This window comes from Cryptomeria japonica, chromosome 4 (genome assembly GCF_030272615.1).
Source record: "Cryptomeria japonica chromosome 4, Sugi_1.0, whole genome shotgun sequence".
Classification (NCBI taxonomy): Eukaryota; Viridiplantae; Streptophyta; class Pinopsida; order Cupressales; family Cupressaceae; genus Cryptomeria; species Cryptomeria japonica.
This window is the reverse complement of record NC_081408.1, coordinates 233,226,883-233,298,971: the sequence shown is the minus strand read 5'-3', so window position 1 is coordinate 233,298,971 and position 72,089 is coordinate 233,226,883.

The following is a 72,089-nucleotide window of genomic DNA, read 5'->3' as shown; positions in this document are numbered from 1 at the left end:
TCTTTGAATCACCTCCTTTGCAATCTTGATTAGTGCATTAGCTTCCAGCCACAAAAATTGATCATGAACCCTACTTAGTGTTAGGCCCAATATGGAAAGCTAATGTACTAAGAGGGGAGGGGTGAATCAGTACTTCAAAACTTTTCTTTAATAATAACTTTACTATTATGCATAAACAGAATAGTGCAGTAACATAAAATAAAGTTAAAACAAATAGATAACAATCATACATGATTCACTTCATAACACATATTTTGGTTAGGCAGAAACTCTTGGTTAGAGAGAAAAACTGCGGTGGGGATGGCACCCACAACTTCACTATTGCAATAATAAAGAATTCTCAGTTAGAGATACATTTTAGCTATTTCTGATAGCTTACCTTGTTAGGAGTAACAAGATCTATTAGATCTACCTTGCTAAAGGATTTTACAACATTTATTCTGAATGCTGCACCTGGTTAGAGGCTTTACAATTTATAGACTTGATTAGAGTCTTTTACCCTGTTAAAGGTTTCTCTTTCAACTTCACAATATTACAATAAAATCATTACAAATATCTGCAACTTTACATCTGAAATGTTATAGCAGATTCTATGTGCTTAGAATAGATTACCTTGCTTATAGCATACCTCGGTAACCCATATAGTAACTCGGTAAACCCTTCTGTTTACTCTGTTCTTTGACTGTTCTCTGAAAACCTTCTCGGTGACCTTTGTGTCTCTATAACAATCTTCCTTCATGCATGCATACACTTCACTCATGCTGTATAAATAGATCTCTTAAAATGGTGATCAAATTCATTGCATCAATCTTACAAACAAGATTCATCGAATGAATAACTAAACAAAATATTTCATTGGTTAGATTTTCCTTAAAATCATACATAATCTTCTAGTGCAATTTCCAATGTAATAACAGTTAGATGTGCCTCGATCTTGTAACACATTTTCATATGCATGTCTAGGTTCAATGTATTTGGTAGCACGTTTCACTTGGTGTATGTCAACTCGGTGTATCATCTTTGCTGCTTAGTAGTCTCAAGAAGATACTCGGTAGATAGCTCGGCGTATACTACGTTCTGTGACTGCTTTCCTTTGTAATCGACTAGACTGTGCATATCGACTTCTCTATGTATACCGACTGCATGCTTCGGTAGTGCTAACCAACTAGAATATATAGTATGACTTTGAATATAAAAACTAATGGCAATTTGATAAGTAGTAACAATCTCCCCTTTTGAGATTAGTTGAGATGTTTGACAAAAACTACTTTCAAAGTCATAACTCAAAAATCTATATACTTTGCAAAATGACTACACTTGACAGTATATACAATAGTTAATGAAATAGTGTATTCAAATATACTCCCCTTATCATTATACTATACATAACTTTGATTTTTGCATGCTTGGTTCTGTGCGTGTGTGCTCTGCTTACTTTGCATACTCTACTCGGTATACTCCCCCTGTATACAATACTCCGAATACTGTATCAAAACTGTATTACACAATTGTATTACCAAAACTGTATTACTCCCCAAATATATTATATTACTCCCCAAATTAGTATCACTCCCCCTTTTTGACAAACATCAAAAACTTAATTTCCATCCGGGGGTGGTAACTGATCAAAAATAGATTTATACTTCTTCCGGGCATTGGTGAGTGCGACAGAGAGTGCATCCTTTACACTTTCCATTAAAGAATTTTGTGCTTGAATATCAGCCAATAGTGATATTAAGCCATCAAGAGTGCTTCCCTCTTGTGTAGTAGATAAGTATGTAGCTCGGTTAATCTATTCTTAAACTGATGAAAGATGAGGAAGGAATAATGTCTGGAGTGTCATTATATCCATCCTGATCTTATGTTCTTCATTTCTTAGTTCTAACTGTTGAGCCATGAGCTGTTGAAGCTTGGTATAAAATTTTTGAACTGAATTGGGCTTTGTGGTCAACTTATTTGAGAGATCAGTGATCTCTTTCTCAATTGCATCAATTTTATTCTTGATATCCTTAATGAATATGGAAAATGTGCAAAGTTTCTGAAATAAATAAAGAATATGCTTGAGTTGAGGGGACAACTCAGCAATGAATTTGACAAGCTTGACTTTCCCAATAGCTAGAGCTTTTTGTACTTCATCTATCATTTTTGTAGTAAGCTCCTTGTCTTTGAGCTTGCTCAGGTATTCAGATGCATCAACTCCAGATGTTTCTATTTGATTAAGGAGTTCATCCAGTTGAATGTGGATGGCTGCATCGATTGACACTGTAGCTAAAGGTAGCATATCTGTTAGTAGTGTCTTTACCTTCTGAAGTACTTTATTCTTCTTTTGTATGGCCATCTATTTTTATTGTTCGGCCTTTGCTTTGCATAGTTCACCAAAATCAATAAGTGCTTTCCCCTTTAATTTTGAGATATCCACATTGGGCAACACTATTGGTTTAGATAAATCAACTTTGAAACTATGCTTTTTCACCTTCTTCTCTTTACCTTTGGTTGGTTGGACCAAGACAATAGCTTGAGAGGCTTGTTGACCCTCGGTAGGTTGCTCAGTAGAGGCAACACTTTGGTCAGTTCCAGTAGCCGTTGCAGTGTCTTTGGGTGTCTCGGTACTGGGTGTCTCAGCTACTACATTTTCAGTGCTTGACGGTGCTTGAGAGGTCTGTTCTTGAGTTGTACCTTCTGCTGCTTCAGACTGGTGACCGTCGATGCCTTGTGCTATATCCTTAGGAGCTTCGATAGAGATAGGTTGAGTGATCAGTGGATAAGGCTAAACTTGTACTAACACGGATTCACTTGATACAAGTTTTGCATATGTAGTGCCTTCTATCATCTCCTGCTCCTGTTCCTCTGTATCCATGACATCTTCATCAATTTGAATAGTGTTAGTCAGGTCTTGCTCGATAGAATCAGGACCATTCTCAGTGACATCAACAATTTCAACTTTAGATTGGTCACCAACATCTTTTATTTTGAATATTTCCTGCCATTTTGCTTTTGTCTCATTCTCGACATCAATGTATAGCCCATTCATCAATTTTAAGGCTCTCTGTTTGACAAGAAATTTAGAATTGTAGGTTGTCAAGTGTTCCTTTATTTCTGGTATAGACATATCAGGAAATAGATGGACTAGACTTCTTTCTCTGATTTGTTTCTCTAAGTCCATTGCATATTTCCACCTATTATCAATATGTGAGTAAAGTTCATTCGGAAGTGACTTTACTAGTTCCAATGGAGCTAGCCGAAACTTTAGAAGTGTATAGATGACAGTTTCTTCAATTTGTCGCTTCTCATCATTATTTCTTGTTTCATACTTTACATATCTAAAGGAACCAAATCCACCATATTCTTTTAGATTTGCACAAAAGTTTTCAACACTATTTATATTTACCTTTTTGCTTTTGACAATTTGGAATTTGTTGGCATCCTCAGATTTTGTATCACTAGACTCTTTTGCCAAGATGAGTATCCGAGTAGATTTCTTGTAGGTCTTGGTTACCTTGGGAGTAGTAACACTCTTTTTTTTCTTACTCGGTGATGCAATCGATGCTCTTGTATTAGGCTTCTTTGTTGGAGGAGTTAGTAGGGCCTATGGAATGTCCCATTTCTTTCTTTTCAATACTTTACCCTTAGGTAGTTCGGTGCTCAATGTTACTATTGTCTCTTGAGCTTCTGATTCCTCTTCGGTGATGGCAAGAGTACCTTTGATAGGTGTGGAGGAAGATTCTTCTCCAAATTTTTTAGATAATGCCTTAATCATTTTTGTAGCCTTTCTTGTAGCTTTAGGTACTACAATGCTCATTTTTACCTTTTCCTTAACTTCTTCATAAGTTCCATATCCTAGCTTGGTAGCATGCCTTGGAAATGTAAGAAATGCATCAATTTGTTGTTGTGTGATGTCAAAGTCAATCTCATAACCCATAGGTGGCAAAGATTGAGTCCTTGGTTCCACAACATTCACATAATAGTAATCGGTGTCTACCTCAAAGCATATATCATCTTTATATTTCTCTACCAGCTGGGGTGGAATCCGATACCTGTTGTGCATCTTCTCTTGAAATTTGCTGAAGTAGTCATCCATGATATCATTGAAATTATCTCCCAACTTATTGATAAAGTCATTAATTTGATTGGTGATTGGTCAGTGTAGCTCCCAAACTACTTTACCGACTGATGGAAAGAATTTCTCAAAGTAGAAAAACATGCATACAAGAAGTGAACCAAACTTTAGTGTATTTGCCAAGTTGTTCTTCTTTGGCTTCCTTATTGAGTTCAGGTTCTCAAACAAGTTCTTCAATAACACTTCACATAAGTCAACTTTCATTCCCTTTTTCACAATTTTATAAGCTAAGTCAACTACTGCATAGGGTACACTATTTTCCCTTGCTGATTGGAAAAAATAGTAACCAATTACTCTAATGGCAAACTTAAGTTCTGCATCAGTGACATTGTTCAGTTTCAGTCCTCAGTAATCAGATTCTACTCCAGTTAAGCTAATTAACTTCTTCTGTGATATCATCTTTTATGCTCGTGCATGATCATAGATAGGATAACTGGTGATCACATGAATGATTTCTTTAGTGATTTTGAATGGTTTCTCCTCTAGCCACATGAAATCATCATGAACTCTGCTCAAAACAAACTTAACCCACTGGGGTTTGAACACATGGGGATAGGTTAGGGCTTCAGTTAATCCCTTGATTTTGATATGCTCGTACTTGCTATCCATTTTGCCATCGATACATAGTTCATCATATGTGTCACTTATCTCAACATGACCGAGTTCTTCAACACGGCATTTGGTGAAGAATCTCATGTCTTCAACTAACAAGACTTGATCCAGGATGAGTGAAAAGGCAGTTTTGTAATCTGGTTCAGAGGTGACTTTAGGAGTTAAAGTGTATTTCAGTGAGGGCTTCTCAAAATTCTTGACAACTATGGGATCTTGGATCTTGGGCGCCATTGTTGATTTAAGGTAAAACTAGCAAACTATCCTTAGGGTTTGATGGTTTACAAATGGCAGATGCTTCACACTCAACAGATAATAGAAATTTGACAAGATCAGTAAGCTAGCTTAACAGTGTGATGAGATTTACGTAAATACCTTGGATTCACTTCGAATGAGGTTTGATCGCCTTGATTCACTCTGTTCTGCTCTCTTGAAAACTTGGTGAATGAAAATGATCGCAAAAATACCTTTAAGTACACAAAATACCTTATCGAGCTCCGTGTGGGTTAGGTAAAAAACATTAAATGCTCTCAGTTCACCTTTAACCGATTTACTCCCTTTTTTTCATTTTAACCGAGTAACCAAATTTCCTTCATTTACCGACTTGACAGGCTTCCTGTATTCACCGACTTGACAGGTTTCTTGTAAAGTACTTTTGATAGAATTTCAAACTTACTAATGCATCTTAACTATACAGATTTTGAATTTAGTACATAATAGAATAGGAACTGTTATGATTTTAACATTTAGAGAATGCAGTCCCTTCATACCTTTTTCTGATTAATTTGGAATAAGTGCACTTGACTCGGTAGGTAAGGTGCTTTCTTCATCTGACATGATTTCCTTCTTTTTCCAAATCATCTTAAATTTTTCTTTTATCTCTTCAGTGTCTCCTCTAGGTTGATCTCTGCAATCTCCAGCCAAGTGTCCAACTTTGTGACAATGAAAACATGCCATACCAGGATTTCTCCATGATCTTCGGTTGTTCATTCCAAACCTTATAAAACAATTGGCACTAATATGTCCATATCTTCCACAAAATTTGCACCATATCCTTGTATTTTAATCCCATGGTACTGCTGCATATTGTCGGTAAGGATTTGTGTGAGTTCGGTAACCTCTAGTGTTTGCTCGATGTGTAGACCACATGTAGTTCTTTTGCTTAAGCCAGCACTTCTTGGTACTATGTCCATATCTATTGCAATTTTTACAAAACCCTTTGCATTTTGCCTTCTAATAGTTGTTAACAGACTTTGTCCTACATTGATTAGATGTGTGACCATATTTGTTGCAATTGTAACAATAATCATTGGACTTAGTGATATTCAGTTGCTTACCTTTTCTGATTTGGCATATGTTGGTAGTATGACCTTGATTTCCATAGTAGTAGCAAATAGGCTTCTTTCTTTTGATGTTATTCCTATTTCTAGCTTGCTTTGATGATTCTCCTCTCTCGGTAGTATGAATTCCTTTCTCAATAGATTCTTATCCTTTGTAACCGAGTCCTACATCTTTGTTGGGTCTTCTTGTATTCAGTTGCTCATCCAAAATCTTTGATTCTTCATAACTTTTCTTCAATGTTTCTTTGGATTTCTTCTTTGTTTCAAGTTCATCAGTCAACCTTGATACTTCAAGTTTTAATGCTTGATTTTCATCATTCTTCAGAATTGCTTCATGATGTACATAACCTAGTTGATCTGTCATATTTTTTTGTATCCTAGTTAATCTTATGATTTCATCATTTTTATCAGATACTAAGACTTAAAGTTGTTGTTTCTCTCTTTGTAGATCTCTTGCTTTATCCTCAGCTGTCCTTAATGCATCTAGATTTTCAGTCATCTGTGTACTGAAATGTTCATGTTCTCTTTTCATTGCTTTTAGTTGATTAGCCAGTGCTTTGTTCTTTTCTTTCAATACTCCAATCATTTCTTCAGTTTCTTTAGATATACTATTCTCAGATGATGTTTCAATTTGTTCCACTATCTCTTGAGAATCCTGCAAGTCATCAGATAATCTTCTTCTTACTTTCAGAGATTTTTGCATTTGTCTCTGCATGTCTGCAATCACTTGATTAGCATGATCCAGCTCTTCTTGCAGATACATAATCCTCCAAGATTTTTTATAGCCTTCCATTGATAAGATCTTTCTCTTTAGGTAGTTAAAACCTTTTCCAAGATTCAAGCTCTGATACCAATTGTTAGGCCCAATATGGAAAGCTAATGTACTAAGAGGGGAGGGGTGAATCACTACTTCAAAACTTTTCTTTAATAATAACTTTACTATTATGCATAAACAGAATAGTGTAGTAACATAAAATAAAGTTAAAACAAATAGATAACAATCATACATGATTCACTCCATAACACATATATTTTGGTTACGTAGAAACTCTTGGTTAGAGAGAAAAACTGCAGTGGGGATGGCACCCACAACTTCACTACTGCAATAATAAAGAATGCTTGGTTAGAGATACATTTTAGCTATTTTTGAGAGCTTACCCTGTTAGGAGTAACAAGATCTATTAGATCTACCTTGCTAAAGGATTTTACAACATTTATTCTGAATGCTGCACCTGGTTAGAGGCTTTACAATTCATAGACTTGATTAGAGTCTTTAACCCTGTTAAAGGTTTCTCTTTCAACTTCACAATATTACAATAAAATCATTACAAATATCTACAACTTTACATCTGTAATGTTATAGCAGATTCTATGTGCTCAAAATAGATTACCTTGCTTATAGCATACCTTGGTAACCCATATAGTAACTCGGTAAACTCTTCTATTTACTTTGTTCTTCGACTGTTCTCTGAAAACCTTCTCGGTGACCTCTATGTCTCTGTAACAGTCTTCCTTCTTGCATGCATACACTTCACTCATGCTGTATAAATAGATCTCTTAAAATAGTGATCAAATTCATTGCATCGATCTTACAAACAAGATTCCTCGGATGAATAACTAAACAAAATATTTCATTGGGTAGATTGTCCTTAAAATTATACACAATCTTCTGGTGCAATTTCCAATGTAATAATGGTTAGATGTGCCTCGATCTTGTAACACATTTTCATATGCATGTCTAGGTTCAATGTATCTGGTAACACGTTTCACTCAGTGTATGTCAACTCGGTGTATCATCTTTGCTGCTTGGTAGTCTCAAGAAGATACTCGGTAGACAGCTCGGTGTATACTGCATTCTGTGACTGCTTTCTTCTGTAATCGACATACCGACTTCTCTATGTATACCGACTGCATGATTTGGTAGTGCTAACCGATTAGAATATATAGTATGAATTTGAATATAAAAACTAAGGGCAATTTGACAAGTAGTAACACTCAGTACATATCTAACCCAGTCATCATGAAACTGATCAGGAAAATCAATCACATGAGCCAAACCCTTTGTCTTTAGAGGTAGAAATTTTGGCTTCAATTGATCATTATCACAGAACCCTTTGAACTCATTTTGAATGAAATTATCTCCAATTTCTTTGAGCTTGGAATGAATGTAGGAGCAAATATCTTCTTCCAACAATACACCAGAGGGCACAAATGATAAAGCAACGGTCTTGTCGATTTTACTGGCTTTCATTGGGTGCAGCTTGAACTCGGGTTGGGGTTCTTTGATAGCTTCAACCAACATAGGAGTCGATATCAACGCTTCCATGATGACCTTCAAACAAGACTTTGTCAGACGAGAATGGAAACCTTTTCCTAGGGAATATCAAACACCACTATCGCTCAGCTTGAATTTTCTGCACAAACAAAACTTAGAAAGTTTCAAATCACCTTTGATTGCACAGGAGCTCAAGAAAGTTCACAAGAAGTCAGTGTAAATAAAAATGTGCTAACATTTCCTTATTTTATCCATTGAGATTTATCGGCGCTATGATCTAACGATCAATTTTGAAACTTATAACTTAAAGTAGACCGATTTGACTTTACCGGTTATTTGTTGCCAATACTGACACACAAATAAATAACTCATATGACATACTTCAATTAAGAACTTTTAGACTAGCTTTTATGTATCACAACTATGCAGATAAATAGATCCATATATTTGTTAAGGAGATTCAAAAGTAATCTTACCATATGTGCTCCCCCCTAGGCATTGATATGCCTAGTTAGAAGAGGAACTGTCATCATCGATGGATGATGACTTGGTTTCAGAATGTCCTTCTCCTTCTTTTCCTTCATCCTTCTTGATCCATGTTTTTTTCATTTCATTTCTTACTTCTTCAGTTGTCTTCTTTCCTTTCAAGTCATTTTTCTCTTTCTTCTTGCTAAACCGATTCTTGTCTACAGACTGGTTATAGGATTGACTCCTGCATTCTCTAGCTAAGTGGCAGATCTCATGACAGTTAAAGCATGCCATACCAGTTGTCCTCCATGGTCATGAATTGTTTCTCTGACCCATTCTCATTCTACAGTTTTCTGTAGCATGACCAAAATTACCACACGTGGAACATGTGGCATTCAACTGATTACTCTTTTTGTTAGGAATAACCGGTTTGAATGATGATCTTGATACATTTGTCTTGAACCTACATTCTTCAGATCCATGTCCAAACTTATTGCATGTGAAGCAATGTCCATTAAATCTTCTTCCATTTGACATACTGCTAGATTGAGATCTACACTCATAAGCAATGGGCCATACTTATGACAATTATGGCAATAACCATCAAAGGTGAAAGTCTTCTTTCGAGTAACTAGTTTATTTCTACAGTCATTGGTCTTATGAACTGATTTACCACAATGATTACAAGAGAATTTGGAAGACTTCATACCTTTTTCTTTTGAATGGTTTGTTTTATCATCCTTCATATTTTTTGATTTAGATGATTCTCTAGTTTTCAGAGGACCTGAAATAGGGTAACCAAGGCCGGTTGTATCCTTTGTTCTTCTCTGATCTTTCAACTGTTTATCTACCTTCTCAGAGATTTCATTGAATTTTCTCAACTTCTCATTTCTGTCATTCTCAGTTTTCAACTCACTCTTGAGTTGTTCAATCTCTTTCATCATCTTCTCCTTTTCTTCTGCATTGTCATTCAGATGTTTATGTATGTATTCATTCTCTTGAGCGAGAACTAAGATTTTTTCATCTTTCTCAATCACGATTGCATCATTTTCTCTTAAGGCATCTTCAACAAGTGTCCTGGCTCTTTTAGCTTTTGACAGTTCTTCTTCTGCCTCCCTTTTTCCTTCATCAGCACTTCTGTTGGCTTCCAGTATCTCAGTCATTCTCACGGTCTGACCTTCATGTTCTCTTTTGAGATGTGTAATTTCTTTGGCCAACTTATTGTTCTTTTCCATGAGTTCTGAGACTGCTTCTTCATCTTCTTCAGATCCACTCTTTTTAGAGAGTTGAACTATGTGTCGTGTATTATGAAGTGTACCTGTACCTACAACCACAATGCACTCAATAAATCATTACAAGCAATCATTAGTAAATTGAAACAATGAAAAACAAAACCATAGCTAATCGACTTATTGCCTCCTAGTAAATGCGAGTATGAAAAATGCTCTCAGATCTGATTATGCATATTCCAGTGACTTGACTACACTTAGATGGAGGATTTGAATGATTCAAATGCATGATCTTAGAAAGAATAGCATGATTAAGCTATATGATAAGCAAATTAAGCTAAGATTTAAGCTAAAATTGAGCATGATAACATTGCTAAAACTGATAAACTATAAGCTAGATGCCTATAGTAACAATGCTTAAGCTATGAATGAGATGGGATCCATATTGCTCAAAATGAGGTCTATTTATAGGATTTTCTAAGGCTAGGGGTGATTTGGCATGAATCAACAGTTGAGATTGATCTGAAGATATCAATGGTTAAATTGGAGGAGGTTGGCAAAGGGAGTTGGATTAAAGGGAACACTTAGTGACAAGTGTCACAAAGGTTCTAGAAGATGTTGGATGAAAGGGGACATGGTGGTAGGTAGAATGGGTTAGGTTTAGGAATGGTTAGGTTTAGGAGTGGTAGAAGTTAGGAGAATTAATTAATTAAAGGGGTGAAATGAACCTATTTAATAAATCTTTAGATTTATTAATAAGTAGATGAATGAGAGATTTAATCAAATTTCTTAGTGAATTTTATTAAATTAGGGAGGAGAGATTAATTAAATAATTGCTTATTTAATTAATTATCTTCACACCATTTTTAGGTGTATACATTTCGCCCCTCTTTGAAGTGAGGTGTGATGACGCATTGATTCAAAGAATAATCTTATTTTGATGTTGATATTGATTTGATAGAATGCCCTAGCTCTTGATTGCTAAATTCTGATATGATGATGCCCCCTCAGGAGATCAATTGAGATAATTTATCTTTGGAGTTTTTGCGAGATTGATATCCCGATAGATTTGATTTGATTTCTAAAACTGTGGTTTGATGAAAATGCGAGTTCTTTGATTAGCTTGATTGCTTAGATTGGTAAGATTGAAAAATCTTGATTGATTGGATTCAGTCTAGTTTCAGGAAGGATTCATCCTGTATAAGACAACGATGATCAAAGCATCTAGTTTCAGGAAGGATTCATCCTGTATAAGACATGATCAGAACGTTTGGTTTCAGGAAGGATACCTCCTGTATAAGACATGAATCAAAATTAGATCATCTAGTTTCAGGAAGGATTCATCCTGTATAAGACGTGATAGAATTGATTAGGTTTGATTGATTGATTTGATTTGATAAGGTTGATTAGATAAAGAACTGACATTTTGTTGATATTAAGTTGCAGAAATATTTTGGATATGCTGATTGTTGGTTCTGTTGAGAGAGATAGCATAAGATTTGAGCTAGGTCGATAATATCATGAAAGAGATGAGTCGTCATTCTGATTGCGTATACACTTGTGATGATACTTTGATGATTCCTACGATAGATTTAACCTTGGATAAAAGGAGCTTGTAGGATCCCATGCAAGAATGAAATGCAAGCTAAAATGCAAATGAAATGTAACGGAATGCAAAGCTATGACCGGACCAATCACTGGATTATTTTGTGTTTTTGTCATCATTGAGCTTTTGAAATGTGGGAAGTGAGTGCAAACATCGATGGTATAATTAAACCATGATGACCTGAGCACTATTTTCATGGATTTTGATATAGAAAGTTAACACAAGCATCGAGGTATAATTGAACCGAGACGACCTGAGTGTTACTTGTGTAAAATAGGCAGTATTAATCATTTCAATATGCAAATCAGAAATGTCTTCAATGATATTCTGATGATCATGTCTTGAGACAAATTTGCACATATTAATGATTAATTTTCAGACAATAGACAAGAAAAATATCATGTTTCTTCCTTGTTCCTCTAGTCAAAGACATCCTGGAGTCACTCAGAAATCATAATAGCGAAAAGCAATATAGAAAAGTTGGACAATCATGTTACAATCAATCATTCAAAAAGATATTATCCACTAAAAAGTGTGTGATATGCTTTGATTAATTTTGTGATAGCTTGATAGTTGATAGTTTGATCTTGTGTTCAATGTTGGATGTGTCTCAGTTTTTGCTTGATAAGAGTTGTCTAACTGTTTGGTCTACTCGTTTGATTAAGCTCAAAATTGATCTAGAGTTTTGCCCCCAGCTAGGTGTAAGATTTTGCCCCAAGCCTAGAAACAAAGTCATTATGATATATCCAATGATCCAAACCATGGTAAGAAGCCACCTAGGATGTCTGCATATGTATAAAGGCTTTATGATGGTCATGTATAGTGCTGATGGAAAATGAATGCAAGCAGAAAAATGCATGAACTAATAGATGGAAGAGCTAGCGGACAGATGGCACTTGTTTGCTAGGTTTTCACCATCTGTTTTTATTGCACTTTTTCTAATATTTGATTTTTTTTTGATTTTTTCTTCTTTTTCACTTTTTTTTGATTTTTTTGATTATTCACTGTTTTTGATTTTTTCTGATTTTTCAGACAGAGAATTTTTTCAGGTGCATGCTATTGATAGGTTCCTCGAGTTGATCGCCGTCTTGTGTTGATAGCTAATATGCTTTTGATCCAAATATTGCTGTGACCACAAACGGACCTAACCAGTTTGGCTCAAATTTTCCTTTCTTTTCTCGATCTGCCTAGTTGCGTGGATTTTCTTTTAGCACTAGTTCTCCAACTTGAAAGATTCTTGGTTTAACCTTATGATTATAGCTCCAACACATTCTTTTCTGATATAACTTTAGATGATCAAAGGCATTGTGTCTGTGTTCATGGATTAGTTCTAACTCTTGTAGTCTAGATACTCTTTGTTCTTCATCTGGGATAAGACCTTTTATTGATACACATAGATAGGGTATCTCTACTTTGATTGGCAATATGGCTTCTGATCCATATGCAAGAGAGAAAGGTGTGGCACTTGTCGGTGTGTGGATACTGGTGCGGTAGGCCCATAGAGCAGGGTTTAGTTGGATGTGCTAATCTTTCCCACCATCATTCACTATCTTTTTAAGAATTTTTAGGATAGTTTTGTTAGATGCTTCTGCCTGCCCATTTCCCTATGGATAATATGGTGTGGAGAATCTGTGTTAGATTGTGAATCTCTCACATAGCTCCTGTACATCTTGATTCTTGAATGGTCGCCCATTATCAGTGATAATAGTCATTGGTATTCCATAGCGATAGATGATATAATTCAAGATAAATGCAGCAATTTGTTTTCCTATGATGTTTGTGAGAGGTACCACTTCAATCCATTTTGTGAAATATTCAGTAGCTACCAGGATGAATTTGTGTCCATTAGATGAGGAAGGATTTATCTTTCCTACTAGATCAAGTTCTCATTGACAAAAAGGCCAAGATGTTGCTAAAGCATGTAGTTCTTGTGCTGGTGCATGGATCAAGTTCCCATGGATTTGACATTGTTTGCATGTTCTTTCTATCTTAAAAGAATCTCATTCCATAGTTGGCCAATAGTAGTCTAAGTGTATGAGTTTTTTTCGAAAGGGTAAGACCACTTGAATGAGTGCCACAAATGCCATTATGGACTTCATGTAAAGCCTTCCCAGATTCTTCTTGTTCAAGACATCAGAAGAGAGTACCATCTAGACCTCGTTTATACAGGGTATCCGCGACGAGAGTAAAATGTGAGGATTGGCGAATAAAATTTCTCTTTTGGTTTTTTGATAAGTCAGGAGGTAGGGTGTTATCTTTCAGGTATGTGTAAGTTTGGCCATATTGGGAGGAATCATGTCCAATAAGTTGACAGATGGTTTGGGAATTTGGACAATTATAGGCGGGATGAAACAACTCTTCAACTAGGAATTCATAACGCTCTTGATTTTCCTGTGTCTGCAATAGAGAAGCAAGTGTATCCATGGCATCTACTGCTTTATTATCATTTCTTGGAATTTGTTCAGAAGTTAATTCTACAAAGTACTTCTTGAAATCATCCACCATCTTTTTGTAAGGCATGAGTTTGTCTTTTTTGGTTTGATAGTCATCATTGATTTGATTAATGATGAGCTGAGAGTCTCCAAAGACTTGAAGTTGTTTAATATTCCATTCTACATCCATTTTGATAGTTAGAATGCCTACTTCTGATTTATGTTGTGTATATTTACTATTATTGATGCTTGCTCTTGATCCATGATGTGTTCCATTATAGATGCTTGCTCTTGATGCATGATGTGTTCCATTATTGATGCTTTCTCCTGGACTGATATTCGGGTGATGTATTGTAAGATATGGATCAAACCCTACAATGTCTATATATGAACACGTAAAATTGACTTGCCATCTTTTGAATGGTTTCAAGCATTTTTGCTTTGCTAGTTCTGATAAAGAGATTGCTGGATGTAGATCAGTTGTGCCAATGATAATTGCCTTTGCTGGTGCTATTAGGATAGATAACTTCTCTTGATAAAATTCTGGTGAAGTGTCAAATCTCCCATCTTTTGGTGCCTCAAGGAGGTTTTCTCCGTTAGATGCATCCTTTATTTTTACTTTTTCCCAGTCTAATGTTGCCAATAAATGGTTTTTCAGCATTAGAACTGATATTGTTTTCTTGATTTTCAATTTTGCGACTAGGAGATTTGACATCCATTTGACTTGAAGATACGTTAGCGGAATCCCTGGTGAAAGTTGTTGCGGGTTTGATTTCATCAAGATATAAGGATATGGCATGGTCATTAGGTAAGGTATCAATGTCAGTATGTCATTCATTTTCCTAGTCCATAGGTTTAGGATAGCTTAAGGATAAAGGATCTTCAGGTTGAATAGCTTCAAAGATATTAGGGGTCATGATAGAGATGTCAGAGCTTTTAGTATGTATTTCGATGTCTAAAATGATACTCTTGTCAGAATGACCTCGCATAAGAAAATCTTGATCGTCCTCAGTTAAGTCCATGTCAGTCGTATGTGATTCTGATTCAAGTAGGCTAGTTCCTAATGTTTGTTCTGCATACGTGTGAACTACATCGACCTCCACATCTGCTTCTTCATTCCTCTCAATTTGAAGTTGTTGTTGTTTGTTTTTCCATGATATCAAATATTCTCTGTTCCCTCAATATTTCAGCTGCATTTGTTCTTCCATGTATGACAAAATTGATGCAAATGATTGTTCCTTGGATTGTGTGCTTGAAGCTACTTCTTCTCTGTTATGTGAAATAATGATCTCTTGAGCTGATTTCAAATTATTATAAAATTGCAGTGGATTTGAGTCTGCTGATATTGTGATTTCTTGTCCATTATATGGAAATTTTAAGCATTGATGACCTGTTGAAGATATAGCTTGTATATCCTGAATCCATGGTCTCCCCAAGAGTATATTGTATGGTAGGTCCACATCTAGAACTTGGCATGTTGTATCTTTTTGCAAGGGTCCCACTATGATTGGTAGTATCACAATTCCTTTGGAGTAATGTTCTTCTTCACCAGATGTTTTGATTTTTATCCTTTTCTGGGGATCAGCTGTATCTTCTGAATATCCTAGAGCACGGACAAGATTCATAGAGCAAATGTTCAAGCTAGCTCCCCCATCTATTAGGACACATTTAACAAGCGTTCTCTGAATGAGGACTTCAATTTGCACGGAAGCGCTATGGAGATTTTGCAATGAATCAATGCTTGGATATGAAGGAGATGAGCTTTGAATAGGATCCTCTGAAATAGGTTTGATGGCCATTACGGATATCCCTTGGGGAACTTTAGCTTTGGATGGATTGTTTGGCAAGGATGCTATGGAAGATTCTTGCAAGCTTTCAGGAGGTGTAGGAATAGATGCCTTTGAAGTGTCAATTTGCTTATGGATGGATGAATCATTGTTAGACATGGGTGCACGATTTTGATCTTCTTTAGCCAAATCCTTTAGGGATCTCTTTAAGAGGTGCATAAAAGAGCCACTTTTCTTCTGAGATGTATTTGAATCCTTGTGAGGTTTTAAAATAGTTTGATTTTGATTTTGAACTTGTTTGATTGCTCTGATATGTTGGTTTGTCATATTTTCTTCTTGTGTTTTGTTGTGGTATGTCATTTCAATATTATTTTCAGCTATTTCAAATGTTTCAGTGATCTTATGTCTCTGCTCTCTTGTTAAAATGGGCATTGTGTTTGATATTGTGCTAAGATTTGATTATTCAAAAGATTGTTTTGGGTAAGTGATCAATAGTCAATTTCAAGACCATAGAGTGATATGACACTAAAAGAGGATTCAAGTGTTTAAAGGTTTGCAAGTTTTTCGATCTTCAGTTTAAGAGTGCAATGGTGATGATTGATAAGAACCAAGTCCAGTAGGAATGATCTATCTGATAATGTGTGACAAGGTTATCCTGACCAAACGTTTCAATTTCGTGATAAAGGATGATTGATCCTAATGAGAAACTATGTTTGAGTGATCAGTTTATCAAAGAGGGTGATAATGCACTTTGAGATGTTTAGATTTTGAACTTGTTGGGAGTAAGCACTTGAAAATCTTGAGGTGTATATTTTCTAGAGTCTGATTTTAATGGGTGATAACTTGACCAAGAAAACCAAGCAGACAATCTAAGCATGGATTGACAGATAACAGGTGTTTATGTTTACTATAAATTGATCAAGCATACATGATAAATCTAAAATAGGCATGTAAGACACAGTTCTGGACTGACAGATACAGAGTTTCGTATGACAGATTATGCAACTTAGGATGACACAAGATACAAAGCCATATGATAGAACAAAGTTTTTCATGTAAAAAGAAGAGGCTCATATGACACACTTTTATGAACCATATGACAAAACAGATGACTCGTACGACATAGGATAGCAGATAGTATGACAAATGATTTTATGCAAGTAGGTTCGTACGACAGATAACCAGACAGAGATAAAAATGTTTGTTTGTTTGAGTTTTGATCACTGAATTTTGATGTTTTACTTTGGTTTTCCAGTTTTTAAGTGTCTTATTTTTCAATTTAGGGATGAATACGCAGCAAACACATGATGTGATACATGACTCTCAATCAAGCTAAACCCTAAGGAAGCTGGTTGAGAATGAAAACCTTTGCTTGGTGACTTAGGTACACACCCAATAGCTAATTAGAATATGGTCGCTGAGTCTCACGCAATGGATTATCAATGTCGTATTATTCGACTCCAAATGCTAATGGGGGCATGATATGGAAAGTGTCTTGGGAGAGTTACTATCTCTCTTGCACAAAGATTATCACCCTTTTGGAGGTGAATCAGGTAGCTTCTATTTTAACTGGCACTAGTAAGGGATTTGTTCAGTGCGTCGAGGTATAAACTCAATTAAGAGGTCTCCCAGCCTTGAAAACCAAGGTTTGATATACCTGAAGGTATGGAGGAGAGCTATTCCTGAGCACTTCCATTGCTTTTATTTTCATCAAAAACACATTTATTTTATAGTGGGTTGGATTAATTGGTGTTAGCCGTTCCCACTTAGGTCATTCCCCTCTCACCAGCCTTAAGGGCTAAGAGTTAATAACTCCTCGGGAGGGCAGGCCTGCTAAAGAGATGCACTAATGAAAGAAAAAAGATGAGTCTAGCTTTCTAATCACCTAAGAAAGGTGAGAGCATACTCACCTATCATCACAAGCATATAAGACATGATAGTTCATTTCTTTAAGCCCAAATTGAAGTGTGCCTAAAAATCGTAAAGAATACACAAAGTTTTTGTTGAATCCTTAGGCAACCTGCAAAATAGATCCATTAGTAGTGATGATTGAGTTTTGAATTTGTCTTTGACAAGCATATCTGCAAGAAAAGAGTTAGGCTGCAAACATCTCATAGACATAACAAGATTAGCATTAGTGATCCAAACTATGAAATTTTCAAAAAAACTATATGAAATTTTAGCCTAACTTCAAATAGGCATAAATTTCTGCTCGGGTCTCAAAATTATGAGCCTTTTACCTCATTGGAAAGGTCTCCAAGAGTTCTAGATGTAGTTTTCAAAGGGCATGGCTTACTCTCAAGGGCTAAAAATGACCAGAAAGCCTTCAAAAACATAGATTACCGATGTATAGACAAATTTGAAATTTCTAATTTGTAGTTTTTTCAAAAAATTATAGAACCAGAGACTCATACGACACAAATTTGCAATTAGCACGATAGAGGATTAAACTTTGCACAAAGAGAAAAAAAGACTCGTATGAGACAGAATCAACCTAGTATGAGTAAACAATTTTCAAAGCAGAAACTCGTACGAAAAGGATTTAGCTATCGTACGACAGTGAAAATAAACTCGCACGATAGAGGATCAACATAGTATGAGACAAGAATTTGCAGTTTAAAATCTTGTATGAGTCAAGAATATACCTCGTATGAGTCAGGATGAGGTATCATACGAGACTAAAAGGAAGTTCATACGAGCCAGAAAGGCAACTCGTATGACAGTCTGATTCTGATCCGGCAGAGATGAAGTCTGAGGAAGCTTGGGAGGCTGAAAATGATGATTTCGGCCCCACGGTGGGTGCCAAAATGTCGTGTATTGTGAAGTGTACCTATACCTACAACCAAAATGCACTCAATAAATCATTACAAGCAATGGTTAGTAAATTGAAACAATGAAAGACAAAACCATAGCTAATCGACTTATTGCCTCCTAGTAAATGCGAGTATGAAAAATGCTCTTAGATCTGATTATGCATATTCCAGTGACTTGACTACACTTAGATGGAGGATTTGAATGATGCAAATGCATGATCTTAGAAAGAATAGCATGATTAAGCTATATGATAAGCAAATTAAGCTAAGATTTAAGCTAAAATTGAGCATGATAACATTGCTAAAACTGATAAACTATAAACTAGATGCCTATAGTAACAATGCTTAAGCTATGAAAGAGATGGGATCCATATTGCTCAAAATGAGGTCTATTTATAGGATTTTCTAAGGCTATGGGTGAGTTGGCATGAATCAACGGTTGAGATTGATCTGAAGATATCAATGGTTAAATTGGAGGAGGTTGGCAAAGGGAGTTGGATTAAAGGGAACACTTAGTGACAAGTGTCACAAAGGTTCTAAAAGATGTTGGATGAAAGGGGACATGGTGGTAGGTAGAATGGGTTAGGTTTGGGAGTGGTAGAAGTTAGGAGAATTTGAATTTAAAAATTCAAATATTAGGAAAATGGCTAATTAATTTCAACAACTCATAAATGATTTGTTTTAATTAATAATGATTTAGAAGAAATGATTTTGATGGGGGGAATTAATTAATTAAAGGGGTGAAATGAACCTATTTAATAAATCTTTAGATTTATTAATAAGTAGATGAATGAGAGATTTAATCAAATTGCTTAGTGAATTTAATTAAATTGGGGAGGAGAGATTAATTAAATAATTGCTTATTTAATTAATTATCTTCAGACCATTTTTAGGTGTATACACTATGATATCCTGACTCTCATTTAGTTGTTGAGCTAATTCCTTCCTTTTTACAAGAGATTTTTTCAGTCTCTCTTTCACTTGAGCAATGATTTCTTTGGCTTCATCAATCTGCTTCTGATACCGGTACTCTTCCATGATCTCTATCCTCAAGTTGTCAAGCTTCACTTTAGAGGATCTATGCTCTGATACTAATTGTTATTCCCAACCGGTGCTGAGAGGGGAGGGGTGAATCAACACTTGACCAATTTTAACCAATTGAAACTTTTACTTTAAGTTTGAACTAATTTACCATTCATCAAAGTAAACATTTACTGCAAAAGATTACGCATACATGAAAAGATACACAATGACACACAAATTTATCTCATGGAAACCCAATAGGGAGAAAACCATGGTGTGAGTAGAAACTCACAAAATTTGTACTCTTCTGAAGTATGCCCGGTTAAGAGCCATCCTAGTTAGGAGATTACAAAGACATTGTAAGGTGCCACCTAGTTAAGGGATTTTGTTTAAGGCCATTTAGTGCCTTTACCCTATTTAGAGTAGCCTGGTTAAAGGACTTAAGAATATCAATTAAGATGTCACCCGATTAAGGGATTCTTACAATGGACTTGTTAAAGTCCACCCAGTTAAGGGATTTATGTTGCAGTTGTTAGAAAGAAACAAATGGATGATCTGCTAAAATTTCTACTCATTAGCATGATAAGATCACACTAGGTTTGCATCGGTTGTGTCTGGTCTACACAAGTCTAATTTACTGAATGCACTTTCAACTCTACCTTCTGGTGATTTGCTGATCCTTGGATATCACACTATCGGTCCTCTATCACTTGAGTCACCACTTTGTGAAACTCCACTCTACCGGTCCTTTGTCATTCGACTCTGCTGTCTCTTAAAATCCCCCTATGTCCACTTTCACTTTATCTTCATTCACCTCGACAACAACCATCTCAAGAATGATATATGTGTATTTATAGACCCTTTAGTCTGTCACCAGCTTTCCCTCCAAAACATTCCTTTCAAAATTCCATTATCATACCTTAAATCACATCTCTGAAAACATTGTAGGAATCTCTGTTAATACAGTCAAACATACCAATAAGTCTGTCGGTTGGCTGGAGAAGACTCTCAATTTAGCTGAATGTAATTGAACGTTACGAGTCTGTTGGTTACAGACTCTTCCGGTGAAATGATCAAAATCTGTCGAGCCGATTTCTTCTTGAATACCGATTTGTTCTTTTCTTAGCCGATGGACCTCTTCTATGCTGATCTACTCACTACTACCTGGTCTACTTGCTACTTGCCAGTCTACTCATTGGTTGCCCATCTACTCACTGCTTGCCGGTCTACTCACTGTTTATCTTGTTTACTTATTACTTAGCCAGTTGACCTCAGTAACCTAGTCTACTTACTACCGATGGACTGTGAAGACTAAGGAGATGATGTTGCCAAGAATGACAACCATATCATTTACCGATCATACAAAACAGTATCAAAATACCAACATATTATGCATTGTAATTGTATGACTTAGTAATTTACTTTAATGGATTACTTTAGTTGTCATTTTGGAATATGGTTTTACATGTATCAAATGTTATCTTTCTTTAGTTTTTAAATCATTAAGTGTTGTTTGGTTAGATTAGTAACACCATTGAGAAACCTTAGGGGAGAAGTTGTAGTTGTCTTATGTTTGTGCTATTGAGTTTAATTTTATTCTTTTGATGTTTTAGAATGTTCATTTAATGTTTTTAATTTTTTTCCCCCTCTTTTCTGAGTTTGTTAGTTTAATTCTCTAGGGTTTCTTGGTGGGGTGTTACACTTGTAATCACTGAATGGAATTATGTTGTACTTGAATGATCATTATGTAAAGATAGAGATTGGGAATCTATGTTGGATTAAGATTTGAATAGTTAGCTTATGTGTATTCTTGAAATATATGGTACATGGAATGGTCTTGTTGTATATGATTCTTAATGAAAGATGAATAGTTCTTGTTGCTTTGATTCTTGATTATGGAATGTATAGTGCTTAGATGGATTGCATGATTATGCTTAATGAAATGATCTAGTTCTATTTGTAGAAGATGATTCTATAGCTTCATGTTATAATAGATGGATAATGAAGGAATGGGATTTAGGAATATTTGGATTTGGTGTTTTAAAATAAACTTAAAGGATAATGGGACATGGTAGAATATGCATATGTTGTTAGTGATTCTCATAGTTGATAAGAAAGTAATTTATTAGGAAATGATTGCATTATGTGCATATGGTATTGTAGATGGAAATGTGTTTATGTTTTAGAATTGTTTAAGTAGTGACGTTGAGATACCCTAGGGAAAGAATGAATGAATGCATATATTCAATGAGATGATAGTTGATATGATAATATTTTTTCTTGCATTATATGTTGTTATTGATAAGGTCATGTTCATGATATTCTATGCATTCATGTGGATGTTAATCTATGATCTTGAGTAATGGTAATTTATTATGTTGATTTAGTGGATGTTTAAAAGTTTTTTTTAATCTCTATTTGTTAGTTAGATTAGTTATTTTCTCTAGGGTATTTTGCTAGGAATTACAAGGGGATTGGTCTGAAAAGTCAGATCAGGCAAAACAAGGCACTAGGTGTAAACCTGATCTGGAAAATGTATAAGGAACCCAATCTAGAATGGGTAATAATCCTAAAACAAAAATACCTAGCGAGAAATGATCCTACAAGTATTTTTAGAATTGCATCCCCCCTAAAGGATCAAGGATTTGGAATTTCCTTCTAGAATGCAAAGACATTATTCTTGAAAAGTTAACTTGGGACATAGAAAAAGGAGACAAATCATTATTCTAGGAGGACTCTTAGGGAGGCTATCTACCCTTAGCTAGCCTGATAGATTTCAATTGGTTCAAGGAAAGGCTGACAACTTAGTGGGGTGAATTTGTTAAGGATTATGTGGAATTCCCAAATGAGGACCCTGCCTAGGGTTGCCAATGGAAATCCCTTGATAATCTAAACCTTCCTAGATAAGAAGTAGAGTCTTTCAGCAAATTAATAAAAGATAGAAAGATCTCATTTAGAAGGGGAGTAGATAGGCTTGTGTGGGCAGGGTACAAAACATGATCCTATAGTGTTAAAGAAGGTTACAACCTATTGAATAAGAAATTACAACACCCTGAAACCACTATACCTACTAAACTCTATAGAAGTAACATCTGCTTACCTAAAGTTGGTATATTTACCTAGTCAAAACTCCAAAAAAGGATTCTAATAATAGATTGGTTCACTAAACTTGGTTTTGAAGGTTCCACAAGGTGTCCATTATGTGAGAATGAGGAAGAATCATTAAACCACCTCTTGCTGAGCTGCCAATACACCAATAAATGTTAGAAATGTCTATGAAATAGATTAGGATGGTCAACAACTATTCTTAATGATCTTATCAGCTGGTTCTAGAGTTGGCTAACACTCGACAACAATGGTATCTATAGTATATTATGGACAATATCTCCATCCACCTTGATATGAGAAATATGGAAGGAAAGAAATAGAATGATCTTCAAAGAAAAAAATATGAATGATGAACAATTTATCAACAAACTAGAGGCAGCCATAGTGGAAGTCACTAATAGAAAAATGTTCTCTCAACAAAGGAAGGAAGTAGTTCTTACAAGATGGGATGAAAAAACCAAGAACCGATGGCAAGGGCTGAAAATTCTACCTTTCATTGGAAATGGTAAAAATAATATGCCTAACTTGAGGGACCAGGCTAGGTGGAAACCTCCTAGGACAGGATGATATAAGCTAAATTTTGATGGAGCTTCTAGGGGTAATCCAGGAGCTTCAAGAATTAGATGTATTATTCACAATTGGCATGGAGAGGAGATAGCTAGCCTAAATAAACCTATTGGAGTAGATACCAACGATATGGCTAAAATCCAAGCTTTAGTAGAAGGTTTTCTATTAGGAAACAAGTTAAACATTAAGTAAATAGAAATAGAAGGAGATTTGACCATAATAATTAATGCACTGAGAATAGGGGCAACCCCAAATTGGAAACTTAATGGCCAAATAGAAAGAGCAATAAATATACTCAGATTATTTGAAGAATATTCAGTCAATCACATCTACAGAGAAGGGAATGAGAAACTAGATAGATTGGCCAATAAAGGAGCTGATGGTACCTTTGATATAAAATTCCCAATTCTTAGCAGGTGTCATTGAGAAGCCAAAGAATACACACAGGCCTAAAGTTAGTCTTCTTAGAGTAGCACTTACATATAATTAAAAATGATGCTAACCATTGGAGGAGTGAATGCTAAGGAATTTGTATGTTTCCATAGTAGGATCTAGTGTTGGGTCATATGAACTGGGTCTGATGGGCTTAGTTTAAGAGTATCATGAGTAAACATCGAGTTGGCTTACTAAGTGTACTACATGATTAGCTAAAAATAAGGTGATATATGTGGAATAGTTGAGAAGTTGGTAGTTAATGATGAATAGTTAAGCATGTACATCAAGATCCTGACTTATGATACTCCTGCACACTCCAAAGTACTTGGCAAGGATCTTGCATGATATGAAAATATTTGCAATTATTTAAAGGTATTAAATAAGAACAATGTAGAAACTTTCCATCTCGTCTTCTCTCATTTTTGTAGGTGGAACTGTGGAGGTTTCTAGGGCACTGGAATGGAGTCAAACATCTCTCTGCTATAAGAGGATGATAGTAGGATGATGGCGTTTAGGGGGAGGGTCAAGCAAGAGAGGTAGATAAAAATTCTAAATGAAATGGATGATCTGGCTAGCCGAGCCATGAAATAAATTATGAGTGAAGAATTAATCAATTATGATTTTAGGTTTAGGGTTAATTGGGATATCCCTGCAACCTTTGTAGCTATTCTTCTAGTAATGAAGCTACCAAAACTAGATGCTATTCAACTTTGTAGATAAGTTTTTAAAAAAGACCTACTAAAGGGTTTAGAAACTATGGTTCAAAATATCGACGAAAACCTCATGTCAAGCAAGCCTTTGATGTGAAATATAGACTTTCTCCAAAAATGGCTGAGTCTGAAGGTAGCCTCTGGGACTACGTGATGGAAGGATTTGAACCTCCCTAGGATTTACCAGACATTAAGGTGGAAAGGTTTCAGGTGCTACTGCCTATGGTAATTAAGGCTTGTCATCTTCATGGAGGGACTGAAAGAACAGAAAGAGCCCTAAAGAGGAAATTGTCTGCAATCAAAGAGAATGTAGAATCCTCCTAGGTAGCTGCCAAGAGACTCCCTCCTCATGGGGACTACCTATATGTGGACCAGAGCCTGTAGAAATAGAGCAACTCGTGTTAAGGGAGATAAAGATTTAGGTTTACTTTATTTTTTTGTGAGTAATATATGTTAGATCGTGTAATCTCTAGGTTTAAATGATGAATATTATGAGGGGGGTTGAATTAGTATACACAAAAACTTTACCAAACACTTAAGTAATTTTACTGCAGATTGGTATAGCCCTTTAAATAGTAAACTAGTTAAAACACAAACAAGCCAAATAGCAAATAATAATTCACCCACAATAACACAATCACCATAACACAAGATATTTTAACATGGAAACCCAAATGGGAAAAACCACGGTGAGTAAAACTCACAAGTCTACTATCTACGGAATAGCAACTAGACCGGTTAAAGTCAGACCAGTTAAGGCCTTACAATGTTCTTCACCAAAACAGATCTTGTTAGGAATCCATATCTCTATTAGGAGATAAGTCCTATTAAAGACTACCTTGTTAAAGGATTTTAGATCCACAACTGTGAACCGCCTTGCTAAAGGATTTTGAACAATCTTAGTTGAGCCTACCTAGTTAAGGGTTTCTGACTTGTCGAAGAGATTAGTAATCAACAAGTAAGTGATCTAGAAAGTAGCACAAAATTCTTAGTTAGATCCTTGATTTCTCTCTTTTAATGCATTGTAACATTACTTCAGTCTTCTGTCCTTCACATGTTCAATCTCTGTCGTGAGATACCTTTCAACAAAAACCTAATCTTCTTTGCACAACTCACTTCACAACAACACCAAAACCCTAGACATGATGTCCTCATATAGGAATCTGATTTCATGTTAGTCCAATGAGATTAGACTACAATTTCCTAGGTATAGTGCATCTAGACACAATTTGTAACATGACACAGAAACACCGCCTTGGTGTCGGTGGATAATAACTCATCACACTTTACAAGCTTTTTGTTTAACAAAACACAGTATACCAATTACCGGTTTACAAACAAAGACTAGTAAACTAGAACATAGTGTTCCGATCTCAAAAAGATTGGCTACCGCTTGGGGTCCTCATACCGCTTGAAGTCCTCGGTCATGCTTTGATTAGTAAGCTCCTTCTACAAAGACCGAGAGTCTTGTACAAACAAAGACTATGCATATATTGACATACAATACCAGTTTGAATAACTACCAATTGAGATTAACTCATACAATAAATAAGTGTGTGTCCATCAATGACAATCACAACTAAACATCATCAAAATGCCAACAATCTCCTCCTTTGGCATTGATGGCAACACTTAGGAAAATTTGACATCTAAGTGCTTACAAAACAAAAATGATGTCATAATCAAATTACTCCCCCTAAGCATATACACTACTCCCTTTGCCAAAATTATAAGCATGTACTACTTCAATACCACTCCCCATAAAATTTTCAAACCAAAATTACTCCCCCTTTGCTAACAATGACAAATAATACAAACATGACAAAATCATATTGCATAACATAAAAATAGAGTATATGTCTATGACAATAATGAGTAAAACTTTTCAAAAACAAATTTAATTTTTTTCAAAAAGTTCATGTCTGTAGACCAGGTATCTAGGAATGAGGCAACAACTTCACTCTAAGTCTTCATCTGGAATGCTAATTCCTCCATGACATCAATAGTGCTCAATTCCTGAGTGACAATAATGGCATCCATGTTAAGAAAGCACTTCTAAAGAACCTGTAACTTAGGTAACAATAGCAACTAAAGTTTCTACAGACCTTGAGATTGCTTGCAGATCTCTGAATCAATCCCGTCAATCTATTTCCAGTGAGTCTATACAGTCTACCCATACACTGTGAAGGAATCATAGGGAACTTTGAATTTGTCTATATATTTCTTTAACTATGATTGGAGTTGACCCTTGTTCTTCAGAGCATCATCACAGAATAGATCAGGCTGGAAGATTTTGCTCAAAATTTTATTACCTTCAACCATTGCCAGACTGATATCATCTCTTTAACGATTAGCTTTGTTTCATATTCATTAAATTTCTTTACCAATGCTATTTTTAGTTCCTTTGCATGCTTTTTCTCTATGGTAGCCTGGGAAGCTTCATCCATTGATTGTACTTGATCACCCACTATTGTGCATAGAAGCTTCCACTGGGCCAGTGAGGAATCGGTACCAGAAAGATCAATATCGAGAACTAAGGTTGAAAAAGTATTAACAACAAGTTGAATAACATCTTCTTCTTTCTTCCTTCTTAATTCCTCCAATATTTCTTGAGCAAGTTGAATACTTCTTAGGAGCTCATTTTCATCTACTGATTTGGTAAGACATGCAAGAGTCAATTCATTGTGACCGGTGGGATCAACATATTTGGATTAAGCTTGATCTCCAGTTTCCTTGATCTCCTCTTGTCTCTTCTTCTCCTGCTCTTCTTTCTTTTTAGCCTCCTTGTCGGCCTTCTCTCTTTCCTCTTTCTCCTTCTCCAATTTCTCCTTCTCTTCCTTCTCCTTCTCTAGTTTCTCCTTCTCCACCTTCTCCTTCTCTGCTTTCTCTTTCTCTAGTTTGTCCTTCTCTACCTTCTCCTTCTCCGCATTCTCTTTCTCTAGTTTGTCCTTCTCTGCCTTCTCCTTCTCGGCTTTCTCTTTCTCTACTTTTTCCTTCTCCGCTTTCTCCTTTTCTGCTTTTTCCTTTTCCACTTTCTCATTCTCCACTTTTTATTTCTCCACTCTCTTTCTTCACTTTTTCTTTCTCCACTCTCTCTTTCTTCGCTTTCTCTTTTTCCATTTTCTCCTTCTCCGCTTTCTCTTTATCTTCTTCCTCCGATTTAGTACCTTCAATATCTAATGCATTCATAGGGTCATTTTTCTCAATTACTCTTTCTCCTTGATCATTGAAGGCTTCATCTGGTTTTGATTGGGATAGGTTAGGCTCTCGCTTAGTTTGTCAATTTGCTTCAGATACCTTCTGTATCTTGACAACTTCTTTAGCCTGTAGATGAGTTTCTTTTTCCACTTCAGAGATTTTACCTCCACGTAACTAAAGTCTTCTCTTTCTCATGAAAAAGATGCCTTTGTATCGATCAAGAAGCTCAAATAATTTAGAATTAGAAGCATTTGGGAAATATTGAGCAAAAATTTTCTCCCTAATTTCTTGCTCCTTTTCAATGACAATGCACCATTTATTATCCAAAGAATGATACAAAGAATTAGGATCTCTAAGTTTAATATTGGTTGGAGACCGATCATTATCACATAAGTACTTAATGAGTTCTTTCTCTACCTCCTATTTTTCAATATCAGTAAGATCATCAAAATAATCTTTTAGATCATCAAGAATTTTCCTTCTAATGTTCTTTATAATCCTTTGATAATATGTCATAGGCTTGTAAGCAGGAATGTGTATATTTACCGGTGTAGAGGATGCAGGTGCATTACCGATTAGCTTGGTCTTCTTACTCGATTTCCTCACCTTCTTTATTTCATCTTCCGATTCAGTTTCTACTGAATCCTGTGCTTCGTTCTTGGTTCTCTTCTTCCTCTCAAATACCTTTGGTGGAATAGCCTCCGCTTTCTTATTCGCTGGTGACCTCTTGGTCACTTTGGGATTGGCAGCAGATGTAACCAGTGTCGATGCTGATGACACAAATTTCCTCTTCTTCTACTCTGGTACTTTAGTAGGATTAACCCTCTAAGAGTAGGTATCGGTCGTCTTCTTCTTTGGAACAAGCGGTGAAGCAAGTAAGGTAGAGGCATACCCAGTAAGTATATCGTTCACCACTTCATAGCCCATAGGCTCAACTTCATCTTGTCTTGGCTCAACCGCTTCCATTATGCAATGATCCACTTTGATCATGAAACAAATATCATCTTCATACTTCTTAACCAGGTCACCTGATATCCTTATTCTCTGGTTCATCTTCAATCTGAACTCATCAAAGTAGTTGTTCAGAATCTTTGGATAAGTAGATCCCATTGCTTGTAGACTCTCCTTGATTTGTCTTGTAACCGATAGGTCACTTGACCATTGAATATCACCAACTCCTAGAAACTACCCTTGAAAGTAGAAAAACAACCCGACAAGTAGTTGACTGAACTTGAACCTAAGTGACTTATCCTCTTTGATGGATTTCAAATTCTCCATGAATTGTTTTTGCATGCAGGTACACAAGTCGTATTCTGCATCTTCCTTGATCATTCGATAAGAAACATGCACCACAACTGTAGTAATAGAATTCATCTTGCTAGCATAGAATACTCTATACCCAATCACCATGCATGCATACTTCACCAAGTCATCTCTTATGGTATTTATAGTCATTTCCCACTAGTTGCTCATAGAACCAGTGAGCTCTGTCACTTTGAATTTTATGATCTTGAGAAGAATAGGAAATTCTCCAATATTGTAGAAACCGGTCACGACATGGATTGCCTCTGGTGTGATATCATGGGTTTTCTCAAGATACATCTTGTCACCATGAACCCTACTAAAAATAATTCTTATATGATCTTCTATGAATTCATCAAGAAAATATATTGCATTGTCAAATTTCTTCTTCTCGATCACGCTGTACTCTGGTTTGATCTTCTTATCTTCTCCATAGAACAAACTCAACTGGGAGTGAATCTTTAGAGACCCTAGGTCTTCCAGTCTACAATCAATATAACCAAAAACATCCCCTTCGACAATGACTCCAGCAGGAATTTGAGATTGGGCATTGTATTTCAACTTCTTCCTAAGAAACTCAAATGAATCCTCAGGTTTGGTAGAACTAGAAGGGATTTTGGATGTAGAAGCCATGTCTAAATAATTCTAAATGATAAGAGTGTTTGGACAAAAAATACCTTTTCACTCCAAAATAGGGTTCACCGACGTCGAGCACAACACACTTCTCTAATAGCTTGCTTTACCACTTAGACCTCCACTTTGAATAACTTGAAATGACTATCGGGTCTTGCACAAGATTTCTTCCTAGATATCTTTGAATGCAAGATTGATAACTTTTGTTGCACTACTCAAGTTAGAAAAAAATGCTTCTTTGAAAATAGGTAAGTAAAAATGACTACAAGAATCACCTTTATACATGCTTCTACCTACTATAATAAATGCATCATCGTTAGGGCACAAACCATAATTCTACCTTTTACCACTTCATTTCTTCTATTGGTCGACACATAACCAATATCAATAAAGGCACTTTACCGATATACTCTGGGGGTTTAAAACATTGTTACCGATATGTTCCCCCTTAAGATTTTCAAAGCTCAATTTTCTGGTTCAGGGGTCTCCACACTTGGTGCAGAAACTAGTACATCTTGTGGCTTCTCTTTAGATTTATTTTTCCAAGTTTTATTCATATCAGCCTGAATGGTTTCAACATCGACCTTTCCTTCTGGGTCGGCTGGTATGTCTCTTTATGGATTCTTTCTTAGTCTGCATGCTCTGGAAATATGTCCCAGCTTGTTGCGATGATAGCATACCATACCAAATGCTCTCCATGGTCTAGTGTTCACCTTTCCATTATTTCTCCTACATGTTGCAACATAGTGACCGCTACCACGATAGATCACATAGGTTTCTCTCCAACCGTGTGTCACTCCATAACCATTTGACCAGTGGTCGTAGGTTCTATACCGATTTGGGTTCCAGTTCATAGGAGGTTCTTGGACAACTCCTTTTGATATCGGTGCATAACCTCTAGATTTGTTCATAACCAACCTGCACTCAAAAGATCTATGCCCAAACTTGTTGCATGCATAACAATGACCATTAAATCTACCAGTTCTATCCTTGTGATCATACACATTATTTTGCATGTAAAGGAAATTATTATAAGCCTTGCTCCTACATACATTGGTAGTATGTCCTTCCTTATGATAGTTAAAGCATACAGGTTTGAACTTTGAATTACCTTTGCTCTTGTTGCTGTTCTCAGGTACCGGTTGCTCTTTTGGTGCTTCACTCTTGGTTCCAGAGGTTTCACCTTCCTCATATGCAGAGAAACCAAGTCGAGTGGTATCCTTATATGGCTTTACTGATTCCAGCTTTTGTTCCAATTTTGCAACGCTCCTGTTGAACTTTGCAAGTATCTCCTTCATCTCAGCAAGTTCTTTGGAAAGAGCTTGATTGGTCTTCATTAGGGTTTCATTATAAGAAATGGCTGCACTGAGTTCTGCTTGCATTTCTTCTTTCTCTTCCTTACCCTCTTGCAGATAAGCGGTAATGGTACCAATTTCTTGTTTCAACTTAGAGATCTCATGCTCCTTGTCCTTCACTAGATCCTCAACTTTTCTTCTATTTTCCAGTTCCTGACTCATCCTAATGGTCAGTCCCTCCAACTCCCTCCTTAGGTTAGTTTTGGATTCATTTAGTTTCTCCACTTATTTGACTAGGCCATCAATGTCTGCTTCATCAGAAGAGCTATTTTCAGTGATTTCCAGCATTTTCTTAGCAAGTTCTCTTCTTTTGGCTAAAGAGGATTTATACTTAACCTTAATTCATCATAGGCTCTCTTAGATTTAGCCAGACGGTGAGTGATTTCCCTCATGCTGTATTCCCCCATATCTCCTTTCAAGTGGTTAGAATTAAATAAATGTTGGCTCTGATACCAATTGATGAATACTAAGAGGTGGGGGGTGAATTAGTATACACAAAAACTTTACCAAACACTTAAGCAATTTTACTGCAGATCAATATAGCCCTTTAAACAGTAAACCAGTTGAAACACAAACAAGCCAAATAGAAAATGAAGCATTCACCCACAATAACACAATCACCATAACATAGGGTATTTTAACGTGGAAACCCAAATGGGAAAAACCACGGTGAGTAAAACTCACAAGTCTACTATCTATAGAATAGCAACTAGACAGGTTAAGGCCTTACAATGTTCTTCACCAGAACAAATCTTGTTAGGAATCCAGATCTTTGTTAGGAGATAAGTCATGTTAAAGACTACCATGTTAAAGGATTTTATATCCACAATTGTGAACCACCTTGCTAGAGGATTTTGAACAGGCTTAGCTAAGCCTACCCGATTAAGGCTTTTTGACTTGTCGAAGAGATTAGTAATCAACACGTGATCTAAAAAGTAGCACATAATGCTTAGATCCTTGATTGCTCTTTGTTAATGCATTGCAACATTAATTCAGTCTTCTATCCTTCGCACGTGCAATCTCTGTTGTGAGATACCTTTCAACAAAAACCTAATCTTCTCTCCACAACTCACTTCACAACAGCACCAAAACCCTAGACATGATGTCCTCATATAGGAATCTGATTTCATGTTGGTCCAATGAGATTAGACTATAATTTCATAGGTTCAATGCATCTAGAAACAATTTGTAACATGACATAGAAACATCGCCTTGGTGTCGGTGGATAATAACTCATCACACTTTACAAGTTTGTTGATTAACAAAGCACAGTATACCAATTACTGGTTTACAAACAAAGACTAGTAAATTGGAACATAGTGTTCCGATCTCAAAAAGATTGGCAACCGCTTGGGGTCTTCAAACTGCTTGAAGTCGTCGGCCATGCTTTGACCGGTAAGCTCCTTCTGCAAACACCGATAGTCTTCTACAAACAAAGACTATGCATATATTGACATACAATACCGGTTTGAACAACTACTGGTTGAGAATAACTCATACAACAAATAAGTGTGTGTCCATCAATGACAATCACAACTAAACATCATCAAAATGGCAACATTAACTGCCCTTGTAGTGGTATTTTCAACATAACCACGATATACAAAAGGGTTTTTGTCAATATATGTAGCTCTTGCTAATATTTCTAGTTTATAAGGACTGATTTTCCTCTGGTTAGGGCATTATAGCCCTCGTGTTATCCTGTATGATTGGATAGTTTAGATAGATGGGTAGTATCCACCAATTTTGGTCGCCCTAGTTTAGCTAAACCAAATAAATATAGCTGTGAAGATTGATAAATATAATTATTAAGGCTATTTCTAAAATTATTCTTGCCCTGGGTTTATGGAATTCAGTTTGCAAAAGAAGTCTCTATATATCTGCATCTATTTAATTTCTAGCTTAGTTGTGGTTAAGCTAATTACTGATACATCTATTAAATCAGTAGACTTATACAATCTATGTCAATAGCTTCTAACAATTTTGTAGGAGACATTTTAGAATCAGGAGGAGGAAATCAAGTAATCTACTGATAAATGTTATAGGCTTTTTAACTAACGACTTAGGCCTTTTATCAAACAAAAAAAAATCACCATGGAATAGATTCTAGTTCACATCTATTGTTATTAATTTTGTATGCCAACTTTAACATAACTAGACGATAGGATTATTTTATTTTTCTTTAAGCAACTAATATAGTATAGTGTATGCATATTGGAAAATAACAAAATTTTATGCTTAGCTTAAGAAATGTATATCTTGAAATTGTACACTCTCTCTCTATCCCTTCCCCACAAAAGTTGTATACTAGACACTTCATCTCCTTTTCAACCTTCTTAATCATAAATAATTTATATTGAAATATTTTTTCCTAACTAGTAACTTAGAGAGTGAATGGGTACCAAATATTGGAAAAATAGAGGATAGTAGGTAAATTAGCCTACAAATTAATGTGTAGTATGGTACAACATATAAAATTGTTTGGTCAAAGATCAAATCAAATAAGTGTAAGAACTTGTTTGATTATTATTCTATACCATATCATGTTATTAGATGGATATATGCATTGAATAAGACATGCATGTGTTTGAACACTAGTCATATGAATGCTTGATTGTTTAGGAAGACATATTGTACTAGGTTCGTTCATGCATGTTAGCTTTAGACTACTAGATCCTTTCAGAAGGTCCTAGCTTCTCCAACTTTGAGTAAGGCCAAAGAAGCCTAAGACCTTATAGTTGGTCAAAAAACTACCTTGATGGTGCTCTCTCCCGTATAAAACTTGAATACCACACACTTCATCTCCTCTTCAACTTTCTCAATTATAACAATGTATATCTTGTAATTGTAATATATCACAATTTCTATTGTAAATACTTGTTAAAGAATTTCTCAAACTTTATTTATTATAATAATAAATAATTTTTTAATCAATTTTAAAATTTCCATCATTTTAATCATACTTTTATATTGGTGTGTGACTATAATTAAGATATGTCATTTAAAAAAAAAAAAAACATTCATAACAAACGAGACAAGAGTTCTAGTACAATTGGATTCCTTGCCAATTGCAAAAACTAGATATACATTAATAGGAAATACTAATCTCCTGTGTGGAAACTATAATTGAAATGAATGAATCAAGAAATTATAAATTAGATACGTTGCTTAATGAATAATTTTTTTTGAGACTCTTGGTTTATCATTTTTGGTTTTTGTGAGTTACAAGGTAGAGATGAGGGTAAATAACAAGGTCTCAATATGGAATATTAACAAACACCAATACAAGTAGGTGTGGGTCCTACAATGGCAATCTTTGAGAACAGTACTAAATTGTTGCATAGACTACATCTAAGGGGATAGATATATGAATTGCACAATAAATACATGAATTGCTAATAATTGAATATTTGATACTTCAATGTATGACCAATATGCTATAAAAATAAAGTTTGTCTTGATTTTTTACTTGATGGTAGCTCAAATTTGAATATAAACTATACAATTCAAACTGTACTAAAACAACATTATCTGAAATAATAAAATATATGCAATTATTTTATGAAAGCTCTCCCAAATGAGTTTGGGATTTTAGAGCTATAATCTATTTTAGGGATATTGTAAATGTCGATTATAAAAGAAAACATATATAATTTCAACACTCTACATTATACATGAAATAGCTAACATTGTTGACAATCATTCTTTCCATACTTACCATGATGAGGATGACTCCCTAACATGACTGTCTCCTACCCAAGTAATAAATCTTATTCATTATTTAGAAAACCTTGAACATTGGATGGATCAAGAACACTCAGATAGTTAGGTCATTCCCATGTCTAGAGGGTTGAGGATGATGGTTCAAAATGATGATGGTGGTGTGAATTTGTTATGTGGTATATCTCATATTGTGAATGATAATCTTATGTCTATGAAAAGTTATGCACTGAGGTCCTTAACTTTTCTACTTCTCATAATGTTCAAAATACTATTTCTATTCCAATATCATTTCCTAATGTGCCTAATTATACTCCACCTGCCATGGCTACATCTATAGAAAATGTCAATCCTATAGATCTTAGCCTCAAAGGAATCCCTATCATACAACCTTTTGCGAGTGTTCCATGTCCTTCACAAACATCTTTGATACCACTTATCACCATGTCCCTTTTTTATATTACAATTCTCCATCCATTTCCCATACCATTCCACATCCTTCATTATCCAACATGTTCAATACCAACCTTTCCAATGAAGCAACAATTAATAGTATTGCCCAAACTATGTCCTCCTTACGATAACAAATTGGTTCAATGTTCATACATATGATGTTGCAAGCCCACTTTCCTTTCATGAGGTTTGTACCATTCCCCCTAAGGATATTGAAATTTCCCAATTGGAGGTGTACAATGGAAAAGGTGATCCCTTGACTCACTTGAAAACTTTTTGTACCTTGTGTAGTGACTTCTCAAATGATCATAGATTGATGACTAAGTTGTTTGCTAGGACATTTTGAGATAAGGCCTTACAATGGTTTTGTTCTTTACCTGCTTATTATATCGATTCCTTTAAAAAATTGGCTAATGCTTTCATTCAACAATTTCAAAATAACATTGGACCTCACATTTCCTGGATTAGTTTGATTCATTGTAAACAAGGTGTTAAGGAAAAAGTAACTAATTTCATTGGTAGATTTAAACATTTGCATGCTCAAGTGTTTTATCCTATGCTTAATATGGATGTTAAAAGAATTTTCATTTCTAATTTTAAAAAGTAATGTTAGAGATAATTTTTTTTTTTCTAAGTTTACCTATTCCACCCAATTATGTGCAGTGCTTCATAATTATCAGCTTCAAGTCAGCCAATTTGAGGCATCCACTCCAATGCCTCTGGTTGATAAGAATGATGCCGTTCAACAAGCTTTCCTGAATTTTCAAAAACCAAACAAAGAATTCATTAATCTCAATAATTACTCAAATAATTTTGATGCACAAGTGGTAGTTGTAGCACTAGTTGTGGGTCCTTTGTCATCCATTTTTAAACTAGCACGTAATTTTACACATCTTTTTGAACATTTACATAATATTATGTTACAATTGATTAATGCTAATGTTTTGAAACTTCCTTCCATTAAGTCACATGACCCTTCCAAACTATTGCCAACTTCCCATGATACCAAAACCTTTTGCCAATATCACCATCAACTTGGCCATAATACTGAGAAGTGTTATAGGTTGAAACAACTTATCTAAGATATAATTGATTCCAATGCCATAATTGTTGTGGGTGTTAATGATAAAGGAAATAAAACATTGCACCCCCTAGCCAAAAAATTGTAAATCTATACCAATCCTCTGTCTTCTCATTCCACCAACAACATAGAACCTTTCAACTTATTCTATTCCACCAATGTTGTTAGGCCTAACAACCATAGTACAATGAATCTTTATAATACTTGTGTTGAGGCCAACAATGCTGTTAACCTCATTGAACAACCCAAACTAACCCAAACCTAAGCCTTCAACTTGGATTACGTTTGATCCTAAGGAGAGTATTATGGCACCTAGTGGACCCCTTTACATTGCAGCGAAGATTAATGGAAAATTTTCTTAGGGTGTTCCATTTCATCTTGTGTGTATGGTGAATATTATAACTGAAGAACATCTCTTTCCAAGACAATTTCATTGATACTCTGTTATCCTTGTTTTTATTTGAAGAGAAAACAAGATAACCCCCTACGAATTTTTATTCAATTCATCCTCTTTTCTCTAATTTTTAGTTTTGGAGGCATTTTCGTTGCCTCATTTGTCTTTCAATACTTAGTATTCAATCTTAAAATCTCACTTTATTAGTTAAAATTCAAAGTTTAACTTAAAAATGAGTTTTTATTGTTGAGGTGCAAAATTGGTTTTAAAGCCCGATTTTAAACTAAGTTTGTCAATTTGATGTTAGGTTAGGGTTTAAACCCAACATTACACCTTGGTTGTTAAGTTAGGTGTAATTTAGACTTGTAAATCTGACTTACACTACTTTGGGGTTTTATGGTGTAAATCGGACTTACAAGTCCGAATTACACCATAATAACGCACGTATTCTCATTTATTGTTTTTGAGTGTTTGATTTGATTTCGGTTTCTTCCTCCTTTAAATTCATTTTGAGCATTATTCTTTCTCATTTTCTTAAGACTTCTAAGGTGCAAGGATTCCTTTTGCACAAGGAAAAAGCCATCATCATTTTTAGGTATGTATTTTATTTCTTTCCTTTCATTTTTTGTAGTCTATCCCTTATGTTCTAGTGGTCGTCGGGATGATAGTCCCGACATGCACCCAAAATTTATTTGAGTGTATGTCATGATTCTCACCCCACCATCCACATTCATTTTCCGAATCCAATAGCAGTGTGAGTCAGGTTTAAGAGCCCATCACACACCAAATCCCTAAGCTTTGATATGCGTTAGGTTCTTCCTCAACTCACATTGCTTTTCCTTTTTTATGTTATCCCTTTCCATAGTGGATGGAGGGGTCGTGACCCCACCATGCACCAGAGAATTTCTCTATGGTGTATGTTGGGGCCACAGTCCCATCACCCACCATTTGTTTAACTGTGCTACCTGCGTGGTGATAGTCGGGTTTGTATTCCTGACTCCCACCACATTTTTTGCTCAAGTGCAAGTTACAAATACAAACCCGACTAGCACTAAGAACTTTTTGTTGTTCTTATTCATAGTGCATATCAGGGTTATAACTTCGATATGCACCTTCATGTTTTGATCTTCCTTGTGCATATCATGGTTATAAACCTGATATGCATCTCGCTTTGAATGATTGATTTTCCCTTAAGTGTAAATCAGACTTATAAGTCTGAATGCACTTCTTAGTTTTTCTCACTATTTTTATGTGCTAATCAAACTTATAAGTTTAATTTGCACTGATTGTAGACACTTACAAATTGGAAATATTAAACCAATTTGTGCTCAATCAGAGGCTTTTGTTATACCAAATGGGATTATTAGATCCATGAAAGGAGGCTAATTGACCCAAATATGGTGATAATATTTTTCAATGTTGTAGCGCAATAATATTTAAATGATGGAGCCATCACCAAGTAAACAAACAATGAATTTTAAAAACCAAGAGATTCATCTAATATTTCCTCCTTCTGTATCATCCAACATTGACAATATCAGAGATACAAAAATTAGGTACGTAGATCTTGATGAATTTTTCAAAAGAGTTAGAGAGCCGCCGGTGTCCTACAAGATGGAGGCCACTATTAATAGTGGAATTCATCTAGTTGAGGCCTTCCCTATGTTAGTACAAAACCCTTAATGTGTGTTATCCCTAGCTAATAGATATGACCCTGTGAGTAGAGCAATGAAGGATGCAGAGGGGAAAAAGACTTATCAAGATTGATGATGATTTCTTTGATACAATTTTCAAGTGCCTGCATATAAATGAACATGCCAACATTGATATGTATTCAGCAACGACCTACTATGATAATAATTCAGACAAGTGCAAGATGAACATCAATGAGAATTGGTTGAAGACTCCTAGGCCTATAATTTAAAGGTGGCTCGAGACTCTTCCTCAGAGTGACTTCATCGAGGAGGTTAATGATCTGATTACTCTTCTTAGTAGAGTAAAAGGGCTGCCAAATTTAATTTCACAATTGGGAGGAGTAAGAGTCAAGGAGAGTCTTCAACTCATGATGGTGATGATGAAGAGTTGCTCGAGGAGGATAGTGAGCAAGTAGAAGAGGAAGATCCAACAAAGGAACAAGAAAATGAAGATTTTGACGAGGAGGGATTGCTTGAAATTCCAAGCACTTCCTAGTCTCAAGATACACAAGAAGGTATTGCTCCTACATTATGCGATGCTACATGTACTACTTCAATTTCAATTTTTGACATTGTTCCTTTTGGTTCCACCATCTTATTTTCATCTCAATCTCTTGAAATCCATTTCATTCCTTCTACAACTACTAGTGAGTCTGCCCTTGATACACCTCATGAGTTGATAGTGTTTTTCTTCCTAATTTGTCTAAGGTTAATTCTTCCATGTTGGAATATTTTGATAAGTTTTTGTCAATAACTTAGATTTCCCCTATTGTTTTTGTTGCTCAAAATCCACATGCCATTGTTACCTCTACAACACCCATAGTTATCACAAGCATTTAGTCTCAAGAATTGGCATGACAAGTATTGACTGCTGGAGTGGAAGATGACTCACCTTTGCCACCTTGGTTAGTGTCTAATACTCCTAAGAAAAGAAGCAAGCCATCTCTCTAGATGACTTCAATTTCAGTCAATTAGTTCCTCTTAGGTCCAAAAGTACAAAGAAGGCAAAAACTTTATCCAGGGTGAAGTTTGATAAATCAAATAATAAGTATGTAGAAATGGCAATTCCTCCTCCAAACACAGATTTGGATAAAGTGCAGCCCATAGACTATGCCATCAACATAATTGACCTAGGAAAGAAGACACATGAAGGAGTAGTAGAAGATGATCAAGCATCTTTTGAGTATCTTGTGGTAATGTTTAGTGAAGAAAAGGTCAGGAAGGACAGGTTGAAGAAACGGGTAGATCATCTCACTGAGGTCTTGATCAAGATAACCAAATCATCATAGATAGTAGAACTAGTTACTTCATCTATGGATGCACTACTCATCAAATAGACTGAACAAGTCAATTCACATGGGAGATCGGTTGGGGAGTGGATGGATAGATTGTTGAGTCAAGGGACTCATTTGATAACTTTTGCAGTTTCTTTGGTAAATAAATTAGGAGTCAAGTTTGAAGTTGACAAATTAGAAGATTTTCAGCTAGATGTTTTAGTAGACAATGGACTACTCCCTTCAAGGGATATGTATATTGAATAAAGGGAAGCACTAGAACATCAAATGAATACTCTAGAGATGTTGATTAAAGACATGAGGAAAGCTCAGAAGGAATGCAATGATAAGGGGAAGGAAATAATTGATAAGATATTGATGAATACTAAGAGGCGGGGGTGAATAAGTATACAATAAAAATATTGAACTCAAACTCTTAAACAGTTTAGCAGTTAATCGGTATAATAGATTTACTAACAAACTAGTTAAGATAAATGCAAACCAAACAACAAATAAAGCATTCACCCACAAGAGCACAATCACCATAACATAAGATGTTTTGATGTGGAAACCCAAATGGGAAAAACCACGGTGAGAAAAAAATCACAAGTAACTATCTGTAGAATAGAAACTAGACTAGTTAAGGTCAGACCGATTAAGGTCATACAATGTTCTTCACTAGAACAGATCCTATTAGGAATCTAGATCTCTATTAGGAGATAAGTCCTGTTAAAGACTACCTTGTGAGAGGATTTCAGATTCACAGTTGTGAACCACCTTGTTAGAGGATTTACAAAGACTTTTCTAAGCCTACCCGGTTAAGGGTTTTAGACTTGTCGAAGATATGAGTAATCAACAAGTAGAATGATCTACTTACCAGCACAAAATGCTTGGTTAGACCCTTGACAACTCACTGTTAATGCATTTTAGCATTACCTTAGTCTTCAATATCTTCACACTCTAACTCTTCATACAGACATTTCTCTTCTATGATCGCACATACAAAAACCCTCAACAACTACTCATACATTCAACACTTACAAACCCTAGACATGACGTCCTTATAAAGGAATCTGATTTGATGTCGGTCCAATAGGATTTGACTACAAGTTCCTAGGTTTAGTGCATCTAGACACATTTGGTAACACGACACAAAATCACTGGCAAAGTGTCGGTGGAAGATAACTCATCATAGAAATACCGGTTGGTAACTCATCACAGAGTGATACCGGTTCATACAATTTACCAATTACCGGTTGTCAAAATGAAGACTGGAAAATCAAAGTGTTAAATACCACTTTGTTCCTTCATACCACTTGAGATCCTCAAACTGCTTGGGGTCGTCCTACCGCTTGGGTCTTCAGTCAATCTAGGACCGATAATTATTTTCTGCAAAACACTGATAGTCTAAAGACTATAATATATAATACCGGTTGGACAATTACCGGTTGAGCATAACTCATACATCAAGAAAGTATACATAAAGAAAGTGTGTGTCCATCAATGAAAATTATAACAACATAAAAATGCCAACAATCTCCCCCTTTGGCATTGATGGCAACACTTAAGAAAATTTTGACATCTAAGTGTTTTACAACAAAAATTTCCATAATCAAAATTACTCCCCCTAAGCATATACACTATCCGTTTTGCAGAAATGACAATGTATACTACTTCCTTACAAAAGTAACATGAAAGTATACATAACATTCACCAAAATTTTAAGCACTACTCCCCCTTTGCCAACAATGACAAAGCACTACAGAATAACCTGTTTGTCATTATCATTAAAAAAGTAAATGTTTATGACAGTAAGGAATGAAATTTATCAAAAATAGATTTAAAGTCCTACATAAAAGTCTTCATGGCTAATGAACATGACTCAATTAATGAGGTAGCAACCTCACTTTCTGTCTGCATTTGAGAGATCTGTTCTTCCATGGCATCAATTGTGCTCATCTCTTGAGTGGTTGTTAATGCTTCCAGATTAAGAAAGCACTTCTGAAGAATTTGTAGTCTAGGTAATAAAACCAGTTGAAGCTCCTGCAAATTTATTGCCTGATTGCTAATCTCCACTTCTATTCTGGTAGACTGAAGCTGATATCAATGAATAGTTTGCCCATATGTAGTAAAATAATCATAGGGTGTCTTAAAGGTGCTTATGTATGCCTGCAAATCAGATTGTAGTTTATCCTTTTGTGCAAGCACATCATCACAAAATAGATGGGGTTGGCTAACTTTTCTTAAGAATAGCTTGCCCTCATCCATAGCATCTCTTATGTTCTTCTGCTATTTCAGAAGTTCAGACTGGAGCTCATTCAGTTTCTTCACTAAGGCAGTGTTTAGTGCCTTTTGATGCTTCTTTTGTGCATTAGCTTCAACAACCTCTTCTAGGCATTGTACCTGGTCCTCTACAACTGTACATAGAAGTTTTAATTTTCCTAGAGAGGAATTGGTACCGGGGAGGTTGGTACCAGGAATCAAATTGGTAAGAGTGGCAATCGCAGTTTGAATGAAATCTTGTTCCTTTTTCCTCCTTAAAGTTTCCAGTCTCTCCTAAGCTAGCTTTATGCTTTGCAACAACTCTGATTCATCTACAAATTGGAGGTTAATAGGGCTGGTGATGTCAGCCTGTTTGGCTTGACCACCGGTTTCCTTCGGGGTCTCCGCTTGTGAGCTCTTTTTTGCTTCCTTCTTCTCTTCAGCTCTTTTCTTTTCCTCTTCTGCTTTCTTTAGCTCCTCTTCTTTCTTCTTCTTCTCTTCCTTCTTCTTCCTTTCTTCTTCCTTCTACTTCTCCTCTTCTTGTTTCCTCTTCTCCTCTTCTTTTCGCTTCTCTTCTTCTTGTCTCCTCTTTTCGTCTTCTTTCTACTTCTCCTCTTTTGCTTTCCTCTTCTCTTCTTCTTTCTTTTTCTCTTCCTCTTTCTTCTTCTCCTTTTCTTTCCTCTTCTCTTCTTCTTTCCTTTGCTCTTCCTCTTTATTCTTCTTCTTGTCACCTCTTCTCTTCCTCTTTCTTCGCTTGTTCTTTGTCAGCCTTTTCCTTGTCCTGCTTCTCCTTTTTTGTGTCTGGAGTAATATCATCACCATCTAGTGCATCCACATCAATAGTGTCCACCTATTCTTTAGCTTTATCTCCCTCAACATCAAATGCCTCAACCGGGTTTCCGATTTCTAGTTCCTATTCAGCCTTTATATTAGCTTCAGCTACTTGGTGCATTTTGAGAGCGACTTTGGCATGGAGGTGTGTATCTTTCACCACTCCAAAGACTTTGCCTTCCAGTAGCAAGAGTCTTCTTCTTCTCATGAAGAAGAGGCCTTTATATCAGTTCATGATTTCAAACAACTTAGAGTTAGAAGCATTAGGGAAGCATTCTGCAAAAATCTTCTCTTTGATCTCCTATTCTTTCTCGATGGCAATGCGTCATTTATTATCTAAATAATTGTATAAAGAATCAGATGTCTCAGATCTAATGTCTGATGGTGACCAATCATAAACACATAAATAATTGATGATTTCCCACTCTACTTCTTCTCTCTCATTATCACTAAAATCATCAAAATATTCCTTCAAATCACTAAGCAATTTTTTTTTAATGTTCTTAATAGTCCTCTAACAATGTGTCATCAGTTTATAAGAAGACATATCAATATTTACTGATGCTGATGAGGCAGGTGTCTTACTAGTAGTTTTTGCTTTCTTGCTTGTCTACCTAGTCTTCTTAGGTTGTACTTCTAGTTCTGTATCTTCAAACTCCAATGAGATGCTCTTGGTCTTCCGCTTCCTTTCAAAAACTTTAGCAGGAGAAACTTCAGGTTTATTTTTGGCTGGTGACCACTTGGTCACTTTAGGGCTTGATGAGGTAACCAATGTTGATATCGTCGTTGCTGCCTTACCCTTTTTCTCTTTGGGAGTTTCAATCGGAGGTGTTATCCTCTCTAAGTAGACACCGGTGCGCTTTGCCTTAGCATCAAGCAATGAGGCAAGTAGGGTAGAGGCATACCCATCTAACATGTCATACATGACCTCATATCCCATAGGTTCTACTTCTTCCTATCTTGGCTCTACTGCCTCCATTATACATTCATCTACTTTAATGGTGAAGTAGATGTCCTCTTCATATTTCTTGACAATATCCCCAGATATCCTCATCCTTTGGCTCATCTTCCACTTGAATTCATCAAAATATTTATTCAAGACCTCAGGATATCCAGTTCCCACCACTTGGAGACTTTCCCTAATTTATTTGATGACTAGTTGGTCAGTAGACCATTGGATATCACTGACTCTCGGGAAATAGCCTTGAAAGTAGAAGAATAGGCCAACCAAGTGTTGTACAAATTTGAACCTTAGGGCACTGTCCTGTTTGATGGACTTCAAGTTTTGTAGAAGTTGCTTCTGCATACAGGTGCATAGATCAAATGAAGCATCTTCCTTGATCATTCTGTAGGCAACATTCACTGCAACAGCAGAGACAGAGTTTATCCTATTGGCATAAAATATCCAATATCCAGTCACCATGCAAGCATACTTGACTAAGTCATCTTTGATGGTGTTGACGGTCATTCCCCATTGGTCGCTCAAAGAACTGGTGAGCTTAGTCACTTCATTCTTGATGATCTTCCTTAGGGCTGACACCTCACCTCGATTGCAGAAACTAGTGATGACATGAACTTCTTCAGGAGTAATGGCATGCATCCTTTTGAGATACATCTTGTCGCCATGCACTCTGCTCACAATGATGCGGATATGCTCTTCAGTGAATTCTTCAAGGAAATAAACCGCATTGTGAAGTTTCTTCATCTCGAAGATGCTGTATTCTTGTTTGATCTTCTTGTCATCCCCACAGAATAGACCTAGCTGAGAGTGAATCGCTTGAGATCCTAGGTCTTCCAACTTGCTGTCAATGTACCCTGAAATATCCCCTTCAACAATGACTCCAATGAGTATTTGAGACAGGGCATTGTATTTCATTTTCCTTTGGATAAATTCAGCTGAATCCATAGGTGCACTAGAACTGGAGCACGATGCAAAAGCCATGATTAAATGATAAACAAGAATTTTGAGAAATACCTTCACAATTTCAAAATTTAGGGTTTTACAAATGCAGCTCCCACCACACCACTTCGGTTGCTTGACTACTGCTTGGTGTTCTTCACTTGATTGATGGTAAATATCTCCGAATTCTTCTGCAAGATTTGAAATCTCTCTAAATCGCAAGTCAAATCACCTATTGTCGCTTTGCTCTTGGAAATTTCTTCACTCGCAAACTAATAAGTGAAAATGACTTTGAAAACTCCCTTTTAAACAAAATTCTTACCTACCATAATAAATGCATCACCGTTAGGGCATAAACCCTAATTTTGCCTTTTATCGCTTCCAGTCTTCTGTCAACTAATAGGTAACACATACCGGTTAAGATCTTTTACTGATATAAATTGGGGGTTCGAAACATTTCACCAATTTGTTCCCCCTAAGCTTTTCTGAAGCTCAGGTTGCCAGTTCAGAGACATCCACACTAGGTGCAGAAACCGGTTCATCCTGTGACACTTCTAAAGATTTCTTTTTCCAAGTTTTATGCATTCCTTCTTGAACAGTTTCAATATCAATCTTCCCTTCTGGAGTGACCGATATATAATCTGTTAGGTTCTTTCTCATTCTGCAAGTTCTAGCAGTGTGTCTCGATTTGTTGCAGTGGTAGCATACCATTCTAGGTGTTCTCCATGGTCCATTATTCATACTACCATTCTTCCTTCTGCATGTTGCAGTTGTGTGACTGCCACCATGACAGATCATACAAGTTGTTCTCCAACTAGTTAATTCTTGATAACCACCTAACCGATGATTGTAGGTATTGTACTGATTGGGATTCCAGTTCATAGAGGGTACTGGAAAAACTTCTTGAGTCCTTTGAGGATATCTTCTAGTGTTGTGGACTACTAACCTACATTCAAATTCTCTATGCCTAAACTTATTGCATGCATAATAGTTTCCATTAAATCCATTGGATCTAGGCTTGTTGTTTAGAAAATAAGGAAAATTGTTGTAAGCCTTGCTTCTACACACATTAGGAGTATGTCCTTCTTTGACACAATTAAAGCAAACATGTTTGAACTTTTTCTTACCTTTGTCCTTTGATGTTGGTTGCTTCTTTGATGCTACATCTTTTGTTCTAGAGGTCTCATCTTCCTCATAACCAGAGAAGCCAAATCCAGTGGTATTCTTGACCAGGTTTGCCAATTCAAGCTTTTGTTCTAGCTTAGCAACACTCTAATTGAATTTTGCAAGTATCTCCTTTTTATTAGTAAGTTCTTTGGAGATAGAAGCATTGGATTCCTTCAATATTGTATTCCTAGAAATAGCCATGTTTAGTTCCCCTTGTATTTATTCTTTTTCACTTTTCTCTCTTGGAGATGAGTGGTAAGGGTACTGATTTCTTGTTTCAGCTTGGAGATCTCATGATCTTTGTCTTTTACCAGATCTTCAAATTTCCTTCTGTTCTCAAGCTCTTGACACATTTTGATAGTTAGTCCTTCCAACTCTTTTCTCAGTTTGGCATTAGATTCATTTAGTTTTTCAACTTCTTCAACTAGGGCATCCATGTCCACTTCATTAGAAGAGCTATTTTTAGTAAGTTCCATCAGTTTCTCAGCATGCTCTCTTCTTTTGGCCAGAGAAGATTTATATTTGACTTTGAGTTCATCATAGACTCTCTTAATCTGAGTGAGATGATGAGTAAGTTCCCTCACAGTGTATTCTCCCATATCTCCTTCCAAGTGGTTAGACTTATAGAAAGGTTGGCTCTAATACTAATTGATGAATACTAAGAGGGGGGGAGGGGGGGGGGGTGAATTAGTATACAAAAAAATACTGAACTCAAACTCTTAAACAATTTAGCAGTTAACTGATATAACAGATTTACTAACAAACCGGTTAAGATAAATGCAAACCAAACAACAAATAAAGAATTCACCCACAAGAGCACAATCACCATAACACAAGATGTTTTGATGTGGAAACCCAAATGGGAAAAACCATGGTGAGCAAAAAATCACAAGTAATTATCTATAGAATAGAAACCAGACCGGTTAAGGTCATACAATGTTCTTCACTAGAATAGATCCTATTAGGAATCTAGATCTCTGTTAGGAGATAAGTCCTGTTAAAGACTACCTTGTGAGAGGATTTCAGATTCACAGTTGTGAACCACCTTGTTAGAGGATTTACAAAGACTTTGCTAAGCCTACCTGGTTAAGGGTTTCAGACTTGTCAAAGATATGAGTAATCAACAAGTAGAGTGATCTAGTTACTAGCACAAAATGCTTGGTTAGACCCTTGACAACTCACTATTAATGCATTTCAGCGTTACCTTAGTCTTCAATATCTTCACACTCTAACTCTTCATACAAATATTTCTCTTCTATGATCGCACATACACAAATCCTCAACAACTACTCATACATTCAACACTTACAAACCCTAGACATGATGTCCTTATAAAGGAATCTGATTTGATGTCGGTCCAATAGGATTTGACTACAAGTTCCTAGGTTTAATGCATCTAGACACATTTGGTAACACAATACAAAATCACTGCCAAAGTGTTAGGGGAAGATAACTCATCACAGAAATATCGATTGGTAATTCATCACAGAGTGATACCGGTTCATTCAATTTATCAATTACTGGTTGTCAAAATGAAGATTGGTAAATCAAAGTGTTAACTACCTCTTTGTTCCTTCATACCGCTTGAGATCCTCGAACCGCTTGGGGTCATCCTACTGCTTAGGTCTTCATACCACTTGGGTCTTCATATCGCTTGGGTCTTCAGTCAATCTGGGACCGGTAATCATCTTCTGCAAAACACCGATAGTCTAAAGACTATAATATATAATATCGGTTGGAACAATTATCAGTTGAGCATAACTCATACATCAATAAAGTGTACACAAAGCAAGGGTGTGTCCATCAATGACAATCATAACAACATCAAAAATGCCAACATATATCAACACTCCCTTGTACTTTCCTGGATGAAAACTAGAAACCTCTTCATGAAGATGCCATTATCAAAGATTTCAGTTTGCTTATTGGGAAAGAGTTAGACAAAGAGGTTTTTTGATTATCCTCTATTGATAAGTTGATAGAAGTTTTGATCAATCTTGATGAGTTGGATTCCCTTTTAAATAGGCACAAGAAATATTTCATGGGCCTCAAAGACTCCATTACTCAGGTCAAAGTAATCACAAGTCATACCAAGGGACCTGATGAAGAGAAGATGAAAGCAGTTCTGTTAAGGTTTCAAATAGATTCGAAGCAAATATGAACTAACAATTATATGCAGATTTAAATACAAAAGATAAAGGAATAAAATAGGGCACAAATAAAATAGAGATTTAACGTGCTTCACCCAGAATGGGTTACATCCACCATACACAACCGTCCAACCTTTCTTATTATCCAGAAAAAATAGTACATCAACCTTACAATGCCTTAAGCATCCCACTTGGAGACTGGTTAGGCTCTACACCAAACAATCTCCCACTTGGAGATTGATCAGGATCCACACCAAACAATCTCCTACTTGGAGACTAATACTAGATGACACCACTATACTTGCAGCATCCACTGGATAAAACACTGGGACTTGACTCGTATAAATTCCACAATTATCAATCAAGAAGACCAACAGAAACTAATGAAGAAATCAGCTTCTCATGTGGAACTACCTTCATGAACATATCAATAGGATTCTCACTTGTGTGAATCTTCTCAAGCTGTAACTAACCCTCCTCCAAAACAATCCGAATGAAGTGGTACCTGAGCTGAATGTGCTTTGTCCATGAATGAAAAGTAGAGTTCTTCGCAAGATGAATAATACTCTGGCTATCAATATACAATGGCTGATCCTCTCGTGTCTGACCCAATTCCTCCAGAAAACATTGTAACCAAATCATCTCCTTCCTGGCTTCTGTAGCAGCAACATACTCAGCTTTAGTGGTTGAAAGTGCAACAACCTTTTGCATCCTAGAAACCCAACTGATTAAAGTTCTTCCTATAGTTAAAACATACCCTATAGTACTCCTCCGTAAATCAATATCACCTACCAGATCAGAGTCAACAAATCCACTCAGAGTAGCATTAGATCCTTTGAAACATAATGCCTTCATAGTAGTTCCTTTCAAATACCGAAGAATCCATTTCACAACATTCCAATGTTCCGTACCCGGATTACTCATAAACCTGCTCACAACTCCCACTGCATGTGCAATATTTGGCCTTGTGCAAACCATTGCATACATCAGAGTGCCAACAACTAATGAATACAAGATGTGAGACATTTTGTTTACCTCTTCCTGTGCCTTTGGGCACATCTCCTAAGTCAATTTGAAATGACTAGCCAAAGGTGTACTAACTGCTTTTGCATCCTACATGTTAAATCTTGTCAACACCTTCTTTATATATTCGCTTTGGGACAAATTCAAGGTTCTATTTTTCCTGTCCCGTGTAATCCTCATATTGAGAATTTGCTTAGCTGCACCCAAATCCTTCATAGCAAATGACCTAGCTAATTTCTGTTTAAGATCATTTATATGTTACATGTTAGACCTAGCAACAAGTATGTCATCAACATAAAGCAACAAGATAATATAACTGCCATTATCCAATCTCTTAAAATATACACAATGATTAGAATGACATCTATGATAATCGTGTTCAGCCATGAAACTATCAAATTTTAAATACCATTGTCGGGGTGCTTGGTTTAGGTCATACAAACTTTTGTTCAACCTGCACACCAAGTTCTCCTTACCATTGACCTCATATCCCTATGGTTGCAGCATGTAAATTTCCTCCTCCAAGTCTCCATGGAGAAAATCTATTTTGACATCTAATTGTTCAAGATGTAAGTCATCTATAGCCACAAGACTAAGTATAGTTCTAATTGAAGTCATTTTTACAACTAGAGAAAATATTTCATCATAATCTATACCCTTTTTCTATGCAAAACCTTTTACCACAAGTCTGGCCTTATATCTTTTTTGACCTCCTTCCTCCTCCTTTAGCCTATAAACCCATTTGTTAGGCAAAATTCTTTTTTTCTACAGGTAAAGGGACTAAGTCTCAAGTCTTATTTTTCATCAAGGATTCCATCTCCTCTTTCATGCCTAGCTCCCACTATTGTTTGGCATCCACTTGCATTGCTTCTTCATATTCTTCTGGTTCACCAAAATCAGTTAATAAAATAGAATACAAAGAAGGAGAAAATCTTTCAGGGGGTCTACTTGACCTTGTAGAACATCTAACACCTGCATGAGTTTGTGGGACAATCTATTGTTGCTGAGCATCAGGTATCTATGGCATTTCATTTTCAAGAATCTCATCCAACACCACATATTCTTGTTTGTCCTATTCATGCTTCTTTTCTTGGATCTATTCTTTATACATAACCTTCTCATTGAATATAACATCTCTACTTCTAATTATTTTCTTATTTTCAAAATCTCATAGCTGATAGCCATATTCATCTATCCCATATCCAATGAAGGTACATTTCTGAGATTTAGCATCAAGCTTGGTTCTGTTTTCTTTATCAACATGGACAAAAGCTTCACAACCAAAGGTTTTCAAAAAAAAATAATTTACCATTTTACCAGTCCTTGCCTCATTTGGAATACCACCATCCAAAGGGGTTGAAGGTCCCAATCTATTTATCAAATAGATAGCAGTATGTACAACATCTACCCAAAATTGTAAGGGCAATCCAACATGCAATCTCATGCTCCTCACGCGTTCCATGATAGTCCTATTCATTCTCTCTGACATACCATTTTCCTATGGAGTTCCTAGAACTGTCTTTTGCTTTCGAATCCCATTTAAGGAGAAGTAATATTCAAATGCTTTGTTGAAATACTCACCTCCATTATTCGATCTGAGACACTTCAACTTTTTTTTGTCTCATTCTCAACCAAAGATTTCCATTTCTTAAAAGTTTCAGAAACATCTTATTTTTGTTTTAGGAAATATACCCATATTTTTTTGGTTGAGTCATCAATAAAAATAACATAATAAAAAGAGCCACCAAGAGATGATACCTGAGCCGGTCCCCATACATCTGAATGCACAAGCTCTAACTTCTCACTACTCTTCTCTTTCCCAACCTTGAGAAATCTGACTCTTTTCTGTTTACCATAAACACAATTTTCATAGAACTCTAAATCAATCTTCTTTAGTCATGGCAATAGATTTTTGGAGTGAAGGATTTTCATCCCTTTCTCACTCATGTGCCCAAGCCTATGGTGCCAAATTATCAAATCTGTTCATGCAACATCTATTGTTGTTGTCTCTGTAGTAACTTTATCTGTATCAGCTAAGGTAGAGTAAGTGTTACTAGTACACAGATATAATGTGCCTACCTTCACACCTTTAGCTACTACTAATGATCCTTTAGTGACCTTCCAGATACTGTCTGAGAAGGTAACTATGCAACCTTCACTACCTAGTTTCCATGTAGAAATTAAAATTCTTCTTAAATTAGGAACATGTCTTACCTCCTACAGAAACCAGTCATTTCCATTCTACAACTTGATCTTTATCTTTCCTTTTCCAACAATTTGACAGGGCTCATCATCACCCAAATAGACCTATCCAAAATCACCTCTAACATAATCTAGAAAATATTTTCTATGGGATGTAGCATGAAATGAAGCCCCACAATCTATTACCCAGGAATCATTAACATTATCCAAACATAAGATTAAAGCATCTTGTAAAGTATTACTTGCAATATTAGCTTCCTTACTATCATTTTCATTTTTGTCTCCTTCTTTGTTTTTTCGAGACCAACAGTCTTTCTTTAGATGACCAGGCTTTCCGTAGTACCAACAATCTTTATTTCCTCTAGATTGAGAGCATCCTTTCTTTGACTTCCCTCATCACTTATCATTCCTAGGGCCTTTTCCTCTTTCCTTTGATCTTCCTCTGTTCTCCACATTCAAAACGCTACTTGATGATGTTGAAGTCTCACCTGTGCTTTTCCTTCACATTTCCTCGCTTAGGATAACACCAACAATATCATCAAATATCAAACTATTTTTACGAGAGACAGAGTTACTTACAACCATAACCAAGCTATTCCAGCTTTCTGGCAAAGAACATAAAATCAAGAGAGCCCTAACCTTTTCTGCAAAAGTAAATTTTACCGAAGACAATTGACTAGTAATTGTATTAAATTCATTTAAGTGCTCCCCTACAGATCCTCCCTCACTCATTTTCAAATTAAACAAACACTTCATAAGAAATACCTTATTCGAAGTTGAGGGTTTCTCATACAACTTAGCCAATGTCGCCATCAAATTTACAGTTGTTTTTGCTTCTGTTATTTTGAATGCTACAGATGATGCAAGGCACAATCGAATGGATCCCAATGCCTTTCTAACTAAAATGTCCCTCTCTTCATCTGACATTGTGGTCGCTTTCTTTGCCTTTCCTTCCAATGGCCGCCACAAATCCTTTTTATACAAGTAATCCTCCATCTGCATTTTCCATAACTGATAATTTTGGCCATTAAACTTTTCGACCTTGAATTTGGAATCCTCCATTGCTCCCACTCAAATCTGAAAGTCTTGCCAATTTACAGAAAACCTCGCTCTGATACCAATTGTTAGGGTTTCAAGCAGATCCGAAGCAAATATGAACTAACAATTATATGTAGATTTAAATACAAAAGATAAATGAATAAAATAGGACACAAATAACACAAAGATTTAATGTGGTTCACCCAGAATGGGTTACGTCCACCATACATAGTTGTCCAATCTTTCTTATTATCCAACAAAAATATTACATCAACCTTACAATGCCTTAAGCATCCTAGCCACTTATAACATGCATTTTTAGGGCAACAAACAAAGTCGATCATGGACCCCAATGAGGATATGTGCTAAGTGTACAGTACTTTACTGATCAGTCGCCACACATCAAGAAGTTCTGCAAAAGTTTGAGGATTTCATGAAATAGCATAAAAATGGAGTGTCTAGTGACACTTAGCAATTTCTATGGTTTAGAAGTTGTAGATGCATTTTTGTAATAAGACTTTGACACCTTAAGTGTCATTTTTTATTTATATTTTTACATCTAGGGAATGCACGAGTTCTAAATCTAATAGGACCCTTCTTTGATTTAGTCATAGGATTACCTAGATTTTCTCATTGCACCTAACCTATATATATGATGTTGCTTATTGTAATCTTAATCTTTAATTTTATGTAACAAGACTCTAGTGAAGTGAAGAACAAAAGCTAAACTTTGTGTTCCTATTGTTATTTTGAAAACTTATTCAAATAAGAAGATACCCTTGTCAATCAAACTTTGTGTTGGATTCATTGTGTTCTTGGTAAGAGTATTTTTATCAAATATTATTTTTTTAAAGTAAAGGCTTTGTGGAAAGATATTGTTAAAGAGTGGAAATAAGTGTTGGTTTGTGGACTTTGTGTCATATTTCAGCTCTTGTTATTAGAATTAAGAATAGGCGAAAGTGATATCATTTTGAAGGCTTTGAGCTTCTTATTGGTATTTTTAAGATTAAAGTTAGCTAAAATATAGTAAGATATCACTTTGAAAACTTTGTGCTTTGTTTTGTCATCTTGGAAAAGGAAATTGTAATTCGAAGAGTTTCGGCTTCATTTTATCATTTCAGAGAAAATATTATCAAAAGTTGTAATAAGAGATCAAAATAAAGACTTTTCTCTTTACTTTGATTATCTTAATTTAATACCATGGGTTATAGAAAAAGTTATTTGAAGAAAGGGTGATAGGACAACAATGATTTCCAATACTTTGAGCTTAAGGACTCTTTCCCATCCCGAAGAAGCAATAGAGGACTTTGAGCCTTTATAGAAACTTTGCTTCTTTATTTGTATTTTGTTCATTCACACATTTTGAGTTAATTTGTAACTTATAAATTGTAAGAATTATTACTGCTCTGTATTGTAAATTATTTCCTAAAAAAAGACGAGGGAATGACATTTGTTCTAGAAAGAGGATAGGATGTTGTAACACCCAAGCCTAGATTAGAAATCAGAAGTTGTATTTTATTCTAGATAGAGAGAGAGTAGTAAGTTAAAGAGGGAGCCTTCCCTTATAAATTAGGAGATATTTAATCTCACATACTATAAGTGAATCCACAATTTTGTAAAATTCCCTAGTTTTCAAAATTTTCAACCAACAATTTTTGATGACCCCGATGGGGAGCACACACAATCAAGTTGTTTTAATTGCTGCAATCTAGTGCTCTTGTTCTTGGTATTATATTTTACCTTATCTTCTTGTACTAAGTTTCAAGGTTGTTAATTTGGCCGGTCATAGAACTTATACTTGTGGTAGGAAATCAAGGTATTGTTGATCTTGTTTTCGAGTTACTACAAAAGAACAACTTTGATTCTTTTCCTTCTAGATCACTTTCTCCTTTGCAATGTACAATAAGTTACCCTCCTACATGTGAAAGATCACTCATCCATATTGAAGCATCTAGTGCTTCAAGATCTTTAGTAGTTTCACAAGTATATAGGTTTGTGATACCTCTGTACCAACCTTTACAACTAGTAGCAATGACAGTTCAAGGACCTTGGGGGTAGAATTTTGATCTCTTAAACTGACTCCACCTCTCCATCCCCTTCAGTAAGGTTTATGGAAGAATGTTCCTAAGTTATTCAAAGATGGAAAATAATACCTAGATGAACATATTGCAGCATTCCACATTGCATGTGGAATTCTGGGTGTTGAGTTTGAAGATGTAGCAATTCGTCTCTTTCTTGAGACATTGCAATGTGCGGCAGCAAAATGGTTTTATCATTTGGTACCTCAGACTATTAATTCTTAGGACATTCTCAAGACTCAATTTAAGGCACATTTTAAGATGACATAAGATGCACATGCCCTTCTGGCTCAATTAACTTCTATGAGAAAAGAACCACATGAACCCATGAGGGATTTTGTGGTTAAGTTTGATAAGTTGAAGAATAGAATTCCTACCACTTCTTAGTTGAATGAAGAAAATCTCAAGTCTTTCTTTATTAACGCTCAGTTAGTTGAGGTTAACTTCTTATAAATAATGACACCTCTTGTAAACTTAGCAGTAGCATAGGTTCAAGCTGTTGAAATTGAGGATCACTTGATTCTTGCCAGAAATATTAAGAGGGATCTAAATAAGGCTAAAGTAATTTTTTCTATTCCAGAAACTTCTAATCCTCCTTCAAGTACCAATGATCCTATGTTGCAGAGGCTTCCAAATGAAGTTCTCTCCTTGAAGAAGAAAATTTCATAGACATATTACCCCACTCCATACAAAGATGTTCCACAAAGAACCTTTCCAAATAATGCCAATAATTATGCTATGAAAAATCAGTCTTAGTTGCCTCCTCCACCTTAGAGGTTGGCTCTTGAATCACCACCTTGTAATTCAGCAGTGGGGTATTATGAAGTGGAGCAATGTGATTTCCTATCTTCTAAGGAAGATGTTGCAATCCTATTCCAAGAGCATGGAGAAGAAGTTGCTGGCGACTCTAAAATTGGTTATATGCATTTTGAAGAAACCTGTGAGGTAATAGATATTAATATAAATGTGGTTCTCACTCGCTCTTGAAATTAGCCTGATCACTCCAGAGATGATGAGGCAAAGAAGAAGGATTCTCCTCAATTGCCTATTTCTATTTCCAAGAGGGGATCTCCCCTTTCGATATTGCCCAAAAGTTCAATGATTGATAATCCAGTAAGTAGGTCTACACAACCTCAAGTTGTTTCAAATGTAGCAAGATCCAGTGCCATTAATTCTAAATCTCAAGAAATATCCTCATTCACTATGCCTAATGCGTACCAACCCTTTGACATAATTGATCATGCAAAAAAGATCAAGATTCAAATGTCTAAAGTTGAGTACCTGTAGTCAAATCCCAATCAATTTGATAGGTTGGTGAAGTTTGTTAAAGATAAAGATCTACGTCTTGTTGCTGGTCCTTCTCAAGATAATCTTGTATCAGCTGAGCCTAGGAATCTCCCCAATAACCTTGTCACCATTCCTTCATCTATTTGAAGGAAAGTAGATCCTTTCTATATCTCCTTGTTAATAAATGGTTTCAAGTTAAGTAATTGCATTATTCATTCCGGAGCCTTAGATAATGTAATAACCCATAAGGTAGCAAATGCACTCGGTTTGACTTTAACCAAGACCTTTGGTCATTTTTGTTCTATGGAGACTAAACAAGTACCTCTTTTAGGGTAGATTAAAGATACACAATTTGATTTTGCATCCTTTCCCGATAAGAAAATTATGATGACCATCTTAGTAGCTGTAAAGCGGAAAAATCGAACCCTAGTTGCTCTCCCCTCTCCAACTCCAAAGAGAGAGAAGGGAGGTCACTAGGATTGATGGTTTTCACTTGGGGGAGACTTTACATTCAAAAGAGGGGTTGAAACCCACAAGATCCAATCCCACACAATGCAAGATTGGATTCTAAATGAGTTTCAAGGGTTAAGACAGCAAGACTACCCTCTTTTGTAAAGAATGTAGATAGAAAGATTAAGCTAGGAATGCATGAAAGGTGAGAAAGATTCACTTATAAATAGAGATAGGAATATAGGATGAAGCTGCGGACCTGGAATTAGCAATAAAATTGACAGGACGATGGCGCCCGGCGTGCACACGGTCCTCCGAAAAATCCGCGAAACGATGGGGGATCTGTTCGTCTCTGCACAAGGATTCTAGATCTTCAATTTCAGCTGCGTACCTACAACCTACACATAGAAAAGTGAAGATGATTGGGGGGTTAGGGATTAGGGGTTTTCCCTTAGGTCAAACCCCGGTTTTGGAATTAACCAAGAAATGAGAAATGCTGTAAATGTAAATGTTTGTAATGTAAAACAAGTACTAGTACCTTGTTGTAAGAATGTTTGTATTCTTACATGCAAAGGTGTAGATGTTGTTATATGTTGTATGTTGTATGTTGTAAGTGATCTCCTCTTCAATGGTTGAATCCTTGTCTTGAATGCAACACTTAGCCTTGAATGGAGACTTAGAATGATCAATTGCTTGAAGGAATGCTTGAATGCTTGAATGTTTGAATATCGCTTCCACCTTTTTTTCCATCTCCATCAAAATGGGAGAGGAAATATAGTTTATATACTTGCCAATTAGGGTTGATAGACTGATTTTCCCGACCTTAGGCCGACCAAGAAACATTAATTTCCAATTTGCAAACATAAAGACCCGAAGCCCCATAAGAGACTGGGCCCAAAATAGGGCCAGGGACTAGGGCGTTGGGCGCCATGGTCCTGGGGGACCAGGGCATTGGGCACCCTAGTCTTGAAGGACCAGGGCATTGGGCACCATGGTCCCACCTCCCGGGACAGCAGGGTGCAAGGAGGATCAAGCCAAGGTACTAGAAAAATGCAGTTTTTGATGTCGTGGACAAGTTTCAAGGTCTCCATTCAGGTTCCATGTTGCGTCACCATCGTGAAGACCCAAATGCAGTCGAAATTGCAAGTGTCACAATTTTAGGATGCTACATTTAGCCCCCACTTTATCGGGAGTATAAGCATATGCTCATACTTCCGGTAAAGTACAAGGAAACAACATTGAAAGACTTTCACCACATCAAGGAGGCAAGATACGCCAAGCCCCCAGTGGACTAAGGATCTTACGACTTCAATTGACAAAGTAAAAGGGAAGATCACAAGGGAGAACCATGACTGTCAGTAGTAAGGTTCCCTCACTATGAGTCATGTAAGAGAAATACCAAAAATTTTCAAGGCAAAGCTAAGTTCGCCAAGAAATTTTCAAGTATCCTGAAGGGATAGACGGGGTGTATGCCCCCCTATTTTAAAGCGATCGCACACACCTCAACGGGGGTGATTGCTTTAAGGTAGTGATACATATAAGAAATGAGAAGGGAAAGGAGCATGTTATCACAAAGATTTAGCCCCCAAGTGTGAGATAAACCCAAGGATAATAGACACAAAACACAAAGCACGAGGTGACTTCGCTTTCCACGGGGTCAGTATGTTGTATGATAATTCATGTATATCATATGTATGTATGCATAATTGTTCTTCATTCCCCAATCAAGGAAGGTCACCTAGAAGAAGGGAACACGTGTCATTTGAGTCAACATGAGAGAGACCAAAAGAGATCTCAATGCTTTGCATCGTCCTCAAGTAGACAACACTAAGGACAACAAATAGAAGAATGAGGATAACACATAGAAGAAGTAACAAAAGAGAGGAGGAGAGAATCTGCTATGCTAATGAAACTAGTCTAGCACGTCATCTACCCCCCGATCTTGCTGATCAATGTTTCGGCAAGGCAGGAAACATGCTAGAGGAGGAACATCCAACACAGCAGATGGAGCTATCACAAGATCCAAACAAGGGCTATGTTCATGTTCCAAGCCACGTTGTTCTTGTCTAGAAGCTAGGATAAGTGCTTTAGAAAATTCGTTAGATAAATGGTTATCAATATCAACAAGTTCATATTCACTATCAGAAGCAAGAGAAGTAACATTTTCATCATGAATAACATTTTCACCCATATCATCATCAAGATTTATAAAAATAGGATCTTTAACTCACAAAGGATCAAGACCATCATGCATCTTATGTTTAGGAGATTTTGGAGAAGATGGAATAATGCTTGTTGAAGGTGTTTTTGGAGATTGCAAAGTTTGATAAGCAGCTGCTTGAGCTCTAAGACGACGCTTTCGTCGATGTTTGCATGCAGAATGATTTCGTCTAGTCTTAGTAGGAAGTGGAGAAGATTGAGGAGGAGGAATGTTCTCATCCTTATCACTTGGGTGTTTAGGTTGTGGTCTCTTAGGTTGGATAATAGGAGAAGAGGAAGGTCTCTTCTCTCTATAAAAGGAAGGAGGAGGAACTGCTCCATATAAAGGAGGAATATTTGGTTTAGGAAGGAGACAAAGTCCATCATGATGAGGAGGTATAAGTCTACTTTTAGAAAGTTTATTAGGCATAGACATAGTCACATCCATAGGGATGGGTTGGGAATCTTCTTGAGGAAAGACATTAGTTTTATCTTTCAAAGGAAGAACTTCCTTCTCAAGAATGATAGGAATATCAAGTTTGGGTGTTCTAGGTTCACTTAGAGATAGGATCATATCTGTTTTCCACTTTTGATAAGATTTGAAAAGATGATCACTTCGTAGAGGAAGAGATTGGAATTGTTTAGGCCAAAAATAATCAATAGGAATGCTAGAAGTTCTTTCAGCTGGTTTAAAGAGACTATGATTGACAGTAACAACTTCACCATTATGGGGAAATTTCAAACATTTATGAATAGGAGAAGCAATAGCTTTCATGGAAGATAGCGAAGGATAGCCAAGCTTCACACGAAATTGTTCGGAAGAAGGAATAATAGCAAAGTTCACATCAAGGGATTTGTTATGGACCTCAATAGGTAATGTAATAGAACCAATTGCAGGAGAAGAAAATGCATCAAATAATTTCACAACCACATTTGTTTTGTCATAGATCACTTGATTCAATTGCAAAGTAAAAAGAAATTCTTCAGTAATAACATTAACCATGCATGAAGGATCAATAAGCACTCCACGACAAGGTGTATTCTTGACTTTTGCAACTATGTATAAAGGACCATTAGGTGCCCTGATAGTTTCATTAGAATCAAATGTGATGGAAGGTTCTTTAGGGTTTTCTTGTTGCTCTACAAAGTTAATCACATTCGGAGTCATAGACACAAGACCATCAGATGAGAGAGAGAAATCATTAGTCTCAATCACATTAGAGGTATGAGAAGGTAATGGATCAGTAAAAATCTAAAGATTTTGGTTAGGAGGAGCTACAGATGTGTTGCCTTTATCATTCACTCCAGAAACAGAGATAGTATTATTATCAATCAAATCTTGAATTTTACCCTTTAAAGCAAAACATTTTTCAGTATCATGCCCAGGTTGACGATGAAATTGACAAAAAGATTTGTTATCAAAATAGGGCGAATTAATCTTTGCAGGATCTATTTTCCTTATAGGAGGGAAAGTAAGCACATTTTGTTCCAATAGCTTATTCATAATACTATGCAATGATTCATTCAAAGGAGTAAACTTTCTTTCTTTTCTTAAAAACTTAGAAATAGGAGGCACACCTGATGCTGCATTCACATTGTTGTTGATGATGTTTTCATTGAATTTGATGGATTCTCTGTTCGGTTTAAACTTTCCAAATGGTTGTTGACTGCTATCACCCTTATCACTCGGAGCCATAGGATTTGCTTGTTCCATTTGACTCACAGTCAGTTGATAATTGTGAAGAGTTGCACACAACTGTTGGAAAGAAGTAAACTCAGAAAACAAAAGTTTGTCTCGAATATCTTTTTGTAAATTAGAAATAAAGATTCTTTGAATATCATTGTCAGGCACTGGAAAAGAAATTTGAGCATACAAATGCTTATATCTACCAATGAAATCAGTCACTTTTTCTTTAACACCTTGTTTACAATGCATTAAATGAATCAAAGTAACTTTAGGACTTATATTGTTTTGAAATTGTTGAATAAAAGCATTCGCAAGTTGTTCGAAAGAAGTAATAGAATAAGAAGGCAACGAGCAATACCATTGTAGGGCCTTATCTCTTAATGTTCTAGTAAACAGTTTTGCAAGCAACCTTTGGTCATAAGCAAAATCGGTACATATTGTTTGAAAAGTCTTAACATGTGTTAGAGGATCACCTTTACCATTATAAAACTCCAAATGTAGGATTTCAACATGTTTAGGAGGGATAGCTCGAAAAATGTCAAGAGAAAGTGGGCTCGCAACATCAAATGTGGGCACACTAAACTTAGATTGATTCATAGAGGCAATTTGTTGCTATAAAGAAGAGACAGTTTGTGCAAGATTATTAATGGTCGCTTCAGTCGAAGAATTCATATTAGACGTGTTAGATTGTGATGGAGGTGTTATGTTATTGAAAGAAGGCATTGATTGAGAGTAAGGTGGCGGGACACTATGATAGTTAGTCATAGGAGATGATTGGAAAAGAGGAGCACTACAAGGAGGAACGAAATGATTCAATGAATTGCCCCCTTGCGTCATGTTCATTTGTGGAGATGTAATAGGGACACTCATTGAAGGAATGAATGAAGAAATTGGATTTAATGAAGGAAAAGGGTTAATTGAAGAAGAGGGATTGCCCCCATGACTGGTGATCATGGGCAGAATGTCTTGTATAGAAGTAGTCATTATGTTTGATGTAAAGGTAGGTATACTAGCAATAGAAGTTGTCAAAGGAATAGAATGATTGACTTGAGTAGGAGGTTGTGTATAACCTAAAGTTTCGGCACAACTCTTCATAGGCATCACATTTGAATCCACAATGTGTGCAATACCACGCAAAATATCAATTCCATTCTTATCACTTTGAACCATACGTTTTAGACCCTCAATTAATGAAAGAGCTTGACTATCAGGATACTCAAGAGACATCCATTGCTGAAAATCATCAAATTGGTCATCCAATTTTGAAAGTTGTTCTACAGAAACCTCATGGAGAGCTTCTTCATCATTAGGAGGATTAGAGGAATTACCCGTGTCCTCATTAAAAAGGCTATTCAAATTAGGTTCCATCTCCTCGGTAATTAAACCTCGGAAAGACTTAATTCTACGGCTTCGTCTAACGGGAATAGTGTAAGTAGGGCTTATTGTTGTAAAACTCATGCACTAGAGAGGGAGAGAAGATTTTGAATTTAGAGGTAGCAAATTTCGATAAAATCAGCCAATCTCTTAGATTTAGGCTGTTAAATGCAATCATAACAATCTCCCGAAATTTCAGAAAAAATGTCAGGGACCGTGGCGCTCAGAGTGCACATGGTCCTCGCAACTTTCTTCGAAATTTTTAGAGATGAAAGTTATGATGATTTTAAAGCTAATCTGAAAAAATTGAGTGATTTTACGATCTGTAGATAGGCGAAATTAAAGTTGCAATCTCAAAATTGAACCCTGCCAAGATTGTTGAAAAATGCAAAATTTGAATTTTGAAAATGAGAGGAAAACTGGAATTTTGAATTTTATGATTTTAGAGGGAATACCAAAAGCAATGCAAGTTTTGAAATTTAAAAGTTGACTCAATTTCACGCAAAATTCAATTTTGAAAGCGGAAATCAAAGTTGTTGCATTTAAACAATTAATTTCAAAAGTCACAAATTGCAAGAATTTGAATAAAGCACTGAAATTTCGAATGAATGCCAACACACTTTTCAGATTTAGGACAGTAAGAACACAATTTTGACACAAAATTTCAATTTCACCAATTTTTGAATGATTAGAAGTCTTAATCCAAGCAATCCCTAGACCAACTTTGACCTTAATTTTGAAAGTGTTGTAATTGATAAAATCAGCCAAAATTCTGGATTTTAGTAGAAAAATACAGTAAGATCTAGCTCCCGAAATTTCAGAAAAAATGTCGGGGACGATGGCGCTCGGAGTGCACACGGTCCTCGCAACTTTTTTCCAAATTTTCAAGGATGAAAGATATTATGATTTTTTTGCAGAATCCAAAGTTACAGCTGATTTGGAGATGTTTTGATCAGTGAAATTGTCAGGCAAAGGTTGAATCAAGAGGGTTTTAAAAATTAGGGTTTTGACACTTAACCACTTAATTTTCAAAATTAAAGCACAAATATGAATTGACAATTTGTAATAGAAGGGTAGATCTGAAACAAGCATTAACCATTAAACATTTCGTAAGCTCAAAAAAGAAAATTCAGGGTTTTTATGCAATTAACCTCTAAAATTTGCAAAAGATCAAACATGGAAATGCAATTAAGGAATCCAATTTTCAGATCTAACCATGAATAATCAGAAAGGATGTTCACATTGGGTTCACCAAAATGTAAAGCGGAAAAATCAAACCCTAGTTGCTCTCCCCTCTCCAACTCCAAAGAGAGAGAAGGGAGGTCACTAGGATTGACAGTTTTCACTTGGGGGAGACTTTACATTCAAAAGAGGGGTTGAAACCCACAAGATCCAATCCCACACAATGCAAGATTGGATTCTAAATGAGTTTCAAGGGTTAAGACAGCAAGACTACCCTCTTTTGTAAAGAATGTAGATAGAAAGATTAAGCTAGGAATGCATGAAAGGTGAGAAAGATTCACTTATAAATAGAGATAGGAATATAGGATGAACCTGCGGACTTGGAATTAGCAGTAAAATGTTGAGACGACACTGTCCTGCAAATTTGAGCGAAAGTTGACAGGATGATGGCGCCCGACGTGCACACAGTCCTCTGAAAAATCCGCAAAACAAAGGGGGATCTGTTCGTCTCTGCACAAGGATTCCAGATCTTCAATTTCAGCTGCGTACCTGCAACCTACACACAGAAAAGTGAAGATGATTGGGGGGTTAGGGATTAGGGGTTTGCCCTTAGGTCAAACCCCGGTTTTGGAATTAACCAAGAAATGAGAAATGCTATAAATGTAAATGTTTGTAATGTAAAACAAGTACTAGTACCTTGTTGTAAGAATGTTTGTATTCTTACATGCGAAGGTGTAGATGTTGTTATATGTTGTATGTTGTATGTTGTAAGTGATCTCCTCTTCAATGGTTGAATCCTTGTCTTGAATGCAACACTTAGCCTTGAATGGAGACTTAAAATGATCAATTGCTTGAAGGAATGCTTGAATGCTTGAATGTTTGAATATCGCTTCCGCCTTTTTTTCCATCTCCCTCAAAATGGGAGAGGAAATGTAGTTTATATACTTGCCAATTAGGGTTGATAGACTAATTTTCCCGACCTTAGGCCGACTAGGAAACATTAATTTCCAATTTGCAAACATAAAGACCTGAAGCCCCATAAGAGACCAGGCCCAAAATAGGGCCAGGGACAAGGGCGCTGGGTGCCATGGTCCTGGGGGACCAGGGTGCTGGGCGCCCTAGTCCTGAAGGACCAGGGCGCTGGGCGCCATGGTCCCACCTCCTGGGACAGCAGGGTGCAAGGAGGATCAGGCCAAGGTACTGGAAAAATGCAGTTTTTGATGTCGTGGACAAGTTTCAAGGTCTCCATTCAGGTTCCGTGTTGCGTCGCCATCGTGAAGACCCAAATGCAGTCAAAATTGCAAGTGTCGCAATTTTAGGACGCTATAGTAGCAAATGTTCTTGCTTCCTATGGAATGTTGCTAGGATAATTTTTTTGTAAAGATGTAGGTGGTGAGCTGCATATGGACACAACTAAAGCTAAAATTATAGTAAAAGGAGTCATGGAAAAGCTCCTTCCTAAAATAGAAACCAAATATACAGTGGTGAAATTGGATGATCCTCATGCATAGATTCTGTTTGAATCAACTGGTATGGGAAATTATTATTTGCACATTGATGAAATTTTAGAGTTTGCTAAAGGTAGGGTAGAAGTTTTATAATCTAAGGCATCAAAATCTTATAGTAATGATGAAATTGAAGAGTCTAGTTCTTCATAGATATCAAATTTAGACAGGTCTGTTGATGCATGTGAAGATCAAGATTAAATTGCAGATTCTACTAAGTCCTTTGTCATGATTGATAAGGGAGAAGGTTATGCCAATGAAGATGTACCTAGGAGTTCTATAGATGATACTTTCAATGACATCTAGACCTTGTTATTTGATGGTAGGTATGCCTCTGTTGGTTCTAGTGCAGGTGTTGTTCTTATTTCTCCTCAAGGAGAGGTTTTCCACTATTCCTTCAACTTGTAATTTGCTAATACAAACAACATAGTAGAATATGAGTCTTTGTTGTTGGGTATTGAAGTTGCGCACAAGAGGGGGATCAAGAATCTTCATGCACAAGGTTATACTGAGCTAGTGGTATGTTAGGTGAGAAGCATATATTGAACAATAAATGAAAGGCTTAAGCATTATCGTAATCTTGTTTTGGATAATATTGAAGGATTTGATGCTTTCAATATTTTTTGTAGTTCCAAGAGATTTCATTGATAGGCCAGATTCCCTCACCACTTCCGCTACTCTTTTGATTCCACATAAATATTTTAGCCAAGAAAATTATACTATTGAGTTGGTTTCAAGCTCAAGTGTTCTAGACAATTGGGATCATTGGCAGATTTTCAATAATGATAAGCATATCATCAATTTCCTAGAAGTTAAAGATGATTTCAATAATCTTTACTTTGAGGGAAGTAACTACTCTAATTCAGATTTATCCTCTAATAAGGAATTTGAACAAGCTGAGGAAACCTTGAAGTTGAAAGGTGCTAAAATTCCCAAAGGACACTTTTCTCTTGAAAAGTTGTTTGATAAACATGACCGTTATATCAAAAGACAATAGGTGAGTCCACATTCCCTAATGGGATATGAAAAATACAATATTGGATTTGGAGATAATCCAAAATTTGTTAACATTAGTAATAGTTGTACTCTAGAGGAAAGAGATTAGTTTATCTAGTTGTTACGCCAGTACATTGATGTGTTGGCCTATTCCTATAATGATCTCAATTCTTTTAAACCAAAGGAGTTGCAACATGATTTCCCACTTAAAGCAAAACTAGCGGCTCCTTTCAAGCAAAACCAGTGGTGGTATAACTCAACTATTTCAAGTACCATTCTTTTAGAGATTTAGAAAATGCTAAATTTCCTCATTATATTCCCCATTCATCATTCAACATGAATAGCCAATATAGTTCCAGTACAAAAGAAGAATGGAGAAATTCACATCTGTGTGGATTTCAAGAACCTGAATCAATTATCTTTAAGAGATAATTGTACCCTCTACCAGTTATGGATCAAGTTTCATAGACAATCACTAGTTCTCAAATGATATCTATGCTTGATGGCTTTTCTGGTTACAACCAAATTCAAGTAAGTGAAGTTGATCAACACAAGACTACCTTTACTACTCCATGAGGTAGTTTTGCATATCGTAGGATACCTTTTGGATTAATTAATGCTAGTGTCACATTCCAGAGAGCTATGGATCTATTTTTCTGAGACATCATTGGTAGGTTTATTGTTGTTTATCTCGATGACCTCACAATTTTTTCTAAAGATTGTGAGAATCACCTTTATCATCTTCAAGAAGTGGTTGGGAGATGCCATAAGCATGACATTTTCCTTAATCCTTAAAAGTTTTTTTTTGGGGCATATTGCATCGAAAGAAGGGATCAAGATTGATTCTAAAAGGGTTAAGTCCATCCAAAATTTGGCCCTGCCTAATAGTAAGTTAGTTGTTCATTCTTTCTTCAAGAAGGTAAATTTTCTTCGAAGGTTCATTCCAAACTTTACCAAGAAGACTGGTCATATTGTTGATATGATGAAAGGTCAAGGTTTTTTTCATTGGAATGTTGAAGGGAAAGATGCTTTCAATGACATTAAGGAAGCCATTTCTCATGCTCTAGTTTTGGTTTGTCTAGATTATACCCAAGATTTTATTATGTACAATTATTCTAAAGAGAATACAATGACTGCTATCCTGATGTAGAAGAATAAAGAGGGGATAAAATCTCCTATTGATTTTATGAGTTTTCCTTTGAAATATCATGAATTGAAGTACTCCCAAATGGAAAAGCATGCTTATGTTGTGATTAAAGCAGTTAAGTATTTTAGGTTCTACATTTTGGATTCTCATACACTTGTTTTGGTTTGTGATACAATAGTCAAATCAATTCTTACCCAACAAGAATTTGGTACCAAGAGAGGAAATTGGATTGCCAAGATTTAGGAGTAGATCTTAAGATCAAACCTATGAAGCTTGTTTGGGGAAAGGGTTTGTGTCAACTAATAACTGAAAATCATTCATCTCATATAGGTAAGGAATCTGATGAAATTCCAGAGAGTTTGCGTACTATGTTGTTTGTCAACACTACAAGGGATTGGTATTGTAATATTGCTCACTTTCTCACATACGGTGAATGCCCTTCTTATCTGAGCTACAAATAAAAGATATAAACATCAAGATCAAAGATGAAAACTTTGTCATTTGGGACAATTGTTTGTATAAGAAAAATATTGATGGAACCCTTTTAAGGTGTGTTGATAAAGCACAACAAGTGAGATTGTTGGAATCTTTTAATAACTTGGCTTGTGGTGGGCATTTCTCTGCACCCGTGACAACCCATAAAATTTTAAGGGCTAGATACTATTGGCCTACACTTTTCCAAGGTGTGTACAACTAGGTGCACAAATGTGACCTTTGCAAATAGTTTGTTGGGAAGCAAAAATTAGCAGCTCTCCCTCTTAAGCCAGTTGTAATTGATGAACCTTTGAAGCAATGGGGTTTGATTTTATTGGTGTTATTAACCCATCTTTTAGTGCAAGAAATACTTATGTTCTCACAGTTATAGATTATTTCACTACATGGGTTGAAGTCATTCCGTTAAGGCATGCTACTTCAGAAGTGGTGTGTTGGTTCTTGAAGGAAAATATAATCTGTAGGTTTGGTGTTCCCAATAAGATTGTGGTGGACAATGGAGCTGCATTTTTCTCATATTAAGTAACTCAATTTTTCTTTGAGTATGGAATCACCCTTGGACATTTGTTTGATTATTATCCTTGGGGTAATGGTCAGGCGGAATCCAGTAAGAAGAACTTAGTGAGTATCATTAGGAAGCTTGTTAATGACAATTAGAGATTGTGGCACAAGGTTTTATTCAATGCTTTGTGGGTTGATCGTATTACTCCAAAAAGGTCTATTGGTATGTCTCCTTTTCAGCTACTATATGGACTTAATGCTTAAATTCCTATTACTTTAGAGTTGTCTGCTCTGAAGTTGGCAAGAGCAGTTGAAGATGAGACTTATCCAAATGCTTTGAATAAATGAATCATGTTTCTTACTTAATTGGAAGAACAACAAGCACAAGTGGTGGATCATCTTGCAGAACATCAAAAGCAAGTTAAAAGTCTCTTTGATAAGAAAACAAGTCAAAGAGATTTCAAAGTTGGTAATCTCATACTTCTTTGGGATAAGAGACGTGAACCAAAAGGAATGCATAGAAAGTTTGATTCCCTATGGACTGGTCCTTTTAAAATTCATCAAGTATGTGGAGAATCTAGTTATCTTCTAGCATATCAGAATGACACTTCATTTGCATTACCTCATAGTGGACAACATCTCAAATTGTCCACTTAGTGAAGTTTCAAATCTTTTGTAAATCCTTGTACAGTGGTCCTTTCTTTTCTTTTCCTTTCTTTATTTTGCATTTTAAGTTGTTTGACTCTGTGGCCCAATCGAACTAGGGAAGAAACTTATATATTTGAGGTTCCACACCTTCCAATTATTCTAATGAATGATTAGAATATGTTCCATAGTCAAAGCTAGTTGTTGTCCTTGTTTTCATTTCAAGAGAAAACAAGATAACCCCCTATGAATTTTTGTTAAATTCATCCTCTTTTCTCTAATTTTTGGTTTTGGTAGAATTTTAATCACCTCATTTGTCTTTGAATACTTATTATTCAATCTTAAAATTTCACTTTATTAGTTAAAATTCAAAGTTTTACTTAAAAATGAGTTTTTATTGTTTAGGTGAAAAATCGGTTTTAAAGCTCAATTTTATACTAAGTCTATCAGTTTGGTGTTAGGTCAGGGTTTAAACTCAAAATTACACCTTAATTGTTAAGTTAGGTGTAATTAAAACTTTTAAATCTAACTTACACTACTTTGGGGTCTTATGGTGTAAATCGGACTTACAAGTCCGAATTACACCATAATGAGGCAAGCATTCTCATTTATTGTTTTTGAGTGTTTGATTTGATTTTGATTTCTTCCTCCTTTATGTTGATTTTAAGAATTCATTTTTTCTCATTTGCTTAAGACTTCTAAGGCACAAGGATCCCTTTTGCAGCAAGGCCAAAGCCATCATCATTTTCAGGTATTTCTTTTATTTCTTTTCTTTCATCTTTTGCAGTCTATCCCTTATGTTGCAGTGGTCGTTGGGATGACAGTCCCAACATACACCCAAAATTTATTTGGGTGTATGTCATGATTCTGACCCGACTGTCCACATTCCTTTGCCAAAGCCAATAGTGGAGCAAGTTAGGTTTAAGAGCACAAAACACATTGAATCCCTAAGCTCCAATGTGTGTCGAGTTCTTCCCCGACACACCATTTTTCTTTTTTTGTGTTGTGCCTTTCCATGGTGGATGACAGGGTTATGACCCTGCCATGCACTGGAGCATTGTTCCATAATATATGTCAGGGACATGGTCTCGTCACCCACCATTTGTTTAATTGTCCTACCCATGCGGTGATAGTCAGGTTTGTATCTGTGACTCCCACCACATTTTTTACTCGAGTGCAAGACGAGGATACAAACCTCACTATCACTAAGAAATTATTGCTATGCTTATTCATAATGCATATCGGGGTTATAACTCCGATATGCACCTCCCTTTGAATGTTTGATTTTTGATTAAGTGCAAATCAAGCTTATAAGTTTGATATGCACTTATTATTTTCTCTCACTATTTCTAGGTGCTAATCGGCCTTATAGTTTGATTTGCACTAATTGGACATACTTACAAATTGTAAATATTAAACAAATTTTTTCTCAATCAGAGGCTTTTGTTCTACCAAATGGGATTCTTAGATCCATGAGAGGAGGCTAATTAGCTCAAATATGGTGATAATATTTTTGAATTTTGTAGTGCAATTATATTCAAATGATGGAGCCACCACCAAGTAAAAGAACAATGAATTTCTAAAAGAAAGATCTTCATTTGGTTTTTCCTCCTTCTGTATCGTCCAACATTGACAATATCAAAAATATAGAAATTGGGCATGTATATCTTGATGAGTTTTTGAAAAGAGTCAGAGAGTTACTAGTGTCCTATAAGATGGAGCCCACCATTAATAGTGGAATTCATCTGGTTGTGGTCTTCCCCATGTCAGCACAGAACCCTAAATTTGTGTTATCCCTAGCTAATAGATATGACCCTATGAGCAGATCAGTGAATGATGTAGAGGAGAAAAAGACTCTTATCAGGCTTTATGATGACTTCTTTTATACAATTTTTAAATGCCCGCATATAGACCAATATGCCAACATTGATATGCAGTCAGCAATGACCTACTATGATAATAATTCAGAAAAGTGCAAGAGGAACATCAGTGAGAATTGGTTCAAGATTCCTAGGCCTACAATTGCAAGGTGGTTTGAGACTTCCTCAGAGTGAATTCATAGAGGAGGTTAATGATCTGATTACTCTTTTTAGAAGAGTAAAAGGGCTCCCAAATTCAAGTTCATAGTTGGGAGGAGTAAGAGTCAAGGAGAGTCTTCAACTCAAGAGACTCAAACTCATGATGGGGATAGTGAGCAAGTAGAAGAGGAAGAGCTATGAAAGGAACAAGAAGATGAAAATTTTTATAAGGAGGGATTACCTGAAATCCCAAGTACTTCCCAATCTAAAGAGACACAAAAAGGTATTCATCCTACTTTATGTGATGCTACAGGTACAACTTTAATTTTAGTTCCTAACACTATTGCATGTGGTTCCACCATCTCATTTTCATCTCAATCTCTTGAAATCCATGCAATTCCTTCTACAACTACTAATGAGTTTTCCCTTGATACACCTCATGATAACCTTGATAGTGTTTTCTTCCTAATTTTTCTGAGGTTACTTCTTCCATGTTGGAAGACTTTGATATGTTTATGTCAGAAACTCAGATTCCTACTAGAGTTTTTGTTTCTCAAAATCCACTTGCCATCATTACCTCTACTCCACCCATAGTTACCATAAGCATCTAGTCTCAAGAATTGGCATCACAAGTATTCATTGCTGGAGTAGAAGATGACACACCTTTGCCACCTTGGTTAATGTCTAACATTCCCAAGAGAAAGAAGTAAGCCATCTCTCGAAATGACTTTGATTTGAGTCAATTGGTTCTTGTTAGGTCCAAAAGTACAAAGAAGGCCAAAACTTTATCCAAAGTGAAGGTGGATAAATCAAAGAATAAGTATGCAGAAATGGCAATTCCTCCTCCAAACACAAACTTGGATAAAGTGCATCCCACAGACCATGTCATCAATAAAATTGACCTAAGAAAGAAGACACATGAAAGAGCAGTAGAAGATGGTCAAGCATCTTTTGAGTATCTTGTGGCAATGTTCAATGAAGAAAAGGTCAAGAAGGATAGATTGAAGAAACATGTAGATCAACTCACTGAGGTTTGGATCAAGATAACCAAATCATCAGAGATAGTAGAACTAGTTACTTCATCCGTGGATGAAAAACTCATCAAATAGGCTTAATAGGTCAATTCACATGGGAGATCAGCTGGTGAGTGGATGGACAAATTGTTTATTCAAGGGATCATTTGATAAGTTATACAACTTCTTTGGTAAATAAATTAGAAGGAGTCAAGTCTAAAGTTGACAAAACTTTAGATCTTTTCTCAAAATAAGTGAAAACATAGGAGAAGAACTTCAACTCATGGTTGAAGTTAGAATATTTCTAGCTAGATGTTCTAGTAGACAATAGAGTACTCCCTTCAAGGGATATGCATATTGAAGAAAGGGAAGTACTAGAACATAAAATGAACACTCTAGAGATGTTGATTAAAGACATGAGGAAAGTTTATAAGGAATGCAATGATATAGGGAATGACATCATTGATAAGATATCAACACTCCCTTGCACCTTCCTGGATGAAAACCAGATGCCTCTTCACGAAGATGCCATTATCAAAGAATTAAGTTTGGTTATTGGGCAAGAGGTAGACATAGAGGTTTTCTGATTATCCTCTATTGATAAGTTGATATAAGTTCAAATAAATGATGATGAGTTGGCTTCCCTTCTAAAAAAGAACAAGAAATGTTTCATAGGCCTCAAAGACTCCATTACTCGGGTCAAAGTCATCACAAGTCAGGACCCGATGAAGAGAATATGAAAGAAGTTCTGCAAAAGTTTGAGGAGTTCATAAAATAGGATCAAAATGGAGTGTCTGGTGACACTTAGTATTTTCTATGGTTTAGAAGTTGTAGATGCATTTTTGTAATTAGACTTTGACACCTTAAGTGTCATTTTGTATTTATGTTTTTACATCCAGGGAATGCACAAGTTCTAAATCAAATAGGACCCTTCTTTGATTTAGTTATATGATTGCCTAGATTTTTACATTGCACCTCACCTATATATATGAGGTTGCTTATTATAATCTCAATCTTTAATTTTATGCAACAAGACTCTGCTGAAGTGAAGAACAAAAGTGAATCTTTGTGTTCCTATTGTTATTTTGTAAACTTATTCAAATAAGAAGATGCCTTTGGAAATCAAAATTTTTATTGGCTTCATTGTGTTCTCGGTAAGAGTATTCTTATGAAATTTTATTTTGTTTAAGTAAAGGCTTTGTGGAAAGATATTGTTAAAGAGTAGAAACAAGTGTTGGTTTGTGGACTTTGTTGTTAGGTCCTAGAGACAACTGAGAGGGGGGGTGAATTAGTTGTCTAATAAATTCAAACCAAAAACT